Source organism: Phoenix dactylifera, chromosome 8 (assembly GCF_009389715.1).
Source record: "Phoenix dactylifera cultivar Barhee BC4 chromosome 8, palm_55x_up_171113_PBpolish2nd_filt_p, whole genome shotgun sequence".
Lineage (NCBI taxonomy): Eukaryota > Viridiplantae > Streptophyta > Magnoliopsida > Arecales > Arecaceae > Phoenix > Phoenix dactylifera.
In genome coordinates, this window is record NC_052399.1 from 11,370,255 (window position 1) to 11,442,343 (window position 72,089).

The window sequence follows — 72,089 nt, forward strand, 5'->3', positions numbered from 1 at the left end:
TCTGCCGCGCCTCGGGCTCGGGGCGTGACATGTATACACACATGCACTCATTGTGTTAAAAAACTGGCATTTTTCTTTATAACCACTCTTCCTGTGTTTTTGCATGTGTGAAAACAATTTGATGTAACCTTTCAAGCATATCCTACAGATAAAACAGGAAATTGATTTTTTTTGGATTTTTAAACATTTCTTTAACTTTCACAAGATTTTCTTCAATATATATATCCTAAAAGTTCTCCAAGGGACCAATTTAAGTTTTAGAACTTGTGTTGAGAATGAACTATATCTTTCATGTCTACCACCAATGCTGAGAGTCATAACTTTAATTCTATATTCCTAATTTGATGTAAAAATACCTTTTCTACTAAATCATTCATTTCTTATATTGAATAATGGTTCTAAATTTTATTACACTAACATAACATTTATAAAAACTTGAAGTATGCAAAAAATCTTATTAGTTACCATAACATGTTGAATCAGTGGATATATTTAGTTCATGAATGCAGCAGATATATGTTTCTATATAAAAAATTTCTAAAAAAATATAGAAAAGATTTTTAAAATTGGTAGAGTATTAGAACCCCATCTACAAATAACATAATGTTTAAAGTGCATAGATACACAACATTACTAGCGTAAAAGTTCACATGCATCACATGCATGGCATGGTATTTGTGATAGTATTTCTAGTTTTATTACCTCTCTTTGTAACATGAGCATGAAATCATTTCATTGTTAGCACACATAGTATTCTAGTATATGGCATGTTCAATGTATGCCTTTTAAATTCCATGAATAGCAAAATATGGGATGGGAAGCTCCTTTTCTTGGAAGATACCATGGAACCTAAAAGCAAGGTGGAAATGAAAGGTGGGTGTAAAGTAGGTGTTGGTTGGTCCACCCTTGAGTTAAATAATGCATTGGACTAGTTACCTACACATTTGAGCTCTCTACTACCTAAAAAAAATCTCTTCTAGCTAGGATTATAGCATGACAGACATAATAAAAATCATTTCATCACCACCAATTGATCCTCTAGGAAGCACTACTCCTCAATCCTTCAACCAAAATAAGTTAAAAAATTAATTAATTGATTAATAAAGGCAGATGTCAAGACAATTTGTCCAAAGATGAACCTAAAAATATTGCAGAGTTGACCAATTGATATTCATTTCAATTTCAGAGAAATTCAGTTGTCAAAGACTCAAAATACACTACAATGCACAACTCATTTATAAAATGTTCAATACAAGTTCATTTTAGAGCACTAACTTTTATGCACCAGCAATAAAAGAAAATGAATACAGATTAGGCTCATTGAGTATCATGCAACAAGAAATACCAGATGCTTTGAGAACACTTAACTGTGCTTCTCATGAATCCACACTCTCAACCAGTAAGTTCCTCGATTTGACTCCATTCTTGATATCAATCTCCATAAATCTAGCAGTCAATAGCATGCAATAAAATTGTTGTAAGGCAAGAAAAATAGATTGCAGAGAAGCTGCCACAACTTCAAAAGTCACCGAAAGTAACTTCATAACCAAGGTACGTCGTACTGGCCCGAATCGAACGGTACGGAGCGTATCGTACTATACCATACCAGTTCAGTATTGTATTCAGTACGGATAGCATACCGACACTCGGTACGCAAAAAAAAAATCGTACCATACCGTACTGACACTGTGCAAGTGTGGTACCGGTATGGGATCTGGTATCGAGATAGCAAACCTTATTCATAACACCATGATTACCTAATTATTATGTTTATCTGACTATGAAAAAATATAGAAACGAACCAAGTCTCTCTTCTAAATGCATAAAATCATTAAAGGATGTTTTACATGAGCTTCTGACTAATCTTATTTCTTCTTTCAACCAAGTATCTTTTCTATTTTCTTTTAAACTAAAATATCTGATAAATATCAACATGGGACCCTGGCATCAATAAAAAGTTGCATGCAACCTAATAAATATAAAATAGGAAATCCATCTGATCCAACAAGTCCAATCCTTGAAGAAAGGACAAAATAATAAGCCCAAGTCATGAAGCCATGCAAGACATAAATTGCATCCATCAAACACATCACCAACCATTCTTAAATTAAAGAAAACATGGTCTTGCAAAACTAAGTGTGTCCATAATGTCTAGTAACAACAAACCACTTGCACTCATGCATATGAACACATGCCCATACATGAATGCACAAAGAAGAAGAAAAAGGAGCATGGAAACAACATATTATGCAACTTTGGAGCAGTAAGAGTCACCTGAAACTGAAATTTAACTATACACCAAAGCATCACATGCTAAACACCTATCCAAAATAATAATAGGCCCAAAGGAAGACACAAAGAACCTTGAGGCTAGGGAATGTAGTTGAGAGTCTGACTATGTTCTAATTTTAAACCTAAAAGTTCAAAATTAGAATTAGAAACGGCACACTAGATAAGAAAACATACATGTCCACTACTAGCAACAAATTTCCAAATAGAACTTAGGATGGCCATTCTTTCGAAGACTTGCTAATAAGGGACTTGTAAATATTGCAATCCTAGATTTCAGCTACCCATGAATCCGATTGACTAGGAATTGCACAAATTACATCAATATTAGAAACATGTATCAAGTAGAAAAAATGATGTCTTATCAATTTTTAGCTGATGGTATATCTGGCCCATAAAAAACTATGCATGCAATACCCACAAAAGCAACAAGAAAATTTACTTAAAAAGAAAATCTTTGTATCCTTTTCCTTATTAACTTCTAAAAGGTATTAAGTTGGCCTAAGACAAACAACAATGTATTATACCTTGAATGCCCATACACCAGATTTTATGTTGGGAACTCCTTCCTCAAAGAAGGCAAAACAACAATGAAAATAGAGCAAATCTCCGGCAGTCTTGCATATTTCCCACAAATTATTTCAAGTATTATTAGTGACTTTGTAAATGTGTTGGAATTTGTCTGTCTATATATGAAAATTAGGCATCTGTTCAGATGTTCTCATTATCTCTAGAAAATAATTACTATCGTATAAACAACCAATTAAGCATCAAAAGTAAAAAAGCATACACCTCCAAGGCAATTTAGGTTACTTGAAGCTACAGCAAAGATCTGATCCAATGTTTCAACAAGCTCAAGCTAGGTCTGTTGTCCATGTCTATCATAGGCTACAATATAGAATCCCTTATGCACATGCTCTTCATACAAATGGGGGGTAGTGATATTTAAGTGGGGAGGAATGTCCTGAAAGTTCGAAATACTCTAAAAGCTATTTGGCATATTGAACATACAATTTTGAAATATCATGGCTATCTCTTCTACATAGTTAGAGGGTCATGTCATATGTAGGTTTTTGATCCAGAAAAGAGTTTCCAAGTGTCACTATCGGACAAAATGAGCAAGCATGGTTGTGTACTCCATGAGAAGAATTCGATCATTTTAGATAATTGAAATTTATTAACAGCTATATGTGAGGTTAGGTATCGCACTTATATGCTGCCATTACGTATAGTATCCAATATACTTATATGCTTCCATTATGCATAGTATCCAATAACGATTGAAATGGCTATTTTGTTGTAGTTATTAGAGTACTTGACTTTGCACTGGATCAGTGGGTATGTTCTATATAATGGTCAAGAGACAAGACCATCTCTTAGAAATCACTATCAAAGTTGAAGATGCTGATCTCTTATGCGCAACATGCAAATAGTCCTTAACCTGAAGGCATGACCATACACTATGGCTTTGGTTCAACAAATTTGAAGCCAAACTCATATGTTGACAATGATTTTATCTTTGATAAGGAACATACTGGTTTATTATGCCTTATGCCGAGTGGGGTAAGGATTGTTCCAATAAGGAACCACCTATGACATAGTGATATGTCAAACACAGGAATCTTGATACCAGGTAGTGTTTTAACTGAATTAGTCTTCATATTATAATTATTATTTAGCTTGAATATAACAAAATGTTATTCAAATATGGTTTTGCATGCGCATCGATTTTTTGTAGCATCTATCACATGATCTAGGATTCTGATGGACCATGCGATCGACTGGCTATGGATTTGACAATATGAATATTTTCTAATGATCAATTAAGGATTATGATAGACTTTTGGGTTATAAGAGTAGTTGCAGTGCACGAAGTGAGACTTTTATGTCCATTCTATCTACTAGGGATTAGCATGATTATGCATCTTTATATATATAGAATGGCTGGTCCACTTTGCTTTATGGTGATTGTGGCATACCCATGGAGTAAGATGGGATAGGGTAGATTAGAAACCCTTGGAGTCTTATGCTTTTACATCATCATTGACCTTTTCTCATATTTAACAGGCTCACTCTTATTAAGTTGCTGAATCTGACCCTTGATATAGGGGTTGGTTCATGTGAGATGGCATCAAAGTTATTCGGGTGATATAATGGACTAGGCATAATCTCATCCCTGCATTAGGGTTTTTTGTGTAGCTAGCTCCTAAGGCTAATTCTAAATTGCCTACCACACTTCTAGAAACCCTAACTAGGGTAGCCAACCACATGCCCAAGGTTTCCTAGGTACAACCCAAATGGGCCAACTAGGGTTTCCTATGTTGCCTAGCCCTCCTAATTAGAAATAGGAGAAGAGAGAGTGCAGGAATGTGAATAGAGGGAGATAGAGAGGGCCATAGTAGGGGTGGCTAAGTAAAGGTGCAAAAACCCTAGTGTGCCATCCAAACAAAAAAGAGACACAAGCAGAGAAGGAAGAAAGGAAGAAAAAGATGGGGATATTTCCAAGTAATTCTTGGAGAGCCTCCCAAATGCAAGTACTTCGTATGGTTCCTAAAGAAGTCTTTATCCATCTTCTTTCACCTTATTGTGTTCTTATATCTTCTTTATAAGTATTAATCTCTCTTGTTATGCATGTTATGTGTCTATATTATTGGTGATTTATGAAAAACTAATCCAATTCATAATCTTCTGCTACATGTTTGACGTTGGATCATCCTAATTCCATAAGAATATCTATAGAAAAACAATATATAATGAATGTAACATAGGAAGCATAAATTAGGATCATTTTCTATCGGGAGATTTTTTTCTAAGAATTTGAAAGGAGGTTAGATATTGAAACTTTGGAACAAAACTTTATTTATGCTTGGGAATTAAATAGATGTTAAGATTCTAGGAAGATCCCTAGGTGGATGAATTTGAATTATACTGGTTGTTTCCTAGTCTACTTCAATGTCGTAAAAGTTGGAGGCCATGGCAGACTTACTGTTAACAAGTGAATAAGGAAATGGAGTATCAAGGTCAATCATCCACCAACTGAGGGAGCTTGATAAGAAAGGTAGTCACAATATAGTTTTGTGGGATGAAAGAGATAACAAGCTCTGCACTACTAAAATGTATAGATTTCTAATGATGGTGGATTGAGATCACCTATGGTTAAAATACTTTGGAAAGCCTCGATTCTTGAAAAATTAAAATATCCATACATATGGTTAGCATTCAATGATAAAACTCAATATTTGAAAGAACTTAATGAGAGGTTCAAAGTCATTAGTAAATTTGCTCTTTGCAATGCCAAGATCAAATCTACCTTTTATCTCATGTTCAAGTGCAATTATGCTCGAAAGTCTAGGAACCCTTTACTTAATGTCAAATGCCATCTCATATCAATGCTATTGATATGGACTACTTGTAGCCAAAAGAAGGTTTTAAAGCATGCAAGCTGTTGAGGATCCCAGGTGTTGACATTGTACCAGACAATTGGAAGGAAAGAAATAAAAGATTTTCTTAAATTAGAAAAACTTTGACAATAAGGTTCTTAAATAGGCATTAAATCTATTCAAAGATTGGTCTACTGTATAATACTAAGGCTGCTATTAGTTTCTTTCTTGCCAAGAGCTGACTTAATTTGTTGTTAATTTAATGAACTATGCATTTAACTTGTTGTTTCTTTGGTCTCATGGCTTTTTTGTAGCATTGTAATATTTTGGTTTAATAAATTTAGTGGGGTGACAAAGATCATATTTATTAAAAGAATTGATGTGAAAATATTGTATTTTTAAACACTTAAACAACATACCCATACTAATTCTAGGGGAGGATGTATGTTGCATATTTCTAGTTTAGGTGGAGTGCTCATCTTGAGATGAATTTTGCTCACATTCTGGTCCACGACATTAACATCATATGTAGTGAATTACAAATGGAGGTGAATAAAATCCAATTAACATTTAATTTTTTAAGACAAGAGTTAGGGTGACCTAACCAACTTTAATTGAAAAGATAGAACCTTACAGTTCTAAAGAGTAACATAATTATCTTTATCATGCAAGTCCACCAAAAAAATCATGACTCTTTACATGGACTTCCTCTCTCAACATATACTACAATCATGTACGTTTCATCATTTATAGTCGAAATAGATACATCCATGAACCATATATATATTGTGTAGCAGATGCACATGTTGCTGAAATTAGCAAAATTTGTTGCAACTATCCTGACTCTATTACCAGCCTAGAAGTAATCTAAAACAGTATTTCACAGGAGACATGAAACTTTCTCAAGTCATCACATCCTTGTGAAGCTTAACAATTTACTTTCTCTTCCCATAGGTCATAATTACCTGATCAGCATGGCTGTAGAAACTGTAAAAATTTAGAAAAGCAAGTTAAACCTGCCAAGTTCTATCTTGCAAAACAAACAAACAAAAAGAAATTGGACTCTCTCTCTCTCATACACACCACAAACACATGCAGCTATCCAGATTTGTCTTGTTTCATTATGACTGGTTATATCTAAATGTAACTTATTTACACATCTTAATTGGCAAAGGTCTGCTTGTTTGTGAAGTGATGTGGGTTTAATTTTTGCATGGCTCGATGGTCTTTTTCTTTGGACTCTCCTATTTTATAAATTTAGTTGATTTTTTTCAAGTCGATCCAATAGTGCCTCTCAGTTGATTTTATTATCAATTAATCAACCTTTTCAAAATGATTCATATGATGCCCACCAAATGAAACTTGCTATGACCAATGACGGAATTTGATATCCAACATTTGTTATTGCACATCATCCCACCACGCATATCAAAATATTTCCTAAGTCTATGGCAAGTCATTACATCTTGGGAGCAAAGAACTGGTGTTATCCTGCGCATCAACAATCTCTAAAAACCCAAAAGACAACATCAAAGACATGCTTTCATGACCTAGGACACGGAAAACCTTTTTTGTTCCTATTTTGCTTAGTTATTACTAAAAGAAAATAATATGACCTTCAAACATATTATCGCTAACAAGTACTTTTTTTTAAAAAAAATTTTCAAGATCTTGAAGATGTACCGCATGGATAGTTGCCAAACCAAAGCATGTCCAATTGAGAATGTTTCCGATGAAACATACAATTTTAATTAAAAGATAGAAATGAATTTTCAAACTAATAGAGCATCATTTCACCATTCACAGTGGGAACAGCTGTATGGAAGTTTATACGTGCATGGCACCCACAACAGCAATTCTAACATCTCTGTTTGTAATGTGAGCGTGAGAGCATCTCACTATTTGCATCTGCATCATACTAATCATTTTGTAAGTGCAATGAAGCTAAGGGCAAAGGAAGCTCTCACTACTGGGAGAAACAGTGTCTAAAATCAGAGTGGGGAAAGTGAGGGTGGGCCATGGAGACGTCATGGCCCATTAAAAGTCTCTAACCCTAAATCATTGAACAACATCGCATCCAAGATTTATCTTAACCGGCATAAAGCGCTGAGACCTAATATTATCTCAGCAAGAATAAAATAGTTCAAAAGGTCCTAATAACCTTTCATTTTGGTCATCCTGCTACTTTTGTTTTATTAATCGTTTCTAACCACACATAAACAAAGCAACGAACAAAGACATGCGCGGCATTGAGTCGACTTTAGAACACAGTTTTACACACAAGTCGGCTTGACATGAACACCCGCAGGCACTTCACATCAATCAGATATTCTTACAGGAATTTTTTTTTTGCAGACACTTAGAAACCACCTACCCCTCCAATACGCTAAATCAGAGATTACCAATAAGACCTAAAAGTTGATTGTGGACAAAAAGTTGTTATTTCTTCAAAACCTAACCACATTCCCCATATCACTATCCTACACTAAAGGCCTGAAAAAGAACCAATTCACTGCATGACTCATTCTATTACAGAACGTTCTAATGACTAAAGAAGATTTTAAACAACTTGCAAAATGATCACATCTCACAAACATGCCAAGAATATCAACCTCCAATTCCCCACACCACTATAACACACCACTATAACACATCGATCCGAACAAAATTTAGCACTACAAGATCATGAATTAATCTAAACCATGCATATCCAATCATGATTTAAAAACCCAAACCAAGCAAGTCAAAATGCAGTAAACAGACAGAAGAAATGACACCACCAACCACTCAAATTGACAGCCTAAGTCTTCCAAGGTCCGACAAACAGTGCTCCACCAAAGCAACAGCAAAACACACAAAATTGGCAGCCTCTTGGTCATGCAGGACCCAGTGAACCACGTCACCAATAATGCCAACCAGCAGGCGACTGCACCACAAGCCAAATACTGGTCTTAACAAACAGGAAGTCCAAAGCAACTCATGAAGAATCCAGAAGCCAGGGAAACTAGTTCAAAGTTTAACCTTGTTCTGACTTAAACCTACAAGTTCACAAATAGAATTAAAAACCACACATCTAAGTAAGATGACATACATGGCCACTACCGGTAACAAATTTTCGCTTAAACCTACAGGTTCACAATTAGAATTAAATACCACACATCTGACATACACCAGTAACAAATTTCTATATATAAAGCTAACTTTGCATGCTCATTCCTTCGAAGACTTGTTGATGAGGGACTTGTGAATATGGGGAATCACACCACCGCCTGCAATAGTGCCCTTGATGAGGGTATCAAGCTCCTCATCTCCTCGGATGGCAAGCTGAAGGTGACGTGGGGTGATACGCTTCACTTTAAGATCCTTGCTTGCATTCCCTGCAAGCTCCAGAACCTCTGCCGTGAGATACTCTAGTATTGCTGCTGAGTACACAGCTGCAGTGGCTCCGACACGACCATTTGCTGCAATCCTTGACTTCAGCTGCCGGTGGATCCGACCAACAGGGAACTACATAAATCACAAGAACATAGAAAACATAGGTTAAACATGCAAATATGTTTTAACAATTTTAGCTTTCCATAGAACTGGCCTAACAGGAACTATAGAGGCTACACCCACCACAGCAACAATTAAGGTTATGCACTAGGAAATTTTTTTCTTTTTCTTTTCTCCCTTGCACGAAATTCGAAAAGCACTAAGTTCACCTTAGACCAAAATGGTCAATCCTACCGGTATGGATCCCAAGTTAGAAAAAAATTATAACATGAACCAGCATCTAAAGGCAGAATTGAGTATGCATTCAATAATGCATTACCTCAGATTCCCATTCACCAGATGTTATTTAGGAATTCTTCAATAAAAGCAGAACCGTGCTTGCTGGAATAAATCCTCTCTCTCTCTCACGCACGCGCACTGTTTTGTACACAGGGACAGAGACATACAGACAAATTATTTCAGTTATTATTAGCAATTTTGTGAAAGGACAAACTTATCCTTCTAATCTAAAAATTATGCCTGTCTAGATGTTCTCATTATTTCTGGAGAATAACTAATAATTACTCATTGACTTTAAGACACTATGAATTAAAGTATCAAACATGGAAAGACTCATCTCAACTCTGTAGCCCTTGATAATCTAGGTTTTCACCTCAAGCTGCAGCCAAGATCTGACCCAATGCCTCAACTAAGTTCAAGCAATCTACTGGACAAGCCCTTGTGCACACCCCAGATATAGCCCATGCTGCTAAGCCCGGACATTTGCCTCATTGCATCGACAAACCAAAAAATTTTCCTTCTACTTTCCTAGGATAAAATAAGTTTTCTGATAATTAGTGAGACCTGCAAAGAGCTTGAAAAGGCTAATAACTACGAATGGCAATTTATAACCCAACCCACTAACCAAACCCGCTTTAAGCAGGTCTAAGTTTGGCATAAATAGTTCTAGGTCATAAATAGGTCAGATGTTTATTAAACAGGTCAAATTCACATTTAAACCTTTGACCTGTTTAATCTGTTTTGATCTTTTTAACCCATTTTGGCCTGTTCAAAAATTGGGTCAAGTCATGACCCAACCTGCTTCATCAGTCCAAAACCCATTTAACCTAATTGGACCAATTTCTTAAATAGGTTATGCAGAAGGTTATCCATTTAAAAAGCTTGGAATCATATTTGGATTTTTGACCAGTCTAATAAATAGGTCTGTTTGGGTTGGCAGGTTTTTGACCAACCTGCACCCAATCTAGACCCAATTGCATCCTTACCAACAACTATGTTATGTGTCTCGTGTTTATGATTGATTCTTCATCAACAAACAAGACACGATGCCTAAATTGCTCATCATTTGGGTTGTCCATAGAGTACTTGCCATTGCTATGTCAGCCAATGTTAAGCATGTGCCTCGCTTAGGCTTACCAACCGACTATGACCATAATTAAGCTCAGACTGAACCTACATCTCCTTAGTCTATGACCTTAAGAGAGTACCCTCACATAAACCTCACAATATCTTTACGACAATCAATTTGAAGCTTGATATTTCCTAAGAGATTCCAAAGCACCAAATGTACACATTAGTGAAAAGTTGTCCCTTTTTTTGCCAAGACTTGTCTTTTTTCTGCCGAGTTCCAAAAGATAAAAATGGCAATAACATGGTTATTGGTATGATACACAAAAGATCTACCAATACACCAACTTCAGTAAGATTTCTTGTTTCATTACAAGAAGGATGTGTATCAAATTTCAACCTTTGGATTATCCAAGCTCGAGTACTTCCAGATTACATCAGAATTTAGGTTAGAATTTTCGAAACAGTAGTACTGAGTACCTGCACCAAAACTTTGACAGAGGTATAGATATGAAACTAAGGTGCAGCCTTCCATGAAAAAATAAGAGGGAATATAAAGACATGATGCTTAATACGCATGCAGACTCAACACTCCTGCTAGAGTCCATGTAATATTGCCAATTGGATAAAGGCACCAAACCGCACTGTCAATCATAGATAAAATGGCTTGAAAAAGAGAGAAAACATACCATATGCATTTGCACCAAAAAAATAAAGTTCTCCAATGTTTTTATATATCGCTCCATATATTAAATGGTTAGGAGAGAGAACATACTCCCTCTCGAAATTCAGATTAAATCCCCCAAAGAATATAAAAATCCTTTGTTCCTCTGACTCAAAATCGCATCTCTTCCTACATGAATGTAGTTTGGGTTGGTTTAAGATGGAACCAATCAAGCCCCCCCCCCCCCCCCCCCCCAAAAAAAAAAAAAAAAAAGTCCCACAAAAACAAAAATTCCCGATTCAACTCATTAATTAACTAGAAAAGCTAACTTGGAATCCCCAAGTCCGAAATTTTAAATCCAATTACACATTTAATCAGGTTTATTTTGGTTTGTCCAAACCTTTTTTTTAACATATAAATCATTGATTCATTAAAAAAAAAAATACCGCAAACTAAACATAAAAATCATTAAATTCAAAATTCTGCAATATAATGAAAATAACAACAAGAGTTAACACCTTAAAAAGAATATTTTCAAATGAGAGTACAGTTCTTGGTAAGGCCCATCAACAAAAAGAATGGGCCAAACGGAACAAAATAAAATCAATAATAGATACAAAAAACCTTCTAATGTGTTTCAACACAAAACGGAAAAAGCACAGGCAAAATACATCTTATGCCCAGAACACAGGAACTTTGAGATAAAAGGTAGTACTATTCGCTAAACACCAACTGTGTATATTACATTAAGAATGCTGACTCATACCAGACCTAAGAATCTAAGGATTAATTCCTCAATGATCATAAATTCAACGAATAAACATCTTAATGGCACAAAATAACTATTTGTGCGCATAGTTCCTTTCAGGTCGATTTTTTCTAAGAAAACTAAAAAATGATGAAATCCTATTACAAACAGAACCAATTAATTTATCAAGAAACATAAAGTACAAACATAATTCAACATGCCCACCTCGGAGCCGAGAAAGGCAAACAAGCATCTTGATAAAAACGCAAGAATCCAAGACAGGAAGATGCATACCAAGAAGAAAAAGAAATCGACCTCTAGAGCCAAAAAGATAAAAGCCAAATCTATAAACGCGTCAGATCCGAGTCACTGTCCAAAAAGCTCAAAGAAATCGCATCCAACAACATTTCAAAGAAGATGATAAATTAAACAAGATTTACCTGCAGACCAGCTCGCGATGACCGGGAGACAGGTTTCTTCTTGTCCTTGTCCTTGTTCGCCGCAGTCGTCTTCGCCGCCAGAAGACCCTTTCCTCCTTTTCCCGCCATCTCTTCCTTCCTAAAATCGAAGACAAAAGGAAGCCCCTTTCAACGCAAAGCAAAGCCCTAAAACGCCAAATCACCCCGAGAAAACCCTAGATCTAGTTTAAACAGGATAACAACGACCCAAACAGAGAAGATTAGCAGTCAAAGCTTCAAAAACCTAATCGAATCGAGAAAAAAAAAACCTAGAATTCGAAGGAGATAGAAAGAAGAGAGAATGCGAACGTACCCTTTTTTTTCCTCCCCTTTCTCGTTTCTGGAGAGCGTCGAAGAGTTCGGATAAAGAGAGGACAACGAAGGGAGAAATTAGGGGTGGAATTGGGAATAAATAGAGCATTGGGGTTCGGGAGAGAGGCCGTTACTTTTGGTGGGCGATTGGAAATTTCGAAATTGGGTTGGGTTCCAAGACTAGCCTCCTACTTCATCCAAATGACGTGAAAAAGATATTGGACTTCGTGCATAATGATAAAAATTGTAGGGATAAGTGGGGAATTGAAGAGAGATTTGGGGGATTGAGATTTCATAATGACGAAATAGCCCTCGGCAGGTGTGCGTTGACTAGTTTCCTGGGCTGGCTCCGTTAGGAAACTAGCAAGACGGTAAGGCCCACTAGTGGCCCATTGGCTGCGGGGGTTTGAGGGCTGCCCGACTACCGGTTATTATTTTTGATTATATTTAATTATTTTTTATTCAATTACATTAAAGAAAAAGTCAAGATGCCAACGGGCCAAGCATTAGCGGGCTTACCCTAGCTCAAGCTCGGCTCAATATTATAATAGATAACGACTATGATACATATTAATAAAAGAGTACCAACATGGATACAAGTAGGCATATATTTCATGCCAACCAGTACTTTGAGCCAACTCCATACCGATTTGGCATGATATGGACCCGTATTGTTGGAAGCTTCTATAATTTATTAGAAAACAAGCATTTCATTCAAAAGAAGTGTTTTGCAATTTAAAATCCACAATTTTCAAAATATTTACAACTAATTGTTATGAATATATTTTAATAGAAAATAATGTAAGCAAGTCCAAAAAGGGGGTTTTGCATAACAATGGTTCTCAAATTCATAAAATGTTAATATAAACTATCTAACATAGATATATTTTAAGAGAAAACAAGGTAGAATGCTTAGAGATTAAGTCAGGTAAAAATATGGAATTACAAGTCTAGTTTAGTAGAAGGTTACTTATAGAACATGTTAAGTCTAACAATACCTCTATTTTCGCCAACATCTAACAATTACAGATAATTTACATCTTAAACAATTTACATATCATCGAGATTAATGATAAAATATTTGCAATTAATGAAACAAAACTCCAAAAATTATGAAACTAGTGGAAAAATTTTAAATAAGAAAAAAGTTAATTTATGGCTAGTTTTGGCTAAATCGAGTAATATTAACGGATCCCATCAATTTTAGACTAAGGTTTTCCCTACAACTATCAAAATACATCTCCAAAAACTATGATATCAGTCTTGTCTCCTCTACAAGCTGAGGGTTCCAAAGGTAACCAACCACGTAGACTTAGACCTATGTTTTACTTGAAATCTACTCTAAAATCATATTAATTCATTAAATAATATGGTAATAACGCTAGAAATTAGCTCAATCATACCTCTGGTTAGAAGCTAGGGCCTCGAGTTTGATCTCTACTTCATTAATGTGGTGGTCTCTTCTCCATGCATTTATAAAAACCCACATCAATGTTAGATTAGAAAGAGCAAAACAGCAATAAATAGGGAGAGATATAAAGAGGGAATTCTCATCAATTATATGCACAAAATAGTGAAAGATGAAATAAAGAAGAGGGGAAATGGGCAAACTGAGAGAGAGAGAGAGAGAGAGAGAGAGAGAGAGAGAGAGAGAGAGAGAGAGAGATGAGAAAAGAGAGGACATTCTGTTGAACCTAAAGAGTTGATTTTAATTATGCAAAATAGTTGAGTTAAAAGTTGACTAATCTATTACTTTAAGTTTAAGTGATAAATTTCAGAAAGTGAAGAAAAAAGCCTGCAGCCACTTTTAAAAGAAGATCAACCATCTGAAACTCCATATTAAGAAGCTAAACTCCAAAAGGCTATACAAATAATCCTTGGAAGCTCATATAAAAAGATAGAAAAATTCATCCGAAGCTACCTCAAGAGTCGACCCAAGCTTATAACGAGTTGACCCTGGCACTATCGCTGACTAAGGCACCTTCGCAAAACGACTCAAATAGATTGTGAGTCGACCCGAGAACAGTCTCAGAGGATAGACAAAGCTACGAAATTTATCTCATTAACAAGTTGACTCATGAAATACTCGAGCCGCTCCAGACTACCAAGAGTCAATCCCAGAATTTTATGAGTCGATCCCAGAATAGCCACAGAGAAAAGACAAAAAGCAGAGAAAATCATTACTTTAGCGAGTTGATACATAAAATTCACGAGGACTCCTATCAAAATAGAATCAAACCTAGAAACAGTCGAGTCGATCCCAGAATAGCCACAATAGAAAGACAAAGTAGCGAAAGATAGTCTATTGAAGAGTCGACTCCTAAAATCAACGAGTCGATTCTTGAAAATCTCAAGTCAACCCCTAAACTAAAAGAGCCAACTCTACAAGTGCCACAGACAAAAGACAAAGCACAGCAGAAATCGAAATAAGCTCGAGCCGACTTCTAAAGATCACGAGTCGACTTCTGAAAATCTCGAGTCGACTCCTTTTTTCCTGACAACTATAACAGCTAGTTTTTTTGCGAGCCTAAACGACTGTTTTTATCTTACAACGGCTCTATTAATTGTCTAATGGCTATGAAAGTATTCCAACCTTTTTCAAAGAGTATAAATGCATGGGAACACCAAAAAAAAATAGTGAGTTCAAGCACTACAAAAGAAAATCAACTAAGATCAAAAGAGAGAGAAAGAGAGAGCTTCAACGAGCAAATTATTTAAGAGCTTTTATTGTGAGATGAACAATCATACCCTTAACATTTGAGAATTGGTAAAGCGTTTTCAAGAAAAATCAAGTCAACCAACAGAGTGTAGCTCCATTTATTATTTTGTATTTACTGTCTTAGAGTTGTATTCATTGTAACAACATTTGCCTCTTTTTATTCTTTGCTGTAACAAGTTTTAAAGATTGAAATTTGGAAAAAAGTCTATCCAAACCTATAATTGAATTGTGTTAAGCCTGAAATAGGCTCGGAGTAGGTTTTGGTTGATTTTTTGAAAAATTAAATAGGTTGATTGTGAACCCAAAAAATAATAAATTGAGATTTTGGTTGATTGATGTGAAAAAATCAACTAAATTTGGTTGCAAACCTAAAAAACAACTAGGTTGTAATCTGAATTATAGATTATAGTAAAATTTTCAAAAAGTCTTAGAGGGTGGATGTAGGGACAGGGTTGGGACCAAACCACTATAATTTTTTTGTATTTGCTTTGCCTATTTTTTTTGCTTTAATTTTTTGCATATTTGCTTAGTGCTCATTTGCTAAGTTAAATACTCATCTGTTAAGCATGTAATTCTATTGCATTATCGATTAAAGCTTTTGAAAAACCTAATTCATCTCCCTCTTGAGCTGCATAGCTGGACAATAAGTGGTATCAGAGCATGGTACTTAGCCATTCATTGACCTAACCGTCAAGAGTTAAAGATCCATGGCAGCCCCTGTTGATACCTCTCTCCTCTAGGGTGAGTCTACGAACAATCCTCCTCTATTTAATGGCACCAACTATTCATTTTGGAAAGCTCGCATTCACATTTTTATTATGTTTGGCAAGCTGATATGCAGTTGCTTATTTATAATGGACAGTGGTGAACATATCATGTGTAAGTTTGGCGAGTATGGAGATGATTTAGTAGTGGTAGATATGATTGTCACCAACTTTATGGGTGGCTCATGTAATCTTAAAAGAGTTCTATTGGTCCACCTGCAAGTAGGGTCAAGGACATCCATGATGGCTTTCTTCATCATTGATGATGCTTCTACCTACATTGCATTATCTGGTAGAGATTGGATCCATGTCAACTACTGTGTACCTTCTCCCTTGCACCAATTTCTTGTCCTATGGAATCTAGATGCCTTCAATGTGTGAGATTGAAGTTCTGTATCAGCTTCAATGATTGATGTCCAAGGATAAAGAGGATGAAGAAGAATTCATGCTTGTAATGGGAGAAGTTGATAAAGTTATATCTGGAGCTCATCCAGCAAGGCCTAATATATGTTGGTTGGCCACTAGACATGGATAGTATTGGCCGAAGATTTGAGAGGACTACATGAGATACACCAAGGGATGCCAGGCTTGCCAGAGGCATGGGCCTGTGCAAAAGGTTTTGGAAGCAGACTTGAGCTACGTTATAAAATCATAGCTATTCATAGGTCAGGCTACGGATCTAAATAGAAATTCACCCTCCTTCCCTGCAAGCCATGAATTTGTTATCATGGCAATAACTTATCTCACCAAATGGTTTGAAGTAGTACCTATAAGGTCCGTCAATCAAACGACCATTATAAACTTCATTAGACAACACATAATTCACAGGATTCAGCCTATCGAAAATAATTATGGCAGATCAATGAACAATCCTTACTAACCCAATTGTTTTGGTATTCATAGAAGTGACCAATTTTTTGTATGATCCATTCAATGCTGTATTATGCCCGAGTTAATAAGCAGGTTGAATCGACTAACAAAATCTTAACAGCCAACATATGCAAGTTCATTGGTGATAGATTGAAGATATGACATGAAGTTCTCTTTTGAGGAGCTGTATGGATAGAAAATGTTAAAAGATCGATCACTAGGGCTACATCGATATGAATGTTAGAACAAGATTACACTCCAGCAATGATGGTCGGATTGAGATAATTAGATAAGTTGCAGTTAGCAACATGAGACTAGTTGCATGCCTAAAAGCTCAAAATTGCCCAATCGTATGACAATAAAGTTCGCTCTACATCCATTAGGTCTGAGACTTAGTTTAGGAAACGATAATCCCTGTTGAACTAAAGAGCCCTAGATTTGGGAAATGACTCCTAATTGGCAAAGACCTTATATGGTCTATCAAGTCCAACCTAAAGGAGTTTATAGGCAAAGGAATGTTAATGGAGAACCGCATGACCGATCCATAAATGAGAAACATTTAAAAATGTAATATCTGACACAGGAGGAGATGTATAAAAAGGGTCAGTCAAAATTGTTGGAGTAATTCAAAATTTCAAGCTTACCCTTCTTTTGTCTTTTATCTTGTATACTTTCTTTAGTCCCACATTGGAAAGAGATGCAACTGTAATTGGTCGCCATTACCTGCTACACCGAGATTCATTCTCCGATGGGCGCGATCAATTCTTAAGGACAGTGAAATTACACCTCAACTAATAAGTTTTTTCTTTACCATATGTTCCTTACGTTAACAAAAATTCTATTAGTTAAGTAAGGTTAAAGATGTTTTCATCCCTGCGATCGTTAGTGCAAGCAATGGCTGTATAGCCATTCAACTAACAAAAGACAAAAATTAGACATGCGGAGCTGACAAAGGGACCATATATAGAAATAAAAGAAGAAATTACATGGTAATGCTCCCCGATCGTTGCTTCTTGGGATTAGGGTCAAACTGCATAGAGTCAATTCTTTATCCTAGGTGGATGTGTTTTCCCTTTGTTTTAAAGATCGCCAGGCCGATCTGCTATGCCATCAATTATGGTGATTGTTAGTTCAATATGGTGGCCATGAAGCTTTGAATATGGAATTTTTCTGTGAACGTAGTTTGGTGTAAAAATTAGTCTACTTAAACTTACTCTAGACAATGATAACAATGGAAAGCTAGTGCTAGTTTTGACATTAAATACTTTGCCAATCAGTCTAAGAATAAAATCCCCTAGGCTGAAGTAATGGGAAGGATCAGAAATGAAAACTCAAGAGTAAACAAATCGACTAGGATGATAGGACTACTCCTGTAACACCTAGCTCAAGTATTAATGAACTGGGCCTAGTCCACTTGACTGGCCTATATATATGTAGGAGTTGGTGTAGGATATAAAAAAAAGGATAGAGCCCTATTCAACTTGGTGTAGGAGACCGAAAAAAGAGGATAGAGCTCTATTCAATTAGGAGTAGAAGATGGAAAAAATAAAGGATAGAGCCCTATTTGATTAGACTGGGTGGCAGACTCCTCCTCTATTCTAACTTTGTACGAGAGCTAGAAAACCTAGCCTCCAATAACTATTTAAAAACCCTCGTGCTGACTTTCACGTCACTAGCAATAGGTTTTGTTGATCACCACTGCTAGATCACCGTTGGTTGCTTTTCCTTCTTCTTTTGACTTCCAACGGTCTTAGTTTATGATGCTCATTAGAGATTTCAGTTGAGTACTCACCAAAGATTTCAGTTGAGTACTCACCGGAGTTTTAGATTCTGAGAGAGATTTTGGAAATTATTTGAATCTGCAGTTTGGTTTTGCTCACAAAGTAAGTAATGTTCTACCTTTTCTAGATTTTTTTTTATTTATATAATATTATTTTTACATCAAAAAAATTGTTAATCCATTGATATGTGATTTATAAATTTTATGAGATGATGCTTTGAATGGAAAGTAGATATGTAATTCAAAGTAATATTTTTGGACTGTTATTTACTGATCTTACATTGTATATGCATATTTTGGATAGATTATGATATATATGTATTTTGAACTTTGACATATATCAGATTTGAACTCTTAGACTGATTATGTTTTGGATCCTACCAATTGGAGGTTACGTATTGGTACTTTAGTTATTATTGAGCTCATTGATTCAGCTTCTAGCCCCATTGCTGAGTATAAGTGCGATATTCTGGCCCACTCCACAGGATATAAGTGTGGTTCTATTTCAAGCTTAGCCACAAGATATAATGTGACCATTGTTAAAGGCTGTTGAGTTAAATATAAGTTATTCTGAATCAAAATTATGATTATGTATATGAATATTTGAAATATATTAGTTTTATTGAATTTATGCTTGAAATAAAATTGATTATGTCATTATACTGATTCATTGTAATTTGTCTTCATAATTTATATTATTGTATGAATTATCTAGTTAAGGTATTCATTATTTACTGGGCTATCGAGCTCATTATACAACTTCTTATTTTTTTTATAGATTCAGATAACTATAGTCTGACCGAGATTTCAATATAGAAAAGTGACTAGCAGAATTTTAGCACAGATTATCTTATATTAGAGTTTATTTAAATTAATGTATTACTTTGGAATATTGTTAGAATTATGAAATATTTAAATTTTTGAGTTAGTTATTAAAATAAAAATTGAATATTATTATTTAAAGTTGAGATGCCTTGCATGCTTATGGAAAGAGTTTTCTATGAGTATGCGGCGGTTGCCACGACCCCTGGCTCGCAATCTTGGGTCGAGGGCATAATAATTATTATAGTATGAGGGCATAAGTGGATAAATTCTAAGACATGAAATCTGACATAGAATGAGTGTAAGTGGGTAGACACTAAGGATATTAGGATGTAAATTTATTACAGAATAAGTTATTTGAAGAATTGAGATATCTTATCCGAGGATTTCTAAATAAAGAAAAACTATTATACATTATTTATTTGATACTTTTGGGTTTTTTCATTGAAAGATATTTAGTGAATCCAGAGAATATTGGTGGTTTAATCATAGTTGTACAGCAAAAGTGTAGTAAATTGAATTATTTTGAAATTAGTTAGATACGATAATTTTGATTTGAGAAGTGTTATAACTTGATTTCGAGGATGATTTTTTTTTAAGGGGAGAGAATGTAACACTCAACTCAAGTAATAATGAACTAGGCCTAGTCTATTTGACTGACCGAGATATGAGAGTTTGAGTAGGATATGAAAAAAAAAGAATAGAGCTCTATTCGACTTCGAGTAGGAGATCAAAAAAAAAAAAAGAGATAGAGTTCTATTCAACTCGGAGTAGGAGATAAAAAAAATAAAGGATAGAGCACTGTTTGACTTGGACTGGAAAACAGACTCTTCCTCCATCCTGATTTCCTATGAGATCTAGAAACCTAGCCTCCAACGGCTATTTAAAGATCCTCATATCCCCTTTCACCTCACCGCCGACAGGTTTTGCCGATCATCACCACTAGACCACCATTGGTTTCTTCTCCTTCTCCTCTTGACTTTCTGTCAAGCTCAACTAGAAGGTGGTGTTCGTAACACCTACGCGCTTGTATCTCGTGCTTCAAGTCCTCGATTTCCTGCTCTATGATCTTCAGCCTCTGCAGAACTTTTTCAACACCCTCTGCAATGCCTGAGAGTGAGGAGTTAACCGTGTTTAGTCTTTTAGAGAAACTGGTGGAGGTTCATGTGGGTTCTCGAATCGCACAACCAATTCAATGGCCGGATGGTGAAGGTCACAATACCTCTGATATAGCAATTCCCAAAAATCCTCATCTAAAAGTAGATTTCTAGCATAACCAGACCCCGACTGTAAAATGAGTATGTTATTAACTGCTACTGAACTCCATGTGTGCTGGTGGTGGCACCTGCTCCGTCCTCAGGCATGGAAAGGAGTGTACGTTTCAACTGTTGCAAAGGCGCAAACCTTCTATGAAGCTGATGGCAGGGTAGATTATGGATTATTGGTATTATGAGCTGGTAGAAGAGTCTCCAGATTTCAAAAACATTCTTTGTTTAGTATACAAGGATATCGATGTAGTTCAAATAACATTAAAAGTTCTAAAAAAAAGTTCATAAAAATCAATATTTTCTAAAATGAACTAACATCAAATTTTTCTAACAAGAAAAAACTAGCTTAGAACCTATGCGCATGAGACCTGAGACCCATGCGATCGGTCCGTGCGCCATGCATAGTTCCACGACCCGTGCACTCTAATCTCATGTCCATTGTTGGCTCAAATTCACTTACCTTGCACATCTATTCAGCCTAGCCATTCATTGTTTCGTCCACTCTCCAAGAAAAATCCCTTAGCATTCTTCTCTTGAATTTGTTTTCCTGGAGCTTTTCTTAGAAGCAAAGAGGTTAATTGGTTGTTCAAATCCGTGATTATCTGATCCAGTTGTTTTTGTTTTAAAGAAAAATAGATCCATATATTCATTAAGGTTTTTGCATGTAGTTAACATAGCAATATATAGGTTTCTTTTTTTCATGTATATCCTCCTAAATATAGAAATTAACATAAATACCCTCGCCAAATTACGATTTGCATGTATATCCTTTTTTTCTTCTTTTTTTTGTGCATATGTAGCCGTACCATTTAACATCGCTAAAAAAATAAACAACTTAAAATTAAAACGACTAAAATACCCTTATGGATAGATATGCAAAAAAAGATATAGAGTTATACACGCAAATAGAAATTTTACGAAGGTATTCATACAATTTTTCATATTTAGAAGGGTATACATGAAAAAAAAAAACTTTAATACATATTATTTTGTCATGGTTATGGTGCATCAATTATTGTTGTTTTGCTAAAATGCTAGGAGCAATTTATACCTGATATAAGGCGTAATATCTCTACCAGTTTGCATGCTTAGGGAAGGAATCCCATCTTTTAACAGCAACATATGTGCTATCATGTATCAGGGCAAGGATGTGGTTCGCATTTGCCTTTAATGCATGCCGACTGATCATTTTGGCACTTCATTTCCATGAATCACTAAATAAGCCCGAGAAAAGAGAGACTCCAATTGTGAAGATTTATATATACCAAATTTGGGTCCATGCGTATCTAAGAACAACCACATTGGCTTGTCGTGAACTGTAGTGGACCAGGTCCGTACTGATATCATTTGTAACAACCTAAGATCTTATCTAAAATGGCTACCCGAAAGGTATTATTTGGGTTTCTTGAACCTGAATAAGTACCTAAGATCTACCCAGCAAATAACCGATGTGAGACTAAATACACGCCCGTACGGTCCTCACAGGAAAAGCATGAGAACGATTGTTAGATGAAATCCGGCAATTCCTCAAAGAAATCTGACGGGTGAAGGCTCAATCAAGAAGGGAAAAGAAAAGAGAAAAAAAAATAAATGGTCACCTCATCTCTAGCGAGGATGGGCTACAGGCACAATAAACCCACGGTGTCTGACTCTCAGGAGAAAAGAAGGGGACGAAGAGGTGGTGGTGTTGGATTGTGGAGCTCGAACAGAGTCCCAGGAGAAGTCCTCCTTCTCCCTATCGAACGGGGGACTCTGCCCTAATTTCTCTTTGAAAGCGGGCCTTCAGGCCCCCCAGCCCATGGACTAAAGGCCGAGCAACAGACCTAGACCCATATGGACTAGTCTGGCCAGTCAATGGACCAGGCCGGGCTTTACATGGGTCATTCTATCATGGGAGGATGATCTACAAATATCTAACTTTTATAAAAACAAATAGATATTAAGGTTGTTCCTTCACCAAAAGTTATGTGGTTAAACGACTAACAAATGCAAAGCCTAGGCACTTGAGTAGTATTAATTATATATCTCCTTTGCAATATTATAATTTTTTTTATTTTGTATGTTTTAAAAAAATTGCTTTAAAGTTGGTTTCTATAGATAATTTAAGTTCAGATAGTTGAGTTTGCAGCATCTAAGAGTTGAATCTAGAATAATAAAGCTTAGTTTACCTTTAGTACTAGCAAACTTAATCATCTTAGTTTATACTAACACGGGATCTAATTATAGTTCAAAACAATAAGAATTTTTAAACCATATTTTTTCTTAGTCATTGTAAGATTGGAAATATGTAAATCAATCTTCTTTTTTTTTTTTTTTTCTTTTTTCCGCTTTCATTCTCACATTAATTTTTATGTCTGTGTGGCTTCTTAGTAAATGTGGATAAGAGGACATCATTGGATCAGTTGCCATTTCTTTTCTTATTTTCTCCACCTCTTGGTTGCTCATCAATATTTCGAGATCAAGTTAAGTTTTCCTTCTGTGGTCCATGGCTCCACTTGTAGATTTTTCTCCCCTACTTCCAAAACCTTGCGGGTGGTGCCTTCTTAAATACGTCAAGCAAGCTAAGTAAATAGAGCCTGCTTAAGCATTTTGACAACTTTGGTTTATGGCAAACATTCTTTCTTACTTCATCAATAACTCCATGAATTTTCTAATCTTTAGCAACCAAGTTGAGCGAGGAAGGAATAAAGAAACAAACATTTGATGATCATTTATGTACGACATATCGTACATAGCATTAAGGTAGAATGATAAGCATTGAACAAGCTCTAACAACTACAGTTAGGTAAAAATAAATCATTGATTTTTAGACCAGCAGCAACACTAAGGCAACATATTAGGACATCAACATGACTGCAGGTCTGACATGATGGAGGTCCCTTACTTACAATGTCTTCAAGCAAAGACAAGTAATTCTTACCTACCTCTAATAATGTCAACCTGGCTGTTATATCCTCAAACCTATGTGCTATGTACAAACTTTCAAATGTACAGGACCATGATGTACATCAAAATGGGACCTCAGATTTGGCATTTGGGATCATAGGTTCCACCTAATGGGGCAATTGAAACAATTAGTGCTGATGTAACCTTGAAGTGTACCAATTTAAAGGCAGCACTACTGAAACTAGAGGGCAGGTTAGAGTTTGAGAGGTGGCCTGATTTTCAGATGACTACCTACCAAAGAGTTTTCTGTTGATGATCTTGGGCAGATGAGGCAAGCTATCTAACACTTGACTACCAATCAGTTGGTGCACTTATGACCCAACTCCACCTCTAATTGGTTTCAGGTCTCCAAGAGAAATCCACTTAAAAAGGTTTTGTGTCTGAATTGGTTTGAGGTTGATGGGGGCCTGAATATTTCACATTATGTTACTCAAGTTAGATACAGAAATCAATTGCTATCTACCTACAACTCCAAAACTATTTTATTGAAGTGATGTCGCAATTAGATCTATTACATGCGCCGCACGTCCCTACCTACTAATTATACTGCATATCTTTTTATTTTTTCTTTCTTTTGTGTGGGTAACGATATGATTTTTAAACTAGCTACCGCAGCATTACAATGACCATCATCTTTAATGACCTACGAAAATGAGTTACAACTGGACCATCATTGGTTATACCAATTTTTATATCTTATAATATTTTATTTCAATATAAGATGTTCATCATGCAGTTATATATAAGCTATTTTGATAACTAATTATAGTTGCAAAGGGAAGGCTATGCTTGATGCCCCGAACCTTAATTTTTATTTTTTTTAAACAAAAAAAATTTATGAAGTCTTCTTGTCCTCTTTTGCTATTATTGGATGTTTTTTGAAATCATGGTAGCTACAATAATAGTATTCCTGCTGTCAATTTTTTTGGGAAATAATTTTTTCAAAGTTTTATTTAACACAATGAATTAGTATGTGCATGGTGACAACTTGCAGACCCTAATGTACCACACCTGTTAAAGCTCCTTTGAGTGGGCTCTACAACATGGATAAGATCACAGGATCTACAGAAAAGAGATGAGGCAGCCAGACAGCTTTGGTTCTTGTTGTGCTGCAATTGGTTCCATATCCACAGTACATTATGCTCTAGCATCCCTCCTTCCAGCAATACAATGGGAATAAATCAAAACACCTTAAATAAAGTGATTCCATATGCAAAACATAATTGCAATATTGGTTAATTATTTATTTTTATCTCAAATGTAATCAAGCTACATTAGAGAGCTTGAGTTAGCAAGCCCAGCTCCAGTTTAGCTTGTTTACTAATTGATTGTGCTATAATTTTATCGAAAACTAAGAATAATAGCACTATGAGATGAACATTTTATTGGTGGAGATGCTCTCGCCTGCTTGTGGAAATCCTCTCTTTTACATTCCATGCCAATGTAGTAGATGTCGGTTATTTTATTAATTATGTCAAGATAGTCGCAGGATTATACATATTTTTATCTAGTAAATGATACAAAATCAAAAATTATGATGATCAATCTGTTACTATCATCCTTGATGAATGTCAGAGTCACAATATTTATCCAATCTTTATTGGTCAACACGAAAAAAGAAAGAAAAAAATATTCTGAGCTTCCTTTTCCATTAGATGCTCCACCGACTTCTCCTGCCTATGTTGGCCTCTTCATGTGAAAGTTGTTAGCAGTCATTTTTATCCTATGATAACTCAATGAAGTATTGTTTTATAGTATTAACCTAGTAAAGCAACTTGCTATAGTTTCGAAACATTGAATGAATTAATATTATGTCACGCACTTTTTCTCTTTTTCTTTAGTGATAACCTTACAAGAAAACAGGAACAGTTATGTTTCTCTGAAAACTTTTCCAAACTTTTACAGCCAACAATAGCGAACCTATGTGCTTTCCTCTCAAAAGGCAACACTACCCAAACCTTTTCTCCCCTTGTAGGAGTTGTATCCATCCCATGGGCCATGGCAACAATTAATAGTGAGTCCGTGAACACTACCACCTTTCTTGGGACCAGCCTCTGAAATTCCCAGGACCACCCAAAGGAACAACCTAGCGTTACACCTAATCTAAAACTACAAGAAGTTCTTAAATACTTCTGCCGCATAGTATACGATGTTGCAGCTCACAAATAAAGCTAAGTCCCAGGGAGAGAGGAGTGAAAGGTCCCACGTGAGTAGGCCAACCCATCTGTGTGGGCACACATCATCACCTTTTTATCAGCCTCAACCGTAAAAGCTTTGTAGAAAACGACCTGCTAAGCTATAATTATCTGCCAATAGATTCGGTGATCTAGATCAAGATTTAGTGGGTGAAAAAAATAATAATTAAAGCTCTGTATTATATCGTGATCATCCTTAAAAAAATAAATGAAATAAGGTAATATTGATGCTAATTTTGGTATACATTTGCACATTGTTCTGTTGGGTTTTGTGTAGATAGTAAATCTTATACACAATATGAAACAAATATCCATATTCTACTTATATGCACTTTTTTTTTTAATAATGTTCAATCTAATGGTTGATAGTTAACATAGATTTTGTCAAGTTCGAAGGAAGAAGAATCTTTATAAGTTATATGGACATACATACTTCTTTTAAGATGCATAATGTCTCTAGGCTCCACTTTTAATCTCTTTCAAACATTTAAATTTAAATTAATGAGCAAGCTCATAAAATGCTAAGTATTAAGCCCGGATGAATGCCAACACATAGACCTTTGTAGGAGTATCATTCAATTAAGATTCATATGAAATGCATCCCCAAAATCTAGAGACATGGATGTGTGGATGGATCCCTCTCCCTTTCTCTCAAAAATAATTTATTATCCGGCACTTTTAATCTTATTGTAGAGCACATGCATAATGAGAAGCTAACTTTGTGCATATAACTGTATAAATTAATCAAAGTTTTGTGGAAAACATATTCCAGGTTCTACTCCTGAGAGTACAGGTGTGCTATAAAAAGTACTATGATTCTCTTTTGTAGCAAGAAACAAAGATGTTAGGACAAAAGATCCATGCATATTTGTCATTGTCTGTAGTGTTATTAGGTGGCATCTTTTTTCAGTCGATAATGGTTAATTTCATGGGATGATTTTTTGTTTACCACAACACTTAGCTGATCTCATCTTTTTGTCAACTTGTCATGCACAAAATTATAGAGGTATTTTGGAACTTCAAACCAAAATATTAAAAATATGTGCAGTAACTTTATTTTTGAAAAGATTGCACTAGCTTAGCATCAACGCAAAGCTGTTTGATGTAGCTCAAATTAACATTAAGGCATGCACACTTACTTTAAAAGAATAATGATATGTAACTTTGAGTAGCTCACCTACCAGGTGTGCTTGTTGATGGATCATGAGGTACCAAATATATGACTATTGGATGCATATATTGCACCTAGATGAATATATGAGGACACTTTACTTCCACTTGCTAAGAGAAATGATGAATAGAATCTTGCAACTAGTGTTTTATTTTATTTATTATTATTCTTGAGCAATAGGAGGTACATTCAAAATTTTATTAATGAAAATTATAAACTCATGCAAGTAGTGTTAATTGGTAATTCCAGTCTATTATGATAAAACACAAATTAGGAAGTGGACCGATTTACATTTTCCATGTGGACTCTTCATGAGGGTTATCAATGCTCCTATTTACAAACGTGGATGTTTCTTATCAGAGTGATTAGTTTGACCTCTTGAAATAATTTGAGAAGAGGAAGAGGACCCAGATTCAGAAAAAAAAATCAAGAAATCTGTCAAAATTTTGGGAAGAGTTTGACACATAATTTAAGAATTGAAACTTTCTGAAATATTTATATACTTATTTATACTAGTTATGACTCATGCAAGTATACTTTAGATATAATTTTAGATATAAGAATGTCTTAAATAAATTTAAGCATGGATCAAGTGCTAATATATATACATTCTTCATAAAATTGTCCAAGATTTATCTAATATATTATATTCTTAATGTTTAAAAATTTCAAGTTTTGCTCACTATTCTATGTCCCACGCAAGTTGACTAGGTTGACCTGCCTTACTCATTACCGAAGACTATTAGCAGGCTGAGTTAACTTAAGACCTATACATTTTTATAAGACCATTTGACAAGATGTTGAAACTATTCAACCTGGATGGTTAAAGTGTTCTTCACCCATCTAGGTCGACAAAGCTACGTACTAGGATTAAATGAAAAAAATAAAAAGGGAAAGATGAGGATTAGGGTTTGGTTTCTCTCTCAAACTAAACATCTTTGAATCTTGTCCTCTCCTTTGTCATTATCTAGTATTGCCAATGATCAATTTTCAAGAGAAGCCTAGCTTTGAATATTTTTGGCTTTTCTCCAATCTTGATCTGCTTGTTGATCCAATTAGGGAGAAGAAGCAATGTTCTCAACCAACTCAATTCAAATCTCCTAATTTTTTTTTTTGAAAATATAGAAAAACTGGCAAATATAATGTCTAGGTTCTCTTTTCGTTTCTTAATTAATAATAACTGAGTTTCATAGTCTCTAATTATACTAGCGAGATTCGCTCTTATACAATTTAGATCAGATTCTTTCTCTAGTTAAAAAAAAATACAACTTTTCCAAAATAGACATGTGTTACCCAGCTATGCGCCCAAGAAGGGATGTGAATTAAATTTTTCAAAAATTTTAATTAACAATGCAGCAGAATAACACTTGATAGAAGAAAATAAATTTTTGAAATGAACTGATAAATAAATAAGCTGAAGATAAAAGCAAGTAAAGCAATTAACACAAATACCAAAAATTAATAGTAGTTCAGTGCCAACCTGTACCTACATTTATACCCTAAGACTTTCTTCTTGAAAATTTTACTATAATCTATAATCCAGATTATATCATAGTTGTTTTTCAGGTTCACAATCAAACCCAGTTAATTTTTTCAGATGATCAACCAAAACTTTTAACTATTTGTTTTTCGAGTTCACAATCAACCCAGTTGATTTTTTCAGAAAATCAACCAAAACCATTAGCCGATTATTTTTCGGATTCACAATCAACCCAGCTGATTTTTCAGCAATCAACCAAAATCTCTACAATCCAATAATAGGTTTAGATGGACTTTTTTTTCAAGTTTTAATTTTTGAAACTTGTTACAGCAAAGAATAGAAAGAATTTAAGTATAATGAATACAACTCGAAGATAATAAAAATAAAAAATTAAATGGAGCTTAACTCTGTCGGTTGACTATGATTACTCATGAAAGCGCTTCACCAACTTCTTATATATTGAAGATGTGGTCGTTCACCTCACACTGAATGCTCTTAAATAATTTTCTCTTTCAGGCTCTCTACTTTTTCTTTCTCTTTCTTTCTCTTAGTAGTTTTTTTTTGTAGTACTTGAGCTCTTCTTTTTCTTTAGCGTTCCCATGCATTTATACTCTTTGAAGATTGTTGGAATACTTTTCTAGCCGTTAGATAGTTAATAGAGCAGTTGTGAGATGAAAACAGCCGTTCTGGTTAACAGAAAAACTAGTCGTTACTGTTATCAGGCGCAGAGGGGTCGACTTGTCGTTTTCGGAGTTGACTCGAGATTTTTAGGAGTCAACTTGTGATCTTTAGAAGTTATCTCGGGCTTGCTTTTGTTTTTGCTATACATTGGCTTTCTTTTGTGGCACTTGTAGAGTCCGCTCTCTGAATTCAGAGGTCGATTTGGTAGATGACTGGGATCGACTCGTCGTTTTTAGGGGTCGACTCATTAAGGGACTAAGTTTTGCTGTTTTTTATCTTTCCATTGTGGCCATTCTAGGATCAACTCGACTATTTTTGGGGTCGAGTCTAGTTTGACTGGTGTCGACACGTGAATTCCATAGGTCGACTTGCCAATCCGATGATTTTATCAACTATCTGTCTTTTCTTTATGGCCATTCTGGGGTCGACTTTCTTTTGTCTAGGGTCGACTCTTGCTAAGCTAGAGTCGGCTCAAATACTTCATGGGTCGATTCTCTATGTGATAAATTCTTTGGCTTTCTATTTATCCTCTGAGACTATTTCGGGGTCGACTTGCAATCTACTGGAGTCAGCTCATGATGGTGTATCAGTTAGCGATAGTGTGTCGGGGTCGACTCGTTGCAAGCTTAGGGTCGACGCTTGAGATAGCTTAAGATGAAATTTTATATGCTTGTATGTGAACTTGCAAGAAATATTTTTATGACCTTTTGGAGTTCAGCTTCTTGATGTGGAGTTTTAAATAGTTGATCTTCACTTGAGAGTAATTGAAGGCTTTTTTTCTTTGCTTTTTGAAATTAATCAATTAAACTCAAAGCAATAAATTAGTCAAGATTTTGACTCAACTATTTTGCATCATCAAAACCAACCCTTTAGGATCAACAATCTCTTCCTTTTTGATGATGACAAAATACTTTGGTTCCAAAAAAAAAATAATTTAAATGGTGATAAATTATTTAGGACAGTATATATTTGCAAAATTTAGATAGAAGAAATAAACATGAACATCATCGATTTGAATTTAAGTTTGCAAAAATCATAGAGTAAAAATTGATTTTATATTTGCTTGATACCATTCACTCTTTATGCTTGATTAAGGTTACCTTAGCAACAATATAGCTCATTATTGACATAACTTGCAAGACTTGAACTTATTGGACACTTTTAAGTCAAGTGTCATTTCTTGTCCTCCATGTAATTATTATTGGAAAGATCTAGAGGACTGCAACATAACCTTTAGCTTGCAAAACTTAAGCTTCTTGAACACTTGTTAGTAAGAAGTCACTCTATAGCCTCCTTCTCATTAGTCTTGAAAATATCTAGAGACCATTTAAGGGCCTCGTGATAGTAAAGGGTGCGTATTTTGACCAACAATCTTGTCTCAATATAATTTCAGTAGATCCCTGGATATTTTCCTCCAACTTGTTGATACCTAACCAATTTCCGTCATCTAATAAGACCTTGGTCAAGGTCATATTGCCATAAGCTAATGGATTTCTTGCCTTCGTCAGCATGGCATGACCCAAACTAGCAAGCGCATACATGCATGTGGTAAAATGGCATATAGGCTCATACATCCAAATACAAAGAACAATTTTAATGCAATTTAACTTGCATTAAATCTTCCAATCACAAACTAAATGAACAAGTTTAAATACAAAGATTTAATGGTTGATTTTTTCCAAACAAAAAAAAAGAAAAAATGATTTATAATTATCTTAAAATTAAACTCCATTTAATAGTTCAACCATGGTATGAAAAAAGAACATAATATTTCAAAATGCATGGATGTTAACATTGAACTTAACTAAGTTTCCAAAAAGACCCTTAATTACGCTAGTATTTCTATCTATATTCTATATGCTTAAAACTATATAGCACTATTTGACATTTTTATATTTATTATTTTTCTGGAATCATTTAAGGTTTATATCATGTTATATTATATATGCTTTAAATTTTTATATTATTTATATTTATATATTATACAAACTAATTTGTCTGGTCACTAATCCTCTTGTTTGAGTTTCTATAGTTTTATGCACTAAGAAGAACATATCCAGTAATGATGTAGTTTCTTTAGTTTTACATAGCAAAACCAAAAATATGATTTCAATGTATCTCATTTTTATCTACCCCAATTCCAAAATAATATCTTAATTTAGTAAAAGGCAATCAAACTCTAATTTTCTTATAAGATGAAATAGTCTCTATTATTCGACTAATGGTTGACTTTGTCAAGTTCTTTCCTTAAATCTAACATGCAAGTGAAATGTAAACCAAGAAGTGTAAAGGCATGAATTATGTAGAAAAACTTTATGATTATAAAATAATAAATTTATATTTTTTATTTGATATAAAGAAATTAGCAAATTTTGTCGATAGTTGGCAGTAGAGTCTTTTCTAACTAATTTATCAAAAATTGAGGTTTATATACCATTTAATAAGAAAAGGGATTGTTTGAAGTTGCATTAACTAATATGGTGATGTAGGCTAAGACATATAAGGGCCCGAGATCTAGTTGCATGAGGTCTAGGGCATGCAAAATGGAAGCAAAAAAGGTTAGTTTTTAGTTGCAAAAGTGCTAGGTCAAGGATGTTTTCTAGTGAGACAACTTGATCTCCAAGCACTACTTTGATAAATTCCGTAGAACCATACGAAGGTCTCTACCCTAAAATGAGATTTGAATTTTTTTGGAACTATAGAAAATAGAAAAGTAATTCTAAATTTTTGTAAAATGTGTAAGCAAAAGAAAAAAGAAAATAACTAGAAAATCAATTCGACTAAAAGGCTTTGAATCTAAACTAGAATTAATAAGAAAGAAGCAAAGAAGATTAATAAGCAAAATTAATCTAGAATAACTAGTCGAAGTCTTGTCGATTGTCTTCCTCGATCCAACCAAATTCATACATGTCTTCACTTGGGGTTTGCACATATCTAATAATATTGTTCTAGTTCCGCATAAGGCCTTTTAGAGTTGGCCTTTAAGTCAAACAAAGGTTGCTATATAATCACACCATAGTGAGGTACAATCACACCATCAAAACTCTCACAAAGGAGACTCTAAAACTTCAATCCAATTAATTATAATGAAAAAGGGAGAAGTACATGGATAATTATAGAGGAGTTTTTCTAATATCCTAGGCTTTTCTACTTTTCGTAGGGTCCAAACTTTAAAAAAAATATAAAAAGATAACAACAAGAAATAATTTTCTTAGCCTGATAAAACTTCTAACTACTCCAACAAGTGTTCCTAGAAAAATCAAATTAAAAAAATTGACTAAAAATGCCAGAAAAAATCATCTTTATTTCTAATTACCACAATCACATTTTTGTAAACAATTATATCTTTAGTAGTAATGGTAAGTTTTTAATAAATTGACATTACTTCCTCATCCAACTTGCGATTGAAGCGATATCAGTTTTATTGAAAAGTTTACCTGATAAGAGATATGATGTAAGTGGTTTTGTCCAAGAATTTTGTCATACTATTCTTGGAAAACTTTTGAATATTTTAGTACATGAGATGCTTTCCTATCACTAGAAATATTTAAGTTCTTTGGTTTGGGCACATGTCCGTCAAGTACCATTACATGATCATGCTTGGCCTTCCATTTTAGGCTCTTTAATGGTATCCTAGAGTTCTTTTATAATGGATCCAAATGTACTCTTCTTATATAAATCCTGACATCCTTTCCAAGCTAATTTTCTAAATCTAATTCAATCAATCACTTCCAAGGCTAGTAGTCTAGATTTCAAATTCAACTACATTCAATCACAAACATCACAATCACATTGTGGTTAACTTCAAAAAGGTCTATACTATATCGTTTTTTAGTTACACATGTATCGTGAATTGACTCTGCTCTGATACCACTTGTATCAACCCAAAATGTCGCTAGCCAAGAAGGTGTTTGGGTTTCTTGGCACTGTATAAATATTCAAGATTTCTCCAACTTACAATTGGTGTAAGACTAAATATTCACCCGCATGGGTCCTCAAAGTTTTATCTGCTTGTCTGCCCTTGGTACAAATCCTGGGATATCATATTTTGATCTTACTCCATCACATCTTCCAGTACATCCATATCTTCATCCTAGGTGTTTGTCATTTTTGCTCCATTTGTAGGTCTTTTAAATTTTATAGTCATATAATTTGACATGTGGTATCTATATTATGTAGGTAAACAGAAGGGGTTAAGCTTGCATCAAATATATTAATATGCCTATTAATATATGTGTATTAACATGTCTACTTCGAATAAGAATAATCAGTCCCTCTATTCTCTTTACACGCACACATGCTTAAAGTTAAATCTCAAATAAAATTTGTTAACTAGATTTTATCCCATGAATTATTGTCCTTCTTGATTGCTTTGGCAAGATTTGTGTGCTTCACTTTCCATCTCTTTCTCTCATCAATATCACTGGATATCTCTCTCTTATCATTTTTCCAATAAAAACAAATCTAGCAAGGTCATATGTTTTCTTTATAATTTCTATTTTTTATTTATATATAATTTAACCGATTTAAATTTGTAACAATTTCTATTATTTAGACTCCTATTGTCATTGTCAATTTGGGTTTGGTGGACATCCCCTATGATTGATATTCTCAAAATAAATGTTGATGGATTGGTAAAGTCTAATAAAAGTGCTAATGAGATTTACTATTAGCGAATAGCAATAGACAATTAACTATGACAAGAATTCATCCTTCGATGGATTGCGTAGTTCTAATCATTGAGCTTACGATAGCATTAGTGGGGTTAGATCACAGCATAACATCTTTACAAAATAAAAATATCTAGTTGGAAGGTAAGTTTACAACTATTATCAGTTACATCAAAGAGAATCATGATGTGGCTATGCACCTATATCTCTATGATAAGGACATGATTCAACCCCTATATTTATTCAAATGCTCATATATATTGCATACATGTTGCAGATTGGTTTGCAATAATTCTTTGATTAGTGTTGAGGTTGAAATATGGGTTGGCAATTATCACATTGAATTGACTTTTTGACAGTTTACACTTGATAGAGTTTGCACTTTATTTTCATAGTCATAATTGGGGATGGTTAGCTTTCCCCTGATTCCTGCACAAAGAAAAGCCTTGTAAAGTAAGATAAGCTTTATGATTTAGTTATTGAATTTTCTTATGCTTTGACATTTCTCTGCATATGTAAATGCAAAAGATTGTGAAATTATTACAGATATTAATGGTGTAAATAATAATGAGAAAATTTTTGCTAATATTGATTATGATCTAGGTGTTGGGTTTGTTGATTATTTTGATATTAGAAGATTGATGTTACTTTTATCTATGCCCTCCTTAAGTTTATGTACATTTCATTGATTTTAATCACATATTATCCTTTGTGACTTATCTTGCATGATTTCTTTAATTTGTAAGTCACCTAGCCTATTTTCCAAAATATATATTGCTATACTATATGCATATTAATTCCGGTTTAAGTGCTTGAGAGATGGTTTTCTTGACAAGAGGGTGAATGACATTGTAAGTTTGATAATTTCTCTCATTTTTGTTTCTCATATAGTGCCATGTACAAAGGTATACTTAAAAATATTATAGTATTGTGTCAAGAATGTGGAGTATCAATCCTAATAGTAAGCATATTATCCTCTACCAATGCTATCTTGCAACAAATATCAGATTAAAATGAAGTCATTTCAAATATTAGACATGAGTGAAGGTAGGGTAGACATATCAACAACCAAGGCAAGCATCAAAGTATACAAAGTGTTTCTACACGTAAACTCACGTTTTAATCTCTTATTAGTAAATGAGCTATTAAGCTTACTAGAAATAACAAGCAAAAAGTCTAACACAATATTACTAATATCTAGCTAGCTGCTAGCTTTACATAAAACTAGCATATATTAAAAAGTAAAGAGTGGTAATCATGTGGACTTGGCAGTGTTGAGTTGTTCATGGATGGGTCTCTCCAAAGAATCATCTGCATCTACTCAAGGGCATACATTCTAAAGTGTTCTCAAGTGCTTTTGCCCAAAAGGGGGGGGGGGGGGGGGGGGGGGGGGGGGGGGGGTGGCGGGGGGAGGATTGATCAAAGTTGAATTAGCTTGGAATTCAATTTCACCTAATCAAGCTTCATTGAAGTAGATCAATGCTGCATAAATTGGTTCAGAATTTTGAGTCAAGCCCCTAAAATCTGGACTTGCTCAAAACATGATATGAATGAAAACATGAGATCCAAGCTGCAATATCAAAATCTTATGCTAATTTAGATTTTATAAAAACCACAAATCCAAGGTTAATTGAAATTAAATATGGATCTCCATGGACGAGAATCATTCAAACTCACGTGCAACCACCTTATCATTCAAAGGCATTATATCTTAGCCGCCAAAAAAAAATGCCAATGCACTGTTAGACAATATCATTATTTTAAACTCATCACAATTAATTGAGAAGCTTAACCCTTATCACAAGGAATTCAATCATATAGCTTGCCATAATTTATACTTTGTTTAATACATAAATTGGTTCAGAATGTTGAGTCGAGCCCCTAAAATCTGGACTTGCTCGAAACACGATATGAATGAAAATATGAGATCCAAGCTGCAATATCAAAATCTTATACTAATTTAGATTTTATAGAAACCACAAATCTAAGGGTAATTCAAATCAAATCTGGATCTCCATCGACTAGAACTATTCCAACTCATCTTACCATTCAAAGGCATTACATCTTAGCTGCAGAAAAGAAAATGTGAATGCACTATTAGACAATATCATTATTCTGAACTCATCACGATTAGTTGAGAAGCTTAACCCTTATCACAAGAATTCAATCATATAGCTTGCCATAATCTATACTTTGTTTAATACATAAATTGGTTCAGAATTTTGAGTCGAGCCCCTAAAATCTGGACTTGCTCGAAACATGATATGAATGAAAATATGAGATCCAAGCTGCAATATCAAAATCTTATGCTAATTTAGATTTTATAGAAACCACAAATCCAAGGGTAATTCAAATCTTATCTGAATCTCCATAGACTAAAACCATTCCAACTCATTTGCAACCATCTTACAGTTCAAAGGCATTACATCTTAGCCGCACATGCACTGTTAGACAATATCATTATTTTAAACTCATCACAATTAGTTGAGAAGCTTAACCCATATCACAAGGAATTCAATCATATAGCTTGCCATAATCTATACTTTGTTTAATACATAAATTGGTTCAGAATTTTAAGTCGAGCTCCTAAAATCTGGACTTGCTCGAAACATGATATGAATGAAAATATGAGATCTAAGCTGCAATATCAAAATCTTATTCTAATTTAGATTTTATTGAAACTACAAATCTAAAGATAAATCAAATCAAATCAAATCTGGATCTTCATAGATTAGAACCATTCCAACTCACTTGCAACCACCTTTATCATTCAAAGATATTACATCTTAGCCGCAATAAAGAATGCGAATGAACTGTTAGATAATATTATTATTCTAAACTCATCACAATTAGCTTATCTGAGAAGCTTAACTCTTATCACAAAAAGCCCAAGCATATAGCTTGCCCTAATCTATGTTTTGTTTAATACAAATATCCTTAACATCGACTAGTACATCATTGGGAAACGACTACGCGTTTTATTTTAATGACTTGATCCAGACAAATTCCTTGCAGGATTGCTAACTCCCATCTTCTTCCCCATTTTGTGGCAAGCAAAGCTTGAGTGGAAGCTTTCATCAATTGATGGGTCCATGGTGCTGCATACCCCACACGCTATCGTATAATTTATTCATGTAATTATTGGAAAACGCCACTGGTCATTGCCATTATTAAATTACTTTCCCTTGCGTCTCATCATAAACCCTTTTTCCATCAGTGTGGTTGTTGTTGTTATTATTATTATTATTATTATTATTATTATTATTTTATAATAATTTTCTGGTAAGTTCTAGGGATGCAGCAGTAATTCCAGTACCACGTGGCAAGGTTTAAGTCATCCAAGTGCGAACTGATGGGCCATGGCTCCAAAACCACTTGCTAGCCACTAAGGTAGTAGCATAGATAGAGCAGAGCTTTGTATCCACCGAAGTGGTGCAGGTTTGAAACGCGCGAGCATCATTAAATTTGGAGACTAGATGCTCCATATTTGGACGCTTTTGGTGGAAGCACTACTGGTCCGTTGGTACCGAGATGTCGCACTCACACATAGGTGAGGAACCCAGTGGAAAAACCCATAGATCGGAGAGGGTATGCAGAAATTTGCGGTCTGCAATGAACATTTTCTGATGGAGAGGGGGGGTCCAGTGGAGGCTGCAACGCGGGTGTAGCTTCCCCTCCCCCCCCCCCCTTTTCAACACAAAAAAAAAAAAAAAAAAAAAAACCCCGCTTGCTAGTACTAGTTGAAAGGAACAACGGAATGAAACCCGGGTGGTTCTATATACACCCCCCCTTATTGCTAAGGACACCCCCCAAAAACCAAAAAGAAAATACCCAAACTAACCTTTAGTGTAATTACCATATTGCCCTTGAAATTTTCTCAGTACACCCTCCCTTCCTCCTCCTCCGTTTCGTTTTGAAAAGAAAAAAAAAAAAACACCCCTCAAACCCCCCTTAAACCCCTCGATCCATTTACATCGTTTAGGCGATCTTTGAAGGAGATTTAAGCCCCATTCGAAGCATGGACAAGCAACTAGTGATTTGGGACGAAGAATCGGCAGCAAAGGTACGTGTTCCACCTTGTTTCGAAATTTTTTTTTTTCACGGTTCGTGCTCCGTTCGGCACTGGATCGCCGAACAAAAGGCTTCTGTTCGGCTGAACAGTGCCGAACAGAAGCCTTCTGTTCGGCAACCCTCAACCGAACTCTTCTGTTCGGCTGCACAGTGCCGAACAGAAGGCTTCTGTCCGGCACTGTGCAGCCGAACAGAAGGGTTCTGTCCGGCTCTGTGCAGCCGAACAGAATGCCGGCGACGAGAGGGAGAAGGGGGAACGGGGGGGTTTTGGGCGTTGGCGAGGTGCTTTGGGCGGAACAGTTCAAAGGGAGACGGAGGGGGTTTGGCCGCCGGCGAGGTGCTTGAGGCGAGGTTTTTTGGGCGGAAGGGAGAAGCCGGCGGGTGTTTTGGAGGGGAAGAGCGGGGTGGGGGGGGTTTGGGGGGTGTAGAGAGCAATTTAGGTGAGGGGGTGGGGAGGGTGGGGGTAATTTAGGAATTTTTAATATTTTAGGGGTGTCCTTAGCAAATGGGGGGGGGGTGTAGAGAGTATTTAATTTTTTTTTAATTTTTGGGGGGTGTCCTGAGCAATAGGGGGGGGTGTATATAGAACCACCCATGAAACCCTCGCATATTCGCCCACCTATTCCACTACTACCCCTACTAAATCAGATAGCTACGAAAATGCCAAAGCCTGATATTCTAAGCAACACCGTCCAGATTCACCAAACGCCAGTAAGTAATTGCCGGAAAGAGTGGAGGGCAATATAGACAGTTTACTCTGGGGGGCCTCATAAATATCCCGTGACGGGACACGTGGCGAGATCGTTGTGGAAGGTCGGGACAGTCCCCATGAACGCCGCCACGTAGCCGAGGTACAGGACCTCTGCGGTTAAGGATTAACCTGCACCACGTCAGCGTCCCACGTGGACAAGCGAGTCCTAGTCATCACTTCCGGCCCCACAGTTCCCCCTTTAAAACACCCTCTTCTTTCCCCGGTCCTCTCTTCATGTCTCCCAAAGCTGGTCCGCAACACGTCGATTCCCCTCGCCGGAGGAAAAGAAAAAACACCGGAGACGTGGACGGAAGATTCGAATTTTCCGGCACGAAGGATCGCCGGACGGCCGGTGGAGACCGCCCAAAGCGACATGCTTTATGGTGATGGGAAGTCATTCCATTCTTCTTGCTTCGGAAATCGAGCACGGCGATTGCAGCAGGGATGGCGTACTGATGGAGTCGATGGCGATCTCCTGATCTTTTTGTTTTAATGAGTTCTTGATCGCCTTTTTTATTCCAAAATTTCTTGGTTGTCGCTTTTAATTCGAGCTCTGGAGTCGGTTCCGTAGGGTTCTATTATTAGCATTTCTTGTAATCTTGTGTCAGAGCTCCGATTCCACCATTTTTTCCTCGATTAAGTGGGGATTTTGGGCGTCCGAACTCTACAAATGGAACAGTAGCAGTTTTCTTTCCATTTCTGTAGCTTGGGGTGAGAGGAAGAGGTAAAGGAGCGAGGGTGTTTGGGTTTTGGGGAAACCATGCCGTTTCCGATGAAGATCCAGCCGATCGATGCGAAGGGGATGGTGAGGAGCGAGCCGGCCAAACCAGTGGGGAAATCGCGGCTGAAGCGGCTTTTTGAGCGGCAATTCCAATTCCCAGCCGTGCTGAGGATCTCGTCGGCCGAGAAGCTAGCCGCCGCCGCCGCCGGCGATCCGGAGCCCAGCTCCGTGTGCCTGGACAAGATGGTCCAAAGCTTCATGGAGGACAACAGCAGCGAGAAGCCGTCCCGCTGCGGCCGCCACCGATGCAACTGCTTCCACGGCAACTGCGACGAGAGGTCCGACGACGATGCGGACTTCCCCGGCGGCGACCCCTCTCCGTTGATCCCCACCTCCTCCGATGCTGCTGAGGTTGTCAAGGTAGGAGAAATACTTCGATCTCCGATCGCTTCTCATTCTAAAAGATCCCAAATCTTTGCTCATCTTGATCGCATCGATCTCTTCTATAGGGTTTAGTGCTCTGCACGAGCGTCGCGGAGAGGAATCTCTTGGCGGACGCGTCGAACATCATGGAGAATTTTACCAAGATGGGCAGAGGAAAAGAAGATTCTCGAAGGGCCGTCGCCGACGGCCTCCGCGCTCTCGGCTACGACGCCGCCGTCTGCAAGTCTCGCTGGGAGAAATGCCCTTCCTTTCCGGCCGGTAGATTTCGATCCAAATCGCCGTTAATTTTTTTATTCCTTTCATGCGTTCGATCGATTGACGGCGTTAGGTTGGTCTCGACGGCAGGGGAGTACGAGTACGTGGACGTGATCGTAGCGGGCGGGGAGCGGTTGCTGGTGGACGTGGACTTCCGATCGGAGTTCGAGATCGCACGGTCCACGAAGACGTACCGGGTGGTGCTGCAATCGCTGCCGTCCGTCTTTGTAGGCAAGGAGGACCGGCTGCAGCAGATCGTCTCCGTCGCCTGCGAGGCGGCGCGGCAGAGCCTCAAGAAGAAGGGTCTCCACTTCCCGCCGTGGCGGAAGCTCGAGTACATGCGGGCCAAGTGGCTCTCCCCCTTCGAGCGGACGGCCCCAATCATCCCCCCAGAACGAACACAACGATCAGACGGTCAAGGTGAAGTCGAAGCGAGGCGAGAGTCGGAGGATGGAAAGAAGAATGACAACAGCTGCGACGGCGGCACGATCGGTTCGACCTCAGCCATCCAGTTCTCCGGCGAGGCCGAGGAACCCGTCGCCATCGCGGAGGCGGCGATGGCGGAGGAGGAGAGGGTCACGGTAGTGGTGTCGTCGTGGGAGCCGCCGGCGGTGAATCCAAAGGCGGCCCAGAGAGGGGCGAAGGTCGTCCCTGGGTTGTCTTCCGTTCTCAGAGACGAGCCCTAATTTTCGAAGTTTTGGATATTTTCTTTTTTTTTTCTGCTGAGAAAAAACTATATATATATATATATAAGTATAACTGAAAAATCTCCTTATCCTTTTCTTTTTTCGGCCCCTTCGTAGGCCTGTAAGAACAAAAACTCGCCCTTGGACTAATATGTCAAAATAAATAGTAATAGAATACAATTACATTTCTTTTCTAAATAAATAATTGGGGCCCCACCCCAGCCCGCAGCATCTGGTACGCCCTTATAGTATTTATTTTAAATTTTGCTTCTGAGTTTTAAATAAAAGTAACTTTAATGTTTGTTTATGTTGTTCTTTATGTACAACTGACCAAGCCCCTGCGGTGGCGGTTTCTTGAAGGGAAACGGCGAGAGTCCAAGCGATAGAATAAAGGTTTATCTCTCCTCCCCCTTCATTTGATATCCTCCGTCCTATATTGCTTTATTCTTTTTCTTTTTATTTTTTTAAAATCTCTATAGCTATAAGGATATTAAAAATGAAAACGACAACCGAGTGGGACGGACGACGGCAGCCTCGTGCGTCTCGGACGCCGTGAGAGTGTGAACCCATAAACAATTCCACGGGAATTGCGTGATTCTCCCTGGCCTCAAACCGGACAGGCTAAAGGAGAAATCCGGCTTCGGTTCAGCTCCTTCCCGGCTCGAACCGGATTTACGAACCGATGAAACTACCCTTGTCTGGAAGGCATTGAATATGTCGTGCCTGCCGTCCTTTTCCTTCCACCTCCCTGGTTTCCTTGCGCACGTTAGCCTCCGCCCCTGTTCGGAGCTAACATGCGCCAAAGATTAAAAAACTAGGATGGGACGGTACCGCTCCCACGGGCTGGTGGTGGTATTAGTAAAGCTGCCCTCCGAAACGCGCCCCGCGTCTTGTCTCCATGATGGTGACATCCCCTCCCTCCCCACCACAATCATTGCACCATCTCTTCCTACCTGTATAGACAAATGCTGCCGAGGAGGAACCGTGAAATTTCTGTAAGACAATGCTTCTCTCTTTAGCGTGGGGACCCCTCCCACTTTCTGCCAAGGGAGAGGCTAGAGAGGGCGAGGACGCGAATCAAACAACCCTCGGCCATCGGCAAAGCAAATCCATGGCCTTCGAATAATGACAAACGGTAGGGAATACTGTTTAATAAGTAAAAAAGAGCATGATATGAAAAATAAATAATTGATTTTGAAAAAAATTAATCACTTTCGAAATAGATTTGAGTCTCTATTCATGTTTGGTTGGATTGGAATATAATTTAAACTAAATGTTAGGTAGAATTTTGAAACTAAAATAATAATGTGCATGAGAGAATAGATTTTAAAGCTAAATAGGAATTTTGAAAAAGGAAAACTCACACAAATTTCGCAAAAAAAAATTCTTTATATTCCTATATTTTCATATACTAGATATATGTGGTTTATCCTCTCGGTATATTCCATAAAATTATTAAAAATTATCGGATTTTGGAATGCCATTTACACCCTTATTCATGACCCGTCCAATCCATCTCTTTTGCTTCCTATATATCCAACCCCTTGAACCAGAACCATGTTTCTGGACCGTTTGTAAGGGGGAGCTAAGATGGCCCTATCGGACGCACCTCCCATGGCCGAAAACATTTATCCTGAAAATAATGGACACGCGACTTTACCAGTACCCGGTCTGGGGGGGTATTGAAAGCATGCCGGCCAATCGCAACCGCAATGGCTTCTTCACATCCTCATCGGTACCTTAAAAAAAAAAAAAAAAAGGCGTATTGAGACTTTTGGATGCACGTGAGTTCGTAGGTGAAACACATTATATATGCGTCAAGTCGCAAAATCCTGCTATAATCAATGTGGTAGTTGAGTAGGCGGACGGGGCCTGGGGATATTTTAGAAACGTCTGTATCAGCTGATGCGTGTGGATGATGGTGTTCTCAGCTGCTGATCTCAAATAATAGCTGGGTGCCAAAAAAAGTAAATATAAACTAGCACTTCATCTAGGAGTCATTTCATTTAAGTGATCTAGAAGTATAAAGCCTTAAATGAGATTTTTTTTATATATATATATATATATATATTTATGGAGAAGTGTAGTTGATTTTGAAGCTTTAAAAGGAGAGAAGAATACCAATCAGCTGAGCTCAGGCTGGTTTGGTCTTTAGTTTATTAGTCCGAGAGAATCCAAAGCTTGGCTCACCTGCAAAACTTACTCAATTGAGTCTCCTGTCCTCTTTGTCCTTGCGTTTGTATTCTCTGAAAACAAGGGGCCTGGGAGCCCTCTGTATTGCTTTGGCCAAGCCATCTTCTGACGCTCATGCTGAGAGCTCGCTGATTGGCCTCCGAAAATAATCCCCCTCGCTCCCTCGGGAGGAAGGAAGAAAACGACCGCACTCGAGCCCACTTTGGCAGCTATGTCGTCATCTCTGTCACCAAATTTAGTTTTAGTTGTACATCGAGACAGGCTCACCGTATGGGCTAGGAATCTTGACCCCGTCACGCTGTGTATATTTTTTCTCTGAGGCAGCGTCACGCTATCTGTATTGCCCAGTGGGAGGACCACCACCTCTAGGTGAGTTAGACCAACCACTGACATCAGAGATCAAAGGGACCAAGATAACAATGGGTTGGGCCAGTCTAGGGGGGGGACAAACACTATCCATGGGAGAGGATATGGGCAGGTAATTCTCAGCTCCATTCCCGGGAAGTAGCATGTTAGGTGGGCATTCAGTTCACCTTTCAATGCATTATTTTTGCATGATCAATTATTTTTGGGACCTCCCTCCCAAATGGGGACTCTCAATTGTCCTGCTGCCTTGTTGAAATACGGAGGGGTTAAGGCTGGCTGGAGAGTAGTCCAAGTCCTGCCAATGAAGTGTCCATTCTGCATTCAATATGATCCAAAGTATGAAAAATCCTACTAGTCTTGCACAGTCATACTATTATAGATCAGGTAATTCATTTTGACCGTTCAATGTTGTAGAACTGCTTCACTCTTCTTGATTTCACTTCTAAACTTAAGGAGGACTTTTATGAGTCATTGGTCAGAGGCAGTGAAGTTGATCCCTTTCGCATTAGAGCTCTTGATGAGTCAAAGGTGGTTGGTGTTGGAGAGGGGGAGGGGGAGGGAGAGAGAGGAAGAAAAACTCAATTTTAGGATACTTACTTTTATGAAGTTTATAACACAAGTTTCACAATCTCGAGCAACAATTTTGGCTTTGAGGGATTGACCTATAACTATTAAACAATATTAAGCAATCATTTCATCCGGAGGGGGGGGGGGGGACCAGTTTGCAGCCTTATTCTTACGCGCTTACATCCTGTGATTAACTTGAAAGCAACCCCAAAACCACGGGATATGTGAGATTAAAACGTCTTCAGCGCGCAATGGATTTGTAAACTATACCGACTCTGGATATAATAATATAGGCCTCGATTTGGGAGATATGCATCTTCAACAGCTCTTGCTTCGTTAATTATTATATATATTAAATCAAAAGTGTTGGAGGAAAAACCCCAAGTCATATCGCCACGGAGGCGCTCGGCCAAAGAGCGCCGACCAGGAGGATGCTCGGCCAAAGAATGCCGACCAGGAAGGCGCTCGACTAAAGGGCGCCGACCGGAGAGAGCGCCAAGAGGCGCCCAATCAAAATAACCAAGTAGAGATGCTCGGATAGGAAGAGCCGACCAGCGGACGCCGACCAGAGAAGCGCTCAACTAGAAAGCACTGACTAGAGAGAGCGCCAAATAGAGGCGCTCGGCTAGAAGGTGCTCGCCCAAAGGGCGCCGACCAGGAGTACTCGAAGCAACCCCGCCACAGGGCACCCCTCTGAGCGACCAGCTCGGCTCGGCACCCTTGCCGAGCCGATGCCTTAACTAATACTCCTCCCCGCCAAGCTTTCTCGAAAGGTCCGGCGGCTATACACGCGACTCTACTATAGCCTGCCACTATCTCCAAGCCATCAAGGCATAAGATCTCTGCAGGTATTCGGCACGACCTGCCATTAATGCATGAGACTCCCTCAAGTCTCCGATGCACCCAGTCATTTAATGAGCACGGCCCAAGACGATCTCCGGATCACTGAACCATCAGAGCGTATGGCTCTCCCTGACCGCCGGTTCATTCGGTAATAAATGCACTTACCATCCACGGACCCCAGGCCCACCACAGCCGGCGGTTCAACCACTCCAACAGGTCCGATCGACCGTGACAACTCCCTGATTCAGGTCTGATTCGGTCCCGTTCTCCACTACGCCATTAATGGGCCAAATCGTGCCCAATTATTACAAAAGAGGACAAACCTCCTGTCACCTCCCAGGTAACAAAAATCCTTCTATAAAAGGAAACCTGGGGGAAAAAGGATGGGGGCCCCCGGACAGAACCCTCCTGGACCGGGTGAAAAGAAGCAAACAGCACAGACACAATGGAGGATATCACCCTCTTCATCTTCTTCATCTTATCCAAATATTCCTGCTGTCTTCTCCATATACTCTCTTCCTTGCTCTCTCCACATATCTGCCCCCCTCTGACTTAAGCATCGGAGGGCCGGCGCCGGGGAGCCCGGCCACCGGCTTTTTGCAGGACTTACACCCCTCCAGGAGGACGTCACCAGTCGGCGCGCCGCCGACCACCGTCCCTGCAGCGAAGCTCCTCCTTCCCCGGCTTCGCGGTAGCCCCTGGGTCCAATTTCCAGCAACAGTTGGCGCTAGAGGAAGGGCCCGAGTTCGCTGCCATGAAGCTAAGAAGCAAAGGGGCTTCCAACGCCTCTCGACGTCCTCCACCCAGTCCTGAGCATTCCGTCCGGAACTCACCACCTCCGGCCGAGTCAACCCCTCAAGTTCGGCCGGAGCAGTTTGATACCCTGGTGCAACAAGTGCAAGCCTTGGCTACCGCTGTCCAAAGCTTGCAACCCAGGGGCATCCCAACGGCACCGCCTCCTCCGGCTCCAGCTCAACCGGAGCCTCCTACAAGCGGACTTCCCCTTCGAGGTCAGGACTCCCAAGTCCAGGCCTCCCTCTGGAGAGAGCACCCAGCCAGAGGCTACGGAGGCTGGCCACAGCCTTCAGAAGCTGAGTCGGTTCCAGGGCAACCTGCGCTCGAACGAACCGCTGCAGTGATCCTCCGGAATGATGAACTCGACAAGAAGGTCGAGAAGCTGGAGCGCCAAATCCAGGCACTCCACGGGAGAAAATCAGGACGTGATAACGACTTCGAGTTCACTACGAAGTCACCATTCTCCCCGGAGATCGAAGATGAACCGGTCCCACTACGGTTCAAGATGCCCCAGGTGGAGCCTTACAACGGCAAGGCTGATCCCCTTAACCACCTGGAGAGTTACCGGGTCTTAACGGCCCTACAAGGAGCCTCGGAGGCCATGATGTGCAAAGCTTTTCCGGCGACACTCCGAGGGCCAGCCCGGCTTTGGTTCACCGGGCTGAAGCCGAGTACTGTCTCTTCCTTTGAGCAGCTCGGCAGACAATTTGCTGGCAACTTTGCCGCCAGCCAGCCCCAGCGGCGGACATCCGACTTCCTCCTTGACATTAAACAAAAGGAGGGAGAATTCTTCAAGGAGTACTTGGACCGGTTCACCGCCGCAACATGGGAGGTCCGGGAGCTTGACCAGTCCATCGCGATGTTCGCACTAAAGACTGGAGCCCGGTCCTACAGATTCCTCTTCTCGATCGAGAAGAATTTCCCTGCGGACCTCACTGAAATGTTCGCTCGGGCGCGGAAGTATGCCAAGGCAGAAGAGGCCGTGGCGGTTAGGCGGGGTGGGACCGAGCAGAACCCCAAGAAGAGACGTCGCGAGGAGCGCGGCCGGCCCAGAAGCCCGTCTCCGCGACGAGCTAAGAATCCGCCCCGCCCGAAGAGTCCACCCCGGTTGAGAGGACCGCCACAGCAGAGGTCACCACTCCGCCCGAGGTTCCCACTGCAGGCCCGTGCACTCGAAGGGAGGTATGAAAAGTATACTCCCCTCAATGCTCCTCGGGCTGAAATCCTCATGGAGATTGAGAGTCGGGATTGCATCCGGCTCCCACCTCCGAAGCCAGACACCAGAATCCGGCGTGATCTCCGGAAGTATTGCCGTTTCCACCGGGATCACGGCCATGATACCGAAGATTGTTATCAGCTCCGAAATGAGATCGAAGCACTCATTCGCCGAGGGGTGCTCGATCGGTTTGTGCAGGGCCGGCGTGAAGGGAAGAAGCCAGCCGAAGGAGCAGCACAGCCTGAAGGTTCAAATGCCAACAGGCCCATCGCCGGCGTCATCAACACTATCCGAGGCGGGACCTCGGCTGGGGAAGCCTCAGGAGAAGAAGCCTCCTCAAAGCGCCCGCGCACCTCTGAAGCCATCTCCTTCTCAGATGATGATCTAGAGGGAGTCGAAACTCCCCATGATGATGCCGTGGTCATCTCCATGATCATAAATAAATTTGATGTAAAACGCATCCTGGTTGATAATGGAAGCTCGGCGAATGTTTTGTATTTTGGTGCTTATTGTAAAATGGGGATGACAAAAGAACAGCTGCGGAGGATGAATGCTCCGTTAGTTGGATTTACTGGGGATTCAGTCCCAGTAGAGGGCGAGATCGACCTTCTGGTCACAGCCGGGCTCGCCCCTCGTGAAAGTACCGTGGGTATGAGCTTCCTTGTAATACGCCTGCCCTCGGTTTACAATGCCATCCTTGGAAGACCAAGACTCAACGCCCTCCGAGCAGTGGTCTCAACTCACCACCTGCTGATGTGATTCCCTACCAGCCAGGGAGTCGGTGAAGTTCGAGGGGACCAAATAGTGGCAAGGCGATGCTACCTGCGACCCACGAGGCAAGACGACCAGCCGAGGTGTCTGCCCCAACGACTGACCAGCCTTCGACTGAAATTATGGAGGCACGGGTCAACCCCCAGAAAGAGAGGGTAGAGCCTGGTGAGTTGTTAATTCAAGTTTCCTTACGAGAGAACTTTTCCGAGCTAACCGTGCAGGTCGGCTCTGGCCTTGGCGAACACGAGAGGAGTCGCCTCGTCAACTTCCTACGGGACAACATGGATGTCTTCGCATGGTCGCCTGCAGACATGCCGGGATAGATCCGGAGGTCATGGTCCACCGGCTTCAGGTGAAGCCGACCTGCAAGCCCGTGCGACAAAAGAAGCGAGGCGCCGCCCCTGAACGACAACGAGCAGCAGCCGAAGAGGTCGGCAAGCTCCTAGAAGCCGGCTTCATCCGGGAGATATCCTACCCGGAATGGCTCGCCAATGTGGTCCTCGTCAAGAAAGCCAGCGGGAAGTGGCGTATGTGCGTGGACTATACCGACCTGAATAAAGCCTGCCCGAAGGACAGCTTTCCACTCCCCAGCATCGACCAGCTCGTGGACTCCACCTCGGGTCACGAGCTGCTGGCATTCATGGACGCCTTTTCCGGATACAACCAGATCCGCATGGCGTCGGAAGATGAGGAAAAGACAGCCTTCATCGCCGACGGGGGAACCTACTACTACAAGGTAATGCCATTCGGCTTGAAAAATGCCGGGGCAACTTATCAAAGGCTGGTCAGCCGGATCTTCAAAGACCAAATAGGCCGAAACATGGAGGTCTACGTGGATGACATGCTGGTAAAAAGCAAGGTGGCGCAAGACCACATAGCCGACCTCAATGAAGCATTCTCTACACTCCGAAAGTACCAGATGAAGCTCAACCCAGCTAAATGTGCATTCGGGGTCACCTCCGGCAAATTCCTCGGCTTCATCATTACACAACGAGGAATTGAGGCCAATCCAGAGAAGATCCGAGCCCTCCAAGAGATGACACCTCCCAGGACGGTCAAAGAGGTACAGCGGCTCACGGGCCGAGTGGCAGCCCTCGGGAGATTCATCTTCCGCTCGGCCGAGCGCTGCCTTCCATTCTTTGCAGCCCTCAAGAAGCCGAAGAACTTTTTGTGGTCGGACGAGTGCCAGCAATCTTTTGAAGAGCTCAAGCACCTACTGGCTTCCCCTCCCCTGCTCATGAAGCCTCAACAGGGTGAGCTCCTCTACTTGTATCTAGCTGTCTCCCCTGTAGCAGTAAGCTCGGTCCTGGTCCGAGAGCAGGGCAAACTCCAGAAGCCGGTATATTATACCAGTCGGGTCTTAAGGGACGCCGAGACCCGATACTCCAAGCTTGAGAAGACCGCCTATGCTTTGGTCATCTCGGCTCGGAGGCTCCGACCCTACTTCCAAGCTCATACAGTGGCTGTGCTGACTGACCAGCCGGTCAAGCAGATCCTGCAGAGATCAGATCGCGCGGGTCGGATCACTAAATGGGCCATTGAGCTCGGAGAATTCGACATCGAGTACCGGCCCAGACCGGCGATCAAAGCACAAGCACTCGCAGACTTTATAGTCGAGTGCACCATACCGGATGAGGTCGAGCCTGAACCTGAGCCACCGGTGGAGCTGACCCCGAGTTTGACATGGACTCTGCATGTCGATGGCTCTTCAAACTCGGGGGGTAGCGGAGCGGGACTTATCCTCACCAGCCCGGAAGGGGTGGTTGCCGAGCAAGCCTTGCGCCTCGAATTTTCTGCCTCAAATAACATGGCGGAGTATGAGGCACTTGTCGCCGGGCTCAAGCTAGCCAAGGAGCTAGGAGTGAAGGGCTTGAAGGCCTTCAGTGATTCTCAGCTCGTTGTCAACCAAATTATGGGCGACTTCGAAGCCAGAGACCCGACCATGCAGAAGTATCTTTAGAAGGTACGGGATCTCGTCCGACCTTGGAGTCCTTTCATATTCAACATGTTGCCAGGTCGGAGAATCTCAGGGCCGACCAGCTATCAAAGCTGGCGTCCTCTCGCATGAGCGAGCTTTCCAAAGAGGCAGTGCTGGAATATCTCCAAAAGCCCAGCACAGACGGGCCCGAGCAGACCCTCTGCACCGAGTTCGAGCCAAGCTGGATGGATGAACTCATCAGCTATCTGCAAGACGAAACCCTCCCCGCTGATGAACGAGAGGCTCGCCGAATCAAGCGCCTCGTCACCCGGTACATACTACACGAGGGAAAGCTCTATCGGAGATCCTTCACCTCTCCCCTCCTCAGATGCCTTCGCCCAACGGAAGCTAATTATGCCCTGCGCGAAGTCCACGAAGGAATTTGTGAAAACCATCTGGGAGGGCGAGCATTGGCCCATAAAATTCTGCGCCAAGGATATTATTGGCCGACACTCCAGAAGGATGCTATGGATTTCGTCCAAAGATGCGACCGGTGCCAAAGGAACGCCAATGTTCAGCGCCGGCCCTCGGCTCCTTTGACCTCTATCAGCTCCCCTTGGCCTTTGCCCAGTGGGGGATTGACATTCTAGGGCCATTTCCATTGGCCACCGGGCAAAGGAAGTTCCTGGTCGTCTCCATCGACTACTTCACAAAGTGGGTAGAAGCCGAGCCCCTCGCCCGGATCACCGAGCAGAAGATGTGGGATTTCGTCTGGAAGTCCATCATTTGCAGATTCGGGCTTCCCCGCATCCTTATCTCTGACAACGGTCGCCAGTTCGACAACATCCATTTCAGAGAGTTCTGCTCCGAGCTTGGCATTGACCACCGCTTCACCTCGGTCGCGCATCCTCAGACAAACGGAGAAACCGAGGTAACAAATCGTACTATCTTGCACGGTCTCAAAGCCAGGCTCGACAAATCTAAAGGACAATGGGTCGAAGACCTGTACAATATCCTGTGGGCTTACCGGACCACGTTCCGCGTCCCCACCGGCGAGACTCCCTTCAACCTAACATATGGGACGGAGGCCGTCATTCCACTAGATATTGGGCTCCCCTCTCCAAGAGTTGAGCACCATGATGCCAGCTCCAACTCTTCGCAGCTCAGAGGCAACCTCGACCTGATCGAGGAAACAAGGGAGGCCGCCCGAGTGCGTATGGCAAGGTACCAGCAAAAGACAGCTCAGTACTACAACGCCAGGGTCAAAGTCAAATCTTTCAGACCAGGGGACCTTGTCCTCAGAAGAGCTGAAGCCTCCCGACCAACTGAGCAAGGGAAGCTGGCCCCAAATTGGGAAGGACCATACCGAGTCACGTGCATCCGCCGACCCGAGACTTATAAGCTAGAGTCCCTAGACGGGACTCCCATTCCACGGAGTTAGAGCTCTGAAAATCTCCGCGTGTACCACCAGTAGAACCCTAAGGGGTTCCCCATTATTCAACCATTGAATTTCATTCTATGAATTTCATTTCACAATAAACTGATGGTTTGCGTGCTTATTCCGAGCTCACCAATTCTCCTGATTATCTCATGCCATCAGGTTTATTCTTCTTCCCTGACCACGGTTGGGATGCCCCGGTGCCTCGGGATGATGGAGTACCTACGTGGGCTCCCTGAAGATGTTCGTGAGTTCGTGGCGCGCTCTCTACCGGCGACGAGCTCGGCTCGTGCTCCATCGACTATTGAGTAGCGGTCCTCTCTGACCGGACGAGCTCGGCTCGTGCTCCATCGACTATTGAGTAGCGGTCCTCTCTGACCGGACGAGCTCGGCTCGTGCTCCATCGACTATTGAGTAGCGGTCCTCTCTGACCGGACGAGCTCGGCTCGTGCTCCATCGACTATGAGTAGCGGTCCTCTCTGACCGGACGAGCTCGGCTCGTGCTCCATCGACTATTGAGTAGCGATCCTCTCTGACCGGACGAGCTCGGCTCGTGCTCCATCGACTATGAGTAGCGGTCCTCTCTGACCGGACAAGCTCGGCTCGTGCTCCTACCCCGACCTCGGCCAGGATGCCTCGAGACGTCGAGATGCCCCGATTTATCGGGATGCCCCGATGCGTTGGGATGCGGTCTTCATTGACCAAGACGAGCTCGGCTCGCTGTCCGCCGGCTTCAGCCGACGAGCTCGGCTCGTTCTCCATCGCCGGATTTCTCTGCCTATGTCCTCGAAGAACGGACCCCGAGCAGAGGAGCGTCTTTAGTTGCCTCGGCGCAAGGACGCATACGGTACCAGGTACCCGTTTATTTAATGTCTTTATATTATTCTATTCTTGAATTTTTCTCTGCCGATGTCCTCAAAGAACGGACCCCGAGCAGAGGAGCGCCTTTTGTCGCCTTGGCACAGGGACGCTCACGGTACAAGGTACCCATTTATGTTTTTACATTAACGCTTCTACATTATCTATTGTCCTTGGATCTCTGCCAACGTCCTTAAAGAATGGACTCCGAGCAGAAGAGCATTTTCAATCGCCTCGGCGAAAGAATGCTCACGACACCAAACTATTATACTATGGTGAATCCCCGTCACAAGCTGACGAGTATTCAACCCATTTGTTGGAAAAGAATCTGGTCCGCCCCGATAACTCAAGGCTCGGACCCAGAGTTCACTAACTGCGCTAAAATTTAAGTCCTAGAGACCGCCTTAGGGCTCGGTCGAATTCTGGACTAAGCTCGGGAAGACTCTCCGAGCCCAAATCCCTTTGGCGTAAGCGTTGTTATGCCGCCGGTCGAAGGACCGAGCAATGAAGCTCGGCAAGCCGAACCTAAAACCAAACCCTGTGGCGGGTAAAGCTGAGGCCATAGAGCCCATGTCCTTGGAGCCTAAAATGGGCCCGAACAGAAAAACTTGGGACTATAACAGAATGGTTTCCAAAAATATGTATTCATTTCAAAAAAGCCCGCAGGCTGAGTACAAGGATTCGGGCTCGGCCCTTACAAATGTCGTGATCGTCCCGATTTAAAAATAACAGAAGTTATATCAAGGCTCGAGCTCGACGACTTCGGTCTCAGCAGCGTCGGGGGCGGCAGGCTCAGCAGTCGGGGCTTCGGTAGCCTCGGCAGCAACGGGAATAGCCTCAGGGGCGGCTTCGGTCGCCTCGGCCAAACCTTCCTGGTTGACCCCAGGAGTTTCTGCCTCCGCCTCCGCCTCTGCCTCTGGCCTTTCGACCCCTGCTCCTGGTTGGAGCAGGTTCACATCGAAATCTGGGAGGAGCTGCCGCAGCTGGTTCCGGAAGTTCCGGAAGCCCTGAATCAGCCCGTTCACGCCCTCCTCTGCTAGGAGGTCGCGAAACTCCTCCGACTCACGAAAGAGCGCCACTGCGCTCTGGGCTTGCTCCCGAGCCTCGAGCTCCCGAGCCTCATGATAGGTGGCCTTCCGCTCGAGGTCCCTTAGCTCCCGCTCGAGCTCTAAGTAGCGAACGCGGGCGTTCCCCACCTCCTACTCACGGGAGGCCAGCACTTCCTCGGCTTTGGCCAACCGAGCCTCTACGGCGCGCAGCTCGGACCTCGCCAATGCATGTGCGCCCTTCTCCTCCTCGAGCTCGGCGGTCAGAGCTCGGACTCCCTCCTCGGATGCTCCAACTTTTCCTTAGAGCACCTGACGTTCGGCCTCGGCGGCTTGGTACTTCGCCTCGGCGGCTAGGTACCTCGCCTGGGCCTCGTCATAACCGCGCTGGCACCTCCGGGCCTTCTCCCGGTATTCTTGGACTAGGTGCATCAGCATCTCCGTCTCGTGTAAATGCTGTAAAAGAGACGAAAAGAAAAACATAAGGGGCCACTAGTAGAAAACCTATACAGATTACACAGGTGGAAAATTTTACTTACCCGGACAGCATTGCAGCGGGTAATGTCCATGAAAGCATTGTAGCTCATGGACTGCATCGCGGCCCGGTCGGCCGGAGCAGCGCGACCCGGAATATCTCACGCGCTACTCGAGGGTTTTCGAGGGCCGAATCACCCTCAAATACTGACCAGGTGGGTGCAAGGGGCACCCGTTCCCCCGAGCCCGATGGGCCCGGAAGGCCAGCATCGGCTGGCCTAGGCGGAGCCGACCCCGAGGCTCCCTGACTGCTCCCCGGCTCGGAGCTAGGGGGCTGGGGTCGGACGAGCGGCTGATTTGACCGCCGCACAACTATAGCGGGGCGTGCAAGCACGGGACCCGCGGAACTCCTCCCCTGGTCGGCAACTGTAGCGTCCTGCCGACTAGGAATCTGCGCTAAAGGCGCTGGGCATGGGGGCGCCACCGAGGCTCCTCTGGAGCCCGAGCCCCTGGAATCCGCGCCCTCCCTCCGACCAGCTTCGGGGCGCGTGGGCTGAGAAGGGCCCGCCTCGGAGTGAGCGGGGCGAAAAGGACCCGCCTCGGCCACCGCTGCCGCCGGGGGCGCCGGGGGCGCTGAGGTCGCCGAGACCTTCTGCTTCTTCCTCGGCTCGGTAGGCTCGCCCGAGAGCTCGGTTGCCCTCTTTTGAAAGCGAGCATAGAGGACTTTGCTTTTCGTCACCATCTTTGCGATATCTGCAAAGGCGAACAGGATTAGAACATTAGAACAGTAAGGAAATAAAAAGAGACACTGTAACTACCCTTACCGTGGGGACGTGCCGAGCTCAAGCCCACGTTCACCAAAGCGTCCTCACATATGAGGCCGTTCAGTAAGATGCCGTCCCCGAGGCTGCGGATGGCGTCGAGGATCCCCTGCTCACGTGGAGAAAGTCTGGGGGGTTTGTTGATGGACTTGAGCTGAGCCGGTCCCCACCGGGGGTCAAACCCCCAGGACTGTGCAGAACCAAGGAAGAAGAATTTCTCCTTCCAGCCATGAATGGACGAGGGGGCACCATGAAAGAGTGGCCGACCCGCCCGAAGGGCGATGTAAAGCCACTCCCCGTCTCCCGGATTCGACTTAAAGATAAAAAGTCGCCGGAAAACGTTAACAGAGGTCGGAATCCCCTGCAGTAAACACAGTGACAGAAAGCCCATCACTGTCCTCCAGGCATTCGGAGTGAGTTGCGCCGGAACCAACTGGCATACCGTCAGCAACTCATTCACGAAGCCGTGAAGAGGAAATCGGAGGCCGGCCCAGAGTGATTCCAGGTGCACTCCAATCCGGCCTACCGGAGGATCGGTTATCCGATCCCTCCGCCTGGCGGGCTCCAAACGGAACCCGTGAAGAGGGAAGAACCACTCTTCGGTCATTTCGACCTCCAGGATGCTCATGGTGGACTCGACTTCGCTAGGGAGAGAACCCATTGCGAGAAAAAGAAATCAAAAAGAAGAGGGACCTGAGGGAAACGCCGGAGAGAAGGAACTTTGGTCTGAGGAAGACTGGAAGAAAAGCTGGAAACAGAAGGCAATAGAAAGAGGATAAGGGGCCAGGGGAGAGTTTAAATAGACCTCCCCAACGGCCCAGATCAGCGAAAAAAATGCTGTATCCTGTTTAGATGGCGACGCGTGTCGGTCCAAAAGACAGAACGACGCATTTAATTAGGGCTAGCGCTTCGGACACCGAAGCGCCCCATCGGATCGTGCGGCCCCATCATGAGCCCACGACGCGAGGACGCTTCGCAAAAAGTGTCCCAATAATGAGACTCTTCGGGAAAAGAGAGACGCTGCCTATTAAAGGCACCTCAAAGCGCTCGATAATTCAAAACGCGCAACAAATTAAAATTTTCGGAATTCGTAATGCCCCAACTAAAGCTACTTCCCGCGCTCCAGCTGGTAGCCAACTGGAACTCGGAAGTCGGGGGTAGTGTTGGGGGAAAAATCCCAAGTCATACCGCCACGGAGGCGCTCGACCAAAGAGCGCCGACCAGGAGGATGCTCGGCCAAAGAATGCCGACCAGGAAGGCGCTCGACTAAAGGGCGCCGACCGGAGAGAGCGCCAAGAGGCGCCCAATCAAAATAACCAAGTAGAGATGCTCGGATAGGAAGAGCCGACCAGCGGACGCCGACCAGAGAAGCGCTCAACTAGAAAGTGCTGACTAGAGAGAGCGCCAAATAGAGGCGCTCGGCTAGAAGGTGCTCGCCCAAAGGGCGCCGACCAGGAGTACTCGAAGCAACCCCGCCACAGGGCGCCCCTCTGGGCGACCAGCTCGGCTCGGCACCCTTGCCGAGCCGATGCCTTAACTAATACTCCTCCCCGCCAAGCTTTCTCGAAAGGTCCGGCGGCTATACACGCGACTCTACTATAGCCTGCCACTATCTCCAAGCCATCAAGGCATAAGATCTCTGCAGGTATTCGGCACGACCTGCCATTAATGCATGAGACTCCCTCAAGTCTCCGATGCACCCAGTCATTTAATGAGCACGGCCCAAGACGATCTCCGGATCACTGAACCATCAGAGCGTATGGCTCTCCCTGACCGCCGGTTCATTCGGTAATAAATGCACTTACCATCCACGGACCCCAGGCTCACCACAGCCGGCGGTTCAACCACTCCAACAGGTCCGATCGACCGTGACAACTCCCTGATTCCGGTCTGATTCGGTCCCGTTCTCCACTACGCCATTAATGGGCCAAATCGTGCCCAATTATTACAAAAGAGGACAAACCTCCTGTCACCTCCCAGGTAACAAAAATTCTTCTATAAAAGAAAACCTGGGGGGAAAAGGATGGGGGCCCCCGGACAGAACCCTCCTGGACCGGGTGAAAAGAAGCAAACAGCACGGACACAATGGAGGATATCACCCTCTTCATCTTCTTCATCTTATCCAAATATTCCTGCTGTCTTCTCCATATACTCTCTTCCTTGCTCTCTCCACATATCTGCTCCCCTCTGACTTAAGCATCGGAGGGCCGGCGCCGGGGAGCCCGGCCACCGGCTTTTTGCAGGACTTACACCCCTCCAGGAGGACGTCACCAGTCGGCGCGCCGCCGACCACCGTCTCTGCAGCGAAGCTCCTCCTTCCCCGGCTTCGCGGTAGCCCCCGGGTCCAATTTCCAGCAACAAAAAGGAACCCAACTTGTTTGGGAAACAGAAGACCTTGATGCTAATGGTTGAAGTGGACAATGCTAGCCTAAATCCTTGTTTTTAGGCCTCTATGCAGAAAGAAAAAAAAAGATCTGTGAAGATTTCTTATTTTCTCTCTCACAAGATTTGTAAGGATGTTGGGTTCTTGTGGACGATCTTTAAATAGATTGCCCAATCCACAAGTCTGGAAAGAAATCAAGCCAATTCCTGTTGGATTTTTCAAATAGTATCTTAACTTTTTTTTTCTAAAGTAGAAAGTAATTTAGGGTATGTTGCGCTGAATTCTATGAGATAAGCCAAGATTAGAGCACATGTTGAAGAAGGAGAAGGAGAGCGGAGGTCGTTTGGCCTACTCTCTCTCCCTTCCTTCCCTTGTGTTCTCTTTTTCGGCCGATCTCGCCAGATCCGGTAAAAAGTTCCCAAATAGATTCTTAATCTTATAAAACTCTATACATTTATTTTATTAATATCTTGATTGATATGACTAATGTATGTTATTGAGATCTACATTTCTAGTCCGAATGGAGCCGAATAACTAATATTTTTTTTATTATAAGTTCATATTCTTTTTCACATGGTAAAACAAACATATGTTTTTTCTTTATTCATGTTTTTCTCATTCGTTCTGACTTTTTTAATGATCTTGATTAATGATACTTAATTGAGATTAAGTATCATAAAAAGAAAAATAGTTACTAAAGTTATTTATTTTTTTGAAGAAATAAATAAGATATCTAGGCACAGCAGCATTTTGATACCACCAGAGAGGAAAAAAAATCTAAATTGAGTTGTACATAAGTTATTATTTCATATATACTTAATATATTGCAGTAACCTAAAAAATAATGTTATCATATGGTATTTATGTTGAGTATTTAAATTAGTTTTGAAAAGATTTATTTAGATTATTATAAAATTTAATAATATTACACCTATATACCTTAATGGTTAATATATTATCCATATTTATTAAACACTAAAACTCATAGCAAGATGATATTCAATCTCTATTCTATTGCATACTCAATGTTCTATGCTAGGTGTTTACCCCAAATCCTTGCTCAGATGGATACGGGGGAGATGCATGGCAAAATCGCTACGTGGTGAGAAGAGAACAAATACAACACACCTTCAGAAAGTTGACTACAAGTATCTAGGGGTGGCAATCGGGTCGGATCGAATCATAAACGGGTCGCATCACATGCAGGTCGGGTCAGAAAATCATAAACCTGAACCCGACCTGTTTATTAAGCAGGTCAGAAATTACAACCTGAACCTGACCTGTTTATTAAACAGGTAACCCGACCCGACCCGTTTAACCTGTTTAATAAACAGATAACCTGTTTATCCAACTTGACCCGACTTGTTTAACCTGTTTGTCCAACCTGACCCGTTTAACCTGTTTATACCTATTTAACCTACCAACCCAACCTGTTTAACCTGCCCAACCCGATCTGTTTAGACCTGTTTAGACCCGTTTAACCTGTTTAGACCTGTTTAACCTATTTAACCCGTTTAACATGTTTAGACCTGTTTAACCTGCCAACAGTTAAACGGGTTAAACGGTTTAAACGGGTCAGACATCTAAAATCCGTATCCGACCCATTGAAAGAAGGAATTCGCGCTTATCATAAACGTCCACCTCTTCCTTTTCTCCGTGTTGTGACCCCAAAGCAAAGTACACGAACCACCTGTGTACTGTAATCGAGCGCGTCGAAGTAGTCCAAAGGTGAGTCTGCCAGTCCAGAGTTTGGTCAACCGATCAGCCAAACCTGTCGAACAGCCTTTGCAAAACTGTCCGTTGCCTCCTCCAACATTTCCTGCTTGGAGCGGGCAAAACGATAAGCAGCAGGACATTTACCTCCTGTGCGCAAACAGGTTAAACGGGTAGACCTGTTTACGACCCGAACCTGTTTAGGCCAAATCCAAACCTGTTTATGGCGGGTCGAACACGGGTCGGGTTGGCGGGTCGGGTCATATTTTGCCACTCCTACAAGTATCTCATTAGAGGCTGAATATGCGGAATGGCTAAAAGAAGGTTGATATAGAGTAGGCCGAATGGAGATACGGCAAGAAATTCGACAAATCAAAAGTTGTTTCGGTCTGACAGTTGGTGTAAAATGATCATGTCGAAACATGTGTTTAGTGGAAGATAACCATCAATTGTTACCAGAATTGCCAAGCAGATGTAATTACCACCATCAAGAGTGGGCAAGTACTATGTACTAGTCTAAACATTAGAATTATATTCTATATTGAAGACTCTTCGACAATCAATCCAATCAAATTATCTTTATCTTTATCTTAGTCTTTTTTTCTAGGAGTAGGTGTAACTTAGAATTTCAACCATAGCCTAACACTATATCCTTCTACCGTAACCCAGCACTACATCCCTATCCAATTTCATCTCCTTCGATTAATGGTGTGACAATAAAAAAGTCTTTGAAAGTCAAGATAATTGGACTTACGCTACTCTTTATCCTTTCTTTGATCCACATCTTTCTGAGTAACTAGTCCAATGTCAGTGGCATGCCCGTGCACCCTTGCCCAAGCAAGCTTGGTGGTGCACCCTCCATCCCAACCAAATCGAGTTCCCTAGGAATCTTAAGCTTCCTGGCTTGTCTAAATGGGATGGAAAGGGCAGTAACAAGCTTCCTGGCATACCTGATGGGAGCCTACTGGGTCATTGTTATGCTCTTTTCAATGGGATAATTGCATAGTTGTCATCATGCCATTATCAAAGCAAGCTAAGGAAGTAGCTGCAGAAAAAGCGGTTGCTATTCTAAGGCCACTTTAGAGATATATAGCATTTTTGGATCTAGTAGCGGGACGGTTTGAAAGACTTTTCCATAGTTGAAAGCCAATATGCAAAGCTACATCACATTCTAGCATATCCTATAGTGAAGATAGCCAAGCCATCCTTGTGATGCAAGAATAAGCTTATTAGCTAGAATATAGGCGTACTATGGTATATGAAAAAGTAGAGTTAGAACTTTGGCTCTTCAAAAGATAATAGCCAAAGATGATACCATGGAGATTTCAGAATTTATTTATCGAGGTATCCTGGAAGTCGTGTCAGTGAAGTTGCAGCAAATTGAACCATCAAGAGAAGTTTTGATCAATATCTAGCCGAAATATGAGATTGTCGGTCGTGGTGAGGTATTAGTTTATGATCATTTGTCTAGAAGTGATGGTGCAAAAATAAAATTGTTCTCCCAAGTGCAGGAGAATCGCACAAGTAGTATAACTCGGAAGTCCGAGGTCGATTCCTCAGGGAACGATATATGGATTATTAGCTTAATTTCAGATTAATTGATTCAATAAACTTGTGGATTAAGATGATGGTTTGCAAATAGAAAATAAACCAGTAAATAGAGAGTCGAAGTTTGGATAGATTAAGATGGTGTAGGGATCCAGAATCTCCTTTAATAATATCAAGTTCATGCAATAAATTCTATGATTCTTTTGTTTTCTTTTAAAAATTATAAGCAGATAAAATTTAATTATTGAGTATGTTCTTGATAACATGAATTCTCTTTTTAAGCATTCAACGTGCCTTAGAACGTCAACGATGAATCAAATAATTGAGGAAGACATGTATCAATAAGCATAAATCATAAAAGAATTTTCAACATATAAGAATCATAACATAATCAAAAGATAAATCGTATAAAGCAAAGGATTAGAATTTACATCATGAACTCGGTACACCAAAGGATCCTCCTTCACCCATCACCAAGGATTTTAGCTCATCATCTTCCTCTCTCTTTCTCATTCTTTTTTTTTTAATAACAGAAACAGGGCATCCCCTGTTTCTTTCTACTTTTTTTTTTCTTTCTACTGCAGCAGCCTGGCTCCTCCCTGTTCTTCTTCTTCGATGGCCCCCCCTACTTTCGGATCAGAGGTCTCCTCATATAGATCCCCAGAGCCCGTGGAATCGATGATTCCCCTAATCGCGCGTGGGGAGGAGCGGACGGCAAGGATCGTGCGTTGCGGACGGCTGGGCTGATGCTGGTGCGGACGATGCGCGAACGTTGCGACGCTTCACGGGTTGCTGGTGGTGTTGTTGCTTGATCTGGAAACTGGGATCGGTTGATATGCCTGGGAGCCGAACCGTGGACAGATGGGAGATACGTGAGATGGGCGGAAGATCAAATTACGGATCCGGGAGGTGATCTTGGGCGCTGTGGAGGAAGCGGACGGCACGGTCGGCTGGGTGTTCTGGGATGCAGACGCGGCAGATGGATGGGTAGAAGCTCACGAACGGCTGGAACGTTGGAAAAGGCGGGCGCTGATCTCGGCTGGGAAGTGAAGCGGACAGACGCCATGGATTACGGCTGGGAAGAAGGCTGAGAAGGCTGGGAGGTGATCGCGGCCGGATCACGAGAGAAGATTGCTCATGGGGTGAAGACGGACTTGTAGGGAGAGGAGGACTGGACGCCGTGGATGAAGCGGACGCTGGGACCATGAACACGGGAGAATCACGCTGAGAGCTGGACGCGTGAATGGAGGAGGCGGACGCTGGGAGACGCGAGGCAGATGAAATTTGGGTGAGGGGAAACAGGGGATGCACGCGTGAGAGGAGCTGGAGATTGGGTGCGGGAGATCAGATCACATATCCTGATTCGGGGGAAAGATCATAGTTCTTTGGACTCGTGAATGGTTGAGGTGGGTGAAATCTGGTTGAGGGGATGCGGCTTGCATGCGGAGATGCTTGCGAGATGATGGGCTCAACTAGGCCATGGCGAGATCGGGTGCGCACAGCTTGGGCTATGCATCTTCCTAAACCAAATCTGTATCAAATATGCATTTTATTTCTGATTTACGATAACCTATACGAAACAAAAGTATAATATTAACTCGACGAAATTATCATCATCTGTTAACAATAAGACTAATTTAAGTGATATGTAGATCGCACTTTTGTGCTCTCATCACACCCCCCAACTAGCTTATTGCTAGTCTCTAGCAATTAATGAGCAAATGATAACATGAGAGTACAAAAGATGTTGGTCAATCCTTTGACTTTTTATTAAAGCTAAAGACATAAAACTAAGATATGTACCCTCTTTCGTAGGGCATCACAATTGCACTTAGCGCGTGCAACAAGCCGTTAAACCCCTAGGTTACCCTAGTGGACGAGTGTTGTCTTGTGAGGATTTTCAGGGATGTTACCCACAAACATCATGAATGATATGACATGAGATCCTAAAAATATGAAATAAAGCCTAAGCTAATACACATGTAATTAATTAATATATATTTTCAAGCATGGCAACTTTCAAAGCAAGAAAAATATGAAAGTGTAGTGTGCATAAAATAGTATGACTTTCTTAGAGTACTAATACCTCCACCACAACAGGGCACCGCCCGAGTTTTAGGTGCACTACTCAAGTTCACAAGTATTTTCTACAATTTGTTAGAACCTGATCCATCAAATTTTCAGAATATTACATGTTGTCTATATTCGTCAAGAATGGTTCGTATGTAAAGAAAGAGCTATCAATCCCAACTAAATATCCAAAGTACACAGAGGTCCAATACAATGGAGTCAAACCAGCCATTACCACATGTCACTGGGTTCAGCCCGACCAACCCTATTCATGCTTATTTTTATTTTTGAACACATATGATGATTACAATAGTCCAACCCCCTTAGGCTCTAGCAAGGTCCATGTAGCGAGTTTTCGGCCAATGACTCCTGATCCAGTTGGCTCAAGGCATTAGGTGAAACACCCCTCGGGCTTAATTACTCGAACCAGACTACGCCACGAGGTTAGACTTGTTATCTCCTCTTTTTTTTTTTTTTTTTTTGAATAGAGAAGGTAAACTGAACCATATTACATGTGCATTTGCTTAGAAAAGAAAGTAATAGAATAAATTAAATGCAAAAGCAATTTTTTTTTTTTGCAAAATATTTTCCTCCCCCCAACTTAAACATTGCATTGTCCTCAATGTAATAGATACAAGAAAACTATATATGAGATACAATAGAGAAAATAATATTGGAGAGAAGAGGAATACCTTGAGCTGTTGATATCTAGAAAATAAGACCTACAAAATAAGAAAAAAATAGAAATAAAAGAAAATTTAATTCTAAATAATATATACATACCTTTGCCATCATGCTTTAGTCATAAGAAGGTTCCTTCAAGAAAAAGGAGTCCTCTTCGTCTGCAAAATTCTCAAGAAAAGGTTTTAACCTGTGTCCATTTACCTTAAAAATTCTACCATCCCGTGGATTCTCAATCTCAACCATCCCATGTGGAAAAACAGTTTTTATAATGTAGGGACCTGTCCATCTTGATCGCAACTTACCAGGAAACAGATGTAAGCGGGAATCATATAAAAGAACTTTTTGCAAAGGTTCAAAAGATTTTTTCAAAATTGATTTATCATGTAAGATCTTCATTCGTTCTTTGCAAATTTTAGCATTGTCATAAGCATCTCTGCGAATCTCATTAAGCTCGTTCAATTACAATTTTCTAGCTGGACCGGCATCATGTAAATCAAAATTTAATTTTCTAATTGTCCAATACGATTTATGTTCTATTTCTACAGGCAGATGACATGCTTTTCCATAGACTAGCCAGTAGGGAGACATGCCAAGAATGGTTTTGTATGCAGTACGATAAGCCCATAATGCATCTGATAGTTTCAAGGACCAATCTTTCTGTGATGGGTTCACCGTTTTTTCTAAAATTCGTTTAATCTCCCGATTGGCTAACTCTACCTGGCCACTAGTTTGCGGGTGATATGGGGTAGCAACTCTATGGGTGACACCATACTTTTTTAATAATGTCTCAAAAGGCTTATTACAAAAGTGTTTTCCACCATCACTAATTATGACCTTAGGCATCCCAAATCGTGAAAAAATATTTTCTTTTAAAAACTTCAGGACGGGTTTGTGATCATTGGTCTTACAAGCGACAGCTTCTACCCATTTGGACACATATTCGACCCCAACTAAAATGTACTCATATCCAAAAGACGGTGGAAATGGGCCCATAAAATCGATGCCCCAACAATCGAAAATTTCGATAATAGTAATGGGTTGAAGAGGCATCATTTGCCTACGAGTTAGACTTCCAATACGTTGACATGGATCACATGTCCTGCAGAACTCGTGGGCATCTTTGAACATAGTAGGCCAATAGAAACCACATTGCAAGACCTTTGCAACAGTTTTCTTAGAGGCAAAGTGTCCACCACAAGCATCAGTATGGCAGAAAGAGAGTACGCTTTGTATATCATGATCTGTTATGCATCGTCTAAAGATTTGATCATTGCAATACTTAAATAAATAGGGTTCGTCATAGTAATAATTCTTTACTTCGCGCAAGAAAATTTTTCTATCTGTCGACCCCCAATGCTCCGGAATCCGGTTCGTAATAAGAAAATTTACAATGTCAGCGTACCATGGCACAATAGAGAGTGCAAACAACTGCTCTTTAGGGAATGAGTCCTTGATGGAAAACTGTGGCACCAAATTATTAAAAACTAATCATGATAAATGGTCAGCAACCACATTCTCTACTCCTTTTTTATCTTTGATAGTGATGTCAAATTCTTGGAGTAGAAGTATCCATCGTATTAAGGATGGTTTAGCCTCTTTCTTATCCAACAAATATTTTAGTGCCGCATGGTCCTTGAAGATAACAATAGGAGCACCAAGGATATAAGAGCGAAATTTATCTAAGGCAAATACTACTGCAAGCAATTCTTTCTCGGTGGTAGTGTAATTCATTTGAGCATCGTTTAAGGTTTTGCTTGCATAGTAAATGACATATGGCTTATTATCCTTGCGTTGTCCTAAGACAGCTCCTATCGCATAGTCGCTAGCGTCACACATGATCTCAAAAGGTAATGACCAATCAGGTGGTCGTACGATGGGTGCAGTGCTAAGCATAGACTTTAACTTTTCGATGCCTTCTGACAGGTTTCAGTCCAATTGAATGGTGTATCAAGGGACAGGAGGTTACATAATGGTCGAGCTATGACACTAAAGTCCTTGATGAACCTCCTATAAAATCCGGCGTGACCCAAAAATGATCGAACATCTCTAACCGTCTTGGGTGCAGGTAGCTTAGCAATTAAATCGATCTTAGCTCTATCTACTTCCATGCCCTTCGATGAAACAATATATCCTAGGACAATTCCCTTTGGTACCATGAAGTGGCATTTCTCCCAATTCAATATCAAATTCTTTTCTATACATCGAGCTAAGACTGCTTGTAAATGTGACAAGCAATCATCAAATGAGTTTCCAAAAATGGAGAAGTCATCCATGAACACTTCCAAAAACTTCTCGTTCATGTCTTCAAAGATGCTGAGCATGCATCTTTGGAATGTTGCAGGTGCATTACACAACCCGAATGGCATTCGTCGGAAAGCAAATGTGCCAAAAGGATAAGTGAAGGTAGTTTTCTCTTGATCTTCTGGTAAAATTTTAATTTGATAATATCCCGAATAGCCATCGAGAAAATAATAGAAATCATGCCCTGCAACTCTCTCCAACACTTGGTCTAGGAAGGGTAGAGGAAAGTGATCCTTTCGTGTGACCAAATTCAGCTTTCGGTAGTCGACACACATGTGCCAACTCGTCAGGACACGAGTTGGAACTAGTTCACCTTGTTCATTTTCTACTACCGTCAAACCCGACTTCTTAGGAACGACATGAGTAGGGCTTACCCACTTGCTGTCGAAAATTGGGTAAATAATACCCACGTCAAGCAACTTGAGGACTTCTGCCTTAACCACGTCTCTCATCGTAGGGTTCAGCCTTCGTTGCATTTGCCTTGTGGTTTTGGCATCGTCCTCCAAATATATCCGGTGCGTACAGATTAAGGGGCTAATCCCCTTCAAATCGGCAATAGTCCACCCTAAAGCTCCTTTATGATTTTTTAGAACACCAAGTAATTTTCTTTCTTGGTCATGATTAAGATCAGACGAGATGATTATAGGGTAAGTGTCCTCGGGTCCAAGAAAGGCATACTTGAGTTCCTTCGGTAAAGGTTTTAACTCGAGCTTAGGCACTTGCTTATGGGATGGTACTATCTTTGCTTCTCGAGGTGGCAACTTCTCAAATTTTCCTACTTTTGGTCTCCACCCAGTGACCATCTTAATATCCAGATTATCCACAATAGGTGTGACTGACAAATCACCATCATTGGTTCCATTAGGACACCAATCAATTAAGCTATCATCAGATGGGTCGTTAATTGCTTTAGCTAACAAATATTCTTCTACAATGGTTTCAATCCAATCAACCTCCTTACTCTCTTCGGGATCATTGGGTTGTTTGCACACATTAAAAATGTTCAGTTCTAACGTCATGTTACTAAAAGAAAGCTTCATGAGTCCATTCCTACAATTAATCAATGCATTAGAAGTTGCAAGGAATGGACGTCCTAAAATGACTAGAATATGAGATTGTGAGTTCGAAGCCGGATGTGTGTCCAATACGATAAAATCGACAGGAAAATAGAACTTGTCTACTTGGACTAATACATCCTCGATAATTTTTCTTGGAATTTTAACTGACCTGTCAGCTAATTGCAAAGTGACGGAGGTTGGCTTCAACTCACCTAAACCAAGTTGCTCATATACAGAATATGGCAACAAATTCATACTCGCCCCTAAATCTAACAATGCTCGCTCTATCCTAAAGTCGCCTATGATGCATGAGATGGTTGGGCAACCTGGATCCTTGAATTTAGGGAGAATGTTGTGCTGCAAAATAGCACTCACATTTTCAGTTAAGAATGCCTTCTTCTTAACATTTAATCGGCGCTTGACAGTACACAAGTCCTTCAAAAATTTGGCATATGAGGGTACTTGTTTAATTGCATCAAGAAGAGGTATGTTGATCTTTACTTGCTTAAAAAGCTCAAGAATTTCAGAATTAGGTTCGAGCTTTTGCAACGGTTTTAACCGTTGTGGAAAAGGTGGAGGAAAAGGACATTCAACTTTCTCGGTAGAAGTTGGGATCTCAACTTCTTCTTTGTTCCTTTCATCGACTTTGGGAGCATCAGAATTAGAAGTGACTCGCGGTCTCAATGGAACGGTCTGATCAATGACTTTTCCATTACGCAAAGTCATGATGCTCTTTGCATGTTCTATATGCGAACTAGAAGAAGCCGTATTATTACTACCGTGCACTTGTGGATTAGGTTGGGGTTGAGCTGGAAGCTTACCCTTCTCTTGGATACTTAGGACGGTAGTCAACATTGACAATTGGTTCCTTATATCTTCAAAATTTCGAGTATTTTGAGCATTGATATTAGCTTGACCTTGTAGAAAAGTTTGTATAGATTGCAAGGTATCCTCGATATTCGGCTTTTGGGAGGGTGGTGATGCAAAAGTAGGATGTGCAGGTGGAGGAGCTGAATGGTGTGACTGTTGAGGATGATCATTTCTCCACCTAAAATTTGGATGATTTTTCCAACCAGGGTTATAGGTATTCGAGTATGGATTGTTATAAGGCTTTTGGTAGGAGTTCATAGCATTTGCTTGATCGTGCAAGACTTCTTTGAATGCCGGTATGGTGGGACAATCTGTAGTAGTATGACCCGACATATCGCAGATACCACAACACTCATTTCTAAGTTCTATAGTCTTGACAGGCTCAATCTTCCTAAGCTCAATTTCTTCTACCTTCCTAGTGAGGGCTGCCATTTTAGCATGAAGATCATCCTCAGTTCTGAGGTTGTAAAGGCCTCCCTGTACAGAGCTAGTAGGCTTAGGTAGAGACTTGGTGTTTCTATCCCCGTTATCCCAAAGTTGGGCAGTCTCAGCAAGGGAATCCAAATACTCCCATGCCTCATCAGGTTGTTTTTCTAAGAATCTACCATTGCACATGGTCTCTACAAACTGTTTCAACTGTGGAGATAAACCTGCATAAAAGAAGCCAATGGTTCTCCAAGTTTCGAATCCGTGATGAGGGCATGAGAGAAGAAGGTCTTTAAATCTTTCGCAATATTCATAAAATGTTTCATTATCTTTTTGTTGGAAATTGCTGATATGTCTTTTCAAAAAGTTGGTCCTTTATGTGGGGAAGAACTTCTTTAAAAATTCTCTCTGCATATCTTGCCAAGTTCTTATTGATCTAGGTCGCAAAGAATTTAGCCATGTTTTGGCCTTATCCTTTAGAGAGAAAGGAAACAATGTCAACTTGAGGACATCCTCGGTGATGTTTGGCACTCTAAATGTAATGCTCAATTCTTCAAAATCCTTTAAATGAAGATACGGACTTTCGGAATCTAACCCATGAAACTTGGGCAGCACTTGGATTACCCCTGGTTTGATGTCAAAATGTCCTACATTATCAGGAAAAATTATGCATGAAGGCTGACTAGTCGTAGCCGGTTGTAGGTATTGTCTTAGAGTCATAACATGGGATTCTCGTTCTCGATTGTGGTGACTCCCCGCATCTTCATTTAAATCAGCCATCTCACAAGGTGTGAGATATTGAGAAGGAATTTCAGGGGTATGTCCTAAGGGATGATCTAAAGTTGTACGACTTAATCGACCGGTATCGTCCCTATTCCACTTTAGCATGCAAAATATTTTCCTCTCTTTTTTTAAAATAATAAATATAAGTACCAACTAAAGATACCCTAAAATGAAAATCTATTTACAATCAAACATGCAACAAAACATTACACCTCAATTTCTAATATTTTTCTTAAATTTCTAGACAGCTCCTAACTGGTTTGAAGAGGGCACCTAAGCCTCCAATCCGGTCTAATGAACCGAGTTGACCAGGTAAGCTCCCAGGTAAGTGGAGGGGTCACGATGCGTTCGCAAAGGTCCCACTTAAAACCTACTTGCCTCGAACAGATGAACTGTCTCCCTTATAGGGACAAAGCTTGCCTAGACATTAACTAAGCCACAGAGCAAAATTGGTACAACTTTCAGTGGTCTTCATCCTATTGAGCTCGAATGTCCTTAGGGGTCAACGTCTAGTTGATTTTAGTTAAGCTTAGGATATTTATGCACTGGGGTGATTTTTGGGCTAAGGACGAGTGATGAAATCCCGACCTTATCTTTTTAAATGGGTTCTGCCCTTAAAATATTTTATGCTGATGCCTTATACTATATGCAATAATCAAGAGATTTTTTTTTTAATGTTTTATGACATGACATTAAATTTCATTGAAAAGGTGATCAAGCAAATTATTTATTTATTTATTTTTTAATTTTATGAGTTGAAGTCTGAAATTTGAAATTTGAAATTTGAAATTTGAAATTTTAGGTTTTTTCTCTCTTTTTTTTTAAATTTTTGAATAATCACCCTTGATCTTTTCTTAAAGTTTTTTTTTCTTAAATTTTCAATTAGCAACAAGGGTTAATGAGATATGATAACAATAAAATTCTGATTCTAAAAAAAAATTAAATGTAGAAAATTTAAAATAGAAAGCAGCAAGGTTTCGTATTAATCTGATGGTCGTAAAAATGTCCGAATGTCAATCCGACCGTTCAGATTATCGAACAATGTGTCTTGCACTAGCTGACCAAATTTGATTCAAATCAGACGGCTAATTTCTATGATATCAGAGTTTGATGCAGACTGTGCAGGAAATTTAAAATAGTAGTAAAGATTTAAATTTTTTTTTTCCAAAAGAAAAATACTAACTACTAAGGTAAAAATTAAATCTAAAATTATACTAATAACTCAGCCGTTCCCCGGCAACGGCGCCAAAAACTTGGTGCAAAAATAAAATTGTTCTCCCAAGTGCAGGAGAATCGCACAAGTAGTATAACTCGGAAGTCCGAGGTCGATTCCTCAGGGAACGATATATGAATTATTAGCTTAATTTCAGATTAATTGATTCAATAAACTTGTGGATTAAGATGATGGTTTGCAAATAGAAAATAAACCAGTAAATAGAGAGTCGAAGTTTGGATAGATTAAGATGGTGTAGGGATCCAGAATCTCCTTTAATAATATCAAGTTCATGCAATAAATTCTATGATTCTTTTGTTTTCGTTTAAAAATTATAAGCAGATAAAATTTAATTATTGAGTATGTTCTTGATAACATGAATTCTCTTTTTAAGCATTCAACGTGCCTTAGAACGTCAACGATGAATCAAATAATTGAGGAAGACATGTATCAATAAGCATAAATCATAAAAGAATTTTCAACATATAAGAATCATAACATAATCAAAAGATAAATTGTATAAAGTAAAGGATTAGAATTTACATCATGAACTCGGTACACCAAAGGATCCTCCTTCACCCATCACCAAGGATTTTAGCTCATCACCTTCCTCTCTCTTTCTCACTCTTTTTTTTTTAATAACAGAACAGGGCATCCCCTGTTTCTTTCTACTTTTTTTTTTCTTTCTACTGCAGCAGCCCGGCTCCTCCCTGTTCTTCTTCTTCGATGGCCCCCCCCTTACTTTCAGATCAGAGGTCTCCTCATATAGATCCCCAGAGCCCGTGGAATCGATGATTCCCCTGATCGCGCGTGGGGAGGAGCGGACGGCAAGGATCGTGCGTTGCGGACGGCTGGGCTGATGCTGGTGCGGACGATGCGCGAACGTTGCGACGCTTCACGGGTTGCTGGTGGTGTTTTTGCTTGATCTGGAAACTGGGATCGGTTGATATGCCTGAGAGCCGAACCATGGACAGATGGGAGATGCGTGAGATGGGCGGAAGATCAAATTACGGATCCGGGAGGTGATCTTGGGCGCTGTGGAGGAAGCGGACGGCACGGTTGGCTAGGTGTTCTGGGATGCAGACGTGGCAGATGGATGGGTAGAAGCTCACGAACGGCTGGAACGGAGGAAGAGGCGGGCGCTGATCTCTGCTGGGAAGTGAAGCGGACAGACACCATGGATTACGGCTGGGAAGAAGGCTGAGAAGGCTGGGAGGTGATCGTGGCCGGATCACGAGAGAAGATTGCTCACGGTGTGAAGACGGACTTGTAGGGAGAGGAGGACTGGACGCCGTGGATGAAGCGGACGCTGGGACCATGAACACGGGAGAATCACGCTGAGAGCTGGACGCGTGAATGGAGGAGGCGGACACTGGGAGACGCGAGGCAGATGAAATTTGGGTGAGCGGAAACAGGGGATGCACGCGTGAGAGGAGCTGGAGATTGGGTGCGGGAGATCAGATCACATATCCTGATTCGGGGGAAAGATCACAGTTCTTTGGACTCGTGAATGGTTGAGGTGGGTGAAATCTGGTTGAGGGGATGCGGCTTGCATGCGGAGATGCTTGCGAGATGATGGGCTCGACTAGGCCATGGCGAGATCGGGTGCGCACAGCTTGGGCTATGCATCTTTCTGAACCAAATCTGTATCAAATATGCATTTTATTTCTGATTTACGATAACCTATACGAAACAAAAGTATAATACTCGACGAAATTATCATCATCTGTTAACAATAAGACTAATTTAAGTGATATGTAGATCGCACTTTTGTGCTCTCATCAAGTGAAATGCAAAAATATAGCGACCTTATAATACTGGTTATGAGCATCACAAGGGATGAGAGGCAACCATATCAAAAGGAGCTTCCGGAAGTTTTCTACATGATGCATATTCCATATGTTGTGGGCAACACGACAACATAAAGACTGATTCAGCTTGGTACCCAACATTACGATGATCAAGGATCCTAGCGTGGATTATGGATAGTATGGATCCAACTATTCTATAATGATCTATTAAAAGATTGAAAAAGTGGCAAATTTAGTCTGAAGGTAGAAATAATAAATAGTATTATATATATATATATATATATATATATATATATATATATATATATATATATATATTATCAAGAGTACATTCTACTGAATCTCGACCAAGAGCTCGATACAAAAAAGTAATGAATGCTCTACTCTTATCTAAAGGTTGAGTACATAATTTTATGAAAAGTTACAATGTGAAAAGGATTTAAAAGGTTCTTGAAATATCCTTAATGTGCCCCTATTCGTGTTGCAATTGCACAACTAACTCATTTGCTTCATCCATCTTGGCCATAAGAGTAAGGAATTGAGACATATAGTCTTGAAGTTTGGTCCGTGCTGTAACCAAAGCTTACAGATTTGCTTCATGGGCCCTTTTCTCCTCAGCAAGATTCACCTTCAATCCCACAGCCTCATACGAGCGTTTGTTAGTTGAACCTCGAGGGCAGTCGTTAGTTATTCAGTTAGAGTAATTTTGGTTTCCAGAAGATCACAAGAGCTTTTTGTTGGGATATCTTGGTCTTCCACTATAGCTACATCAATTTCGAATTCTTCATTTTGGGATATAGCCTATACAACTTCTTCAGTTGCCGAAACTATAGTGTGGCACATCTAGAAAATGCTCGAAAGCCAACTTCTTACATCGGTCAGATTTGTTACTTGATTGACAAGTAGATTGGTCTACAACAGAGAATCAATCACACC

At 40.7% G+C, this 72,089-nt stretch overlaps 2 protein-coding genes and 1 non-coding gene across 4 annotated transcripts; 2 read left to right on the forward strand and 1 right to left on the reverse strand.

Annotated features, from left to right (window-relative positions):
• Positions 1-8,620: 8,620 nt before the first annotated feature.
• Positions 8,621-12,848, reverse strand: LOC103695640 (probable histone H2A variant 3). Of its 2 annotated transcripts, XM_008777012.4 has the most exons (3): positions 12,695-12,848; positions 12,364-12,481; positions 8,621-9,176 (listed from the first exon to the last, which is right to left on the reverse strand). In XM_008777012.4, the coding sequence occupies exons 2-3, from the start codon at positions 12,469-12,471 to the stop codon at positions 8,880-8,882; spliced, it is 405 nt and encodes a 134-aa protein (XP_008775234.1). In that variant the 5' UTR covers positions 12,472-12,481; positions 12,695-12,848; the 3' UTR covers positions 8,621-8,879. The 2 variants fall into 2 exon arrangements, with proteins under 2 accessions (XP_008775234.1, XP_017702485.1); XM_017846996.3 differs by lacking the exon at positions 12,695-12,848 and having other exon boundaries at positions 12,364-12,500.
• Positions 12,849-39,105: 26,257 nt separating this feature from the next.
• On the forward strand, positions 39,106-41,189 carry LOC103695641. Its single transcript, XM_008777013.3, has 3 exons — positions 39,106-40,022; positions 40,112-40,304; positions 40,392-41,189. The coding sequence occupies exons 1-3, from the start codon at positions 39,642-39,644 to the stop codon at positions 40,985-40,987; spliced, it is 1,170 nt and encodes a 389-aa protein (XP_008775235.1). The 5' UTR covers positions 39,106-39,641; the 3' UTR covers positions 40,988-41,189.
• A 26,416-nt stretch (positions 41,190-67,605) lies between these two features.
• LOC120111805 lies at positions 67,606-67,714 on the forward strand. Its single transcript, XR_005513201.1, has one exon. It is a non-coding gene; the product is annotated as a small nucleolar RNA R71 (small nucleolar RNA).
• The last annotated feature ends 4,375 nt before the right edge of the window (positions 67,715-72,089 follow it).

What these genes read in the sequence shown, in the direction of transcription:
- LOC103695640 (XM_008777012.4), bottom strand. Translation starts at nt 12,471, where the DNA reads ATGGCGGGAAAAGGAGGAAAGGGTCTTCTGGCGGCGAAGACGACTGCG. An exon ending in CATCGCGAGCTGGTCTGCAG is followed by an intron (nt 9,177 to 12,363) that starts GTAAATCTTGTT and finishes TGATTTATGTAG; the next exon opens with TTCCCTGTTGGTCGGATCCA.
- LOC103695641 (XM_008777013.3), top strand. Translation starts at nt 39,642, where the DNA reads ATGCCGTTTCCGATGAAGATCCAGCCGATCGATGCGAAGGGGATGGTG. An exon ending in ATGCTGCTGAGGTTGTCAAG is followed by an intron (nt 40,023 to 40,111) that starts GTAGGAGAAATA and finishes TCTCTTCTATAG; the next exon opens with GGTTTAGTGCTCTGCACGAG. An exon ending in ATGCCCTTCCTTTCCGGCCG is followed by an intron (nt 40,305 to 40,391) that starts GTAGATTTCGAT and finishes TCTCGACGGCAG; the next exon opens with GGGAGTACGAGTACGTGGAC.